Source organism: Schistocerca serialis, chromosome 1 (assembly GCF_023864345.2).
Source record: "Schistocerca serialis cubense isolate TAMUIC-IGC-003099 chromosome 1, iqSchSeri2.2, whole genome shotgun sequence".
In the NCBI taxonomy this organism is placed as follows: Eukaryota; Metazoa; Arthropoda; class Insecta; order Orthoptera; family Acrididae; genus Schistocerca; species Schistocerca serialis.
In genome coordinates this window covers 489,553,733-489,625,821 of record NC_064638.1, presented here as the reverse complement: position 1 = coordinate 489,625,821, position 72,089 = coordinate 489,553,733, and positions in this window count along the sequence as shown.

Below are 72,089 nucleotides of genomic sequence, written 5' to 3'. Positions count from 1 at the left end.
CACGTTTCCGACTTTGATAAAGGTCGGATTGTAGCCTATCGTGATTGCGGTTTATCGTATCGCAACATTGCTGCTCGCGTTGGTCGAGATCCAATGACTGTTAGCAGAATATGAAATCGGTGTGTTCAGGAGAGTAATACGGAACGCCGTGCTGGATCCCAACGGCCTCGTATCACTAGCAGTCGAGATGACAGGCACCTTATCTGCATGGCTGTAACGGATCGTGCAGCCACGTCTCGATCCCTGAGTCAACAGATGGGGACGTTTGCAAGAGAACCATTTGCACGAACAGTTTGACGACGTTTGCAGCAGCATGGACTATCAGCTGGGAGACCACGGGTGCGGTTATTCTTGACGCTGCATCACAGACAGGAGCGCCTGTGATGGTGTACTCAACTACGAACCTGGGTGCACGAATGGCAAAACGTCATTTTTTCGGATGAATCCAGGTTCTGTTTACAGCATCTTGATGGTCGCATCCGTGTTTGGCGACATCGAGGTGAACGCACATTGAAGCGTGTATTCGTCATCGCCATACTGGCGTATCACCCGGCGTGATGGTATGGGGTGCCATTGGTTACACGTCTCGGTCACCTCTTGTTCGCATTGACGGCACTTTGAACAGTGGACGTTACACTTCAGAGGTATTACGCCCTGTGGCTCTATCCTTCATTCGATCCTTGCAAAACCCTACATTTCAACAGGATAATGCACGACTGCATGTTTCAGGTCCTGTACGGGCCTTTCTGGATACTGAAAATGTTCGACTGCTGCCCTGGCCAGCACATTCTCCAGATCTCTCACCAACTGTAAACGTCTGGTCAATGGTGGCCGAGCAACTGGCTCGTCACAATACGCCAGTCACTACTCTTGATGAACTGTGTTATCGTGTTGAAACTGCATGGGCAGCTGTGCCTGTACACGCCACCCAAGCTCTGTTTGACTCAATGCCCAGACGTATTAAGGCCGTTATTTACGGCCAGAGGTGGTTGTTCTGGATACTGATTCCTCAGGATCAATGCACCCTAATTGCGTGAAAATGTAATCACATGTCAGTTCTAGTATTACATATTTGTTCAATGGATACCCGTTTATCATCTGCATTTCTCCTTGGTGTGGGAATTTTAATGGCCAGTGTATTATTACTTTTATCATCTTAAAAACAGTTCACAGTTCATTCAAAACTTTATATTAGAGCAATGGAATAGTTACACTTGACACAGTAATGGCGTAAAATAAAAAGAATGAAAAAGTACAAATTAATAATTAACAAAAAAAGCGAAATACTGAAGTGTTCCAATTTGACTCATGAGAGGTCATTCAGTTTCCGTATTCATGATCCTTGTAATTCGCTGCTGGCGTTTGAATGTCGATGGTGTCATTGCGAAGAAGCTGTGTGGACGTATGACTCGTCTGCCGGATTGCTGCAGCTCTCCTCCCAGGCCTTGACGCGCTGTGTTGCTGCGTCTCGGCATTGGTGGGGTTGGTGTTGGTAAGTTGTTTGTTGGCCAGCATGATTGCTTCATTGGTTAGGGAATTCTTAAAGATTTCCTTGTTTTTTCTTTTTTTTTCTTTTTCTTCCTCATGTTGGTCGGGTAGACGAGGTAGATGAACTAGAAGACGCGACTCCTCGGTGTGTGGGAGGCAGCGTGGCAGGAGAAGGCAGTGGGGGCCGGCGGCAGGTGCCCGCGGCGCGGCGCCGCTGTCGCAAGTTCACGCCGAGCCGCGCCGGGCCGGGCTGCGCGCGCTGAGCTTTGCTTCGGCTTCGCTTTCGCCGCGGCGCGCATGTAGGCCAGCGGCCGCTAGCATCCGAATGAGGCGAGGCGCCGGCCGTTGCGACAGGACGACCGCCTCGGCTCGGCTCGGTCCCACGTCGCATCGACACCGCCGTCTCCTTTGTTGCCCGCTGCCTTCGCCGCCATTGTCTACTGAGCTTCAGCGGATGTCCTTACCGCTGTACCGAGAACGTACGTTTGTAAGCTGGAGGCATCTCCAACTCTGCTCTATTATGAGTAAAAGACCTATCAAATCTTGGGTTCATTCATAAGTTTGTAACGTTTTTCCACAAAATAAAAACAACAGATAGTACACGTAGCAGAGACTTTAGTCATCAGTACTATACAGGGTGGTCCATTGATAGTGACTGGGCCAAATATCTCACGAAATAAGCGTCAAACGAGAAAACTACAAAGAACGAAACTCGTCTAGCTTGAAGGAGGAAACCAGATGGCGCTATGGTTGGCCCGCTAAATGCCGTTGCCATAGGTCAAACGGATATCAACTGTGTTTTTTTAAAATATGACCCCCATTTTTATTATATATTCGCGTAGTACGTAAACAAATATGAATGTTTTAGTTGGACCACTTTTTTCGCTTTGTGATAAATGGCGATGTAGTAGTCACAAATGTATAAGCACGTGGTATCACGTAACATTCCGCCAGTGCGGACGGTATTTCCTTCGTGATACATTACCAGTGTTAAAATGGATCGTTTACCAATTGCGGAAAAGGTCGATATAGTGTTGATGTATGCCTGTTGTGATCAAAATGCCCAACGGGCGTGTGCTATGTATGCTGCTCGGTATCCTGGACGACATCATCCAAGTGTCCGGACCGTTCACCGGATAGTTACGTTATTTATGGAAACAGGAAGTGTGAAACGTCAACCACTACTTTCAACAAATGATGATGCCCAAGTAGGTGTTTTTGCTGCTGTCGCGGCTAATCCGCACATCAGTAGCAGACAAATTGCGCGAGAATCGGAAATCTCAAAAACATCGGTGTTGAGAATGCTACATCAACATCGATTGCACCCGTACCATATTTCTATGCACCAGGAATTGCATGGCGACGACTTTGAATGTCGTGTACAGTTCTACCACTCGGCACAAGAGAAATTACGGGACGATGACAGATTTCTTGCACGCGTTCTATTTAGTGACGAAGCGTCATTCACCAACAGCGGTAACGTAAACTGGCATAATATGCACTATTGGGCAACGGAAAATCCACGATGGCTGCGACAAGTGGACCATCAGCGACCTTGGCTGGTTAATGTATGGTATGGCATTATGGGAGGGAGGATAATTGGCCCCCATTTTATCGATGGCAATCTACATGGTGCAATGTATGCTGATTTCCTACGTAATGTTCTACCGATGTTACTACAAGATGTTTCACTGCATGACAGAATCGAGATGTACTTCCAACATGATGGATGTCCGGCACATAGTTTGCGTGCGATTGAAGCGGTATTGAATAGCATATTTCGTGACAGGTAGATTGCTCGTAGAAGCACCATACCATGGCCTTTACGTTCACCAGATCTGATGTCTACGGATTTCTTTCTGTGGAGAAAGTTGAAGGATATTTGCTTTCGTGATCCACCGACGACGCCTGACAACATGCGTCAGCGCATTGTCAATGCATATGCGAACATTACGGAAATCGAACTACTCGCTGTTGAGAGGAATGTCGTTACACGTATTGCCAAATACATTGAGATTGACCGACATCATTTAGAGGATTTATTGCATTAATGTGGTATTTACACGTAATCACGCTGTAATAGCATGCGTTCTCAGAAATCATAAGTTCACAAAGGTACATGTATCACATTGGAACAACCGGAATAAAATGTTCAAACGTATCTATGTTCTGTATATTAATTCAAAAATTCGTTGCAGGTCGTTCGATAGAGAGCGGAAAAGGTGAAAATCTGAGGGCGCAGGATCAGGTGAATGAGGTGGGTGCGGAATGAGTTCCCCAGCCAGCTCCTGTACAGTGCTTTTTCTCAGTCAAGAAGCATCAGGCCGGGCGTTATCGCTGAGTGGTATCACTTCACGCAATCGTTCTAGGATTGCGTCTGCAAAAGGTCTCGGTTATTGGGAAATGTCAGCACTGATGGTTATATGTTGGGGGAGCAGTTCGTAGTACACCACACCGTCGCTGTTCCACCTCATGCATTCCATCACATTTTGTGCATGCTCACAGGTCTTTCTTATGTTAACGTAAAGAGATCATTTCTCGTCACGAGTATCGGTGCAGTACAGAAATGGTCGGTGTTATTCACGAGCTAATTGATGACGAGCAGACAGAGATGAGTATAGGACCAATCGCAGATTTTTGTGATTTTGGCTTTGAGCATTCGGTATCCATTCACCCGATTTTTGGACCTTTCTCTATCGCATACAGATGTCACACGATGGTGGAATGATCACAGATCATCACATTTGCCTTTCCTCCAGTATAATGAGGTGAATAATTGGGGATTAATCCTTTTAAACGAACTTCATCAAACCTGGAGGGTCTTCCTGAATGTAGAGGGTCACTCATGTCAGAACGACTGTCCTTAAAATGAGAAAACCATTTTGTTGCCGTGCTCTCCCCAGTGGCATCACCGAATAAACGGCGCAATTATTTCTGGCTGCCTCCAAATGGTTCAAATGGCTCTGAGCACTATGGGACTTAACATCTGAGGTCATAAGTCTCCTAGAACTTAGAACTACTTAAACCTAACTAACCTAAGGACATCACACACATCCATGCCCGAGGCAGGATTCGAACCTGTGACCGTAGCGGTCGCGCGGTTCCAGAATGAAGCGCCTAGAACAGCTCGGTCACACCGGCCTGGCTGCCTCCGCTGCTCTCACATTTCTACTGAACTCTTAACAGAAGAATGTATCGGAAATGCCCCGATTTCACCACTTGTCGCTCCATTTTCTAGCGTCCACAGCTCCACACTATTTCCAAATGATAAAATGAAAATATGTATGCTCAGATAGCAACAGTGAACTACAAATAAAAAATGACAATCGATAAATAAACCCATAATAATGAGTATACCAAAATGCAAAACAAAAATGCTACGAATTTATCCATCAGTTAGTATTAACAGCAGAACTGTGACACTATATTTTAAACGTATACTTTTAATAGTAAACCATGAGTAACCTGTTCGAACTGTCGTCTTTTCAGCCAAATACAGACGTCGGCAAAATTGTGGAACCCCGCGAGAAATGCCTGGTTAAACATAAACGCAGATGCTAGACAAACCGGCAGGTTGTTCTGTTGTATTTGGTCACGAATGGGACCTCTGCAATGCACTCAATACCTTGTAAGTATTAGTCGTTGTCAGGACAGTGTTCTGTGTAGCTGTGAGTGCATTATGTCCAAGCTAAGCGAATTGTAAATCGGACAAATTGCTGTTGCTCTTACGGTTGGTGCCTCAGTAACCAACTTAGCCGAAGTTCTTGTTGTTTGTTCTAATGTGTGTGAAATCTTATGGGACTTAACTACTAAGGTCATCAGTCCCTAAGCTTACACACTACTTAACCTAAATTATCCTAAGGACAAACACACACACCATGGCCGGGGGAGGACTCGAACCTCCGCTGGGACGAGTCGCACAGTCCATGACTGCAGCGCCCTAGACCGCTTGGCTAATCCCTCGCGGCTTTTGTTGTTTCACGAGGCACCGTAACAAAGATTTAAACCACATACAGAATATTTTGAAATGTGGAGCTACATACGAATGCAGAAGATTAGATGGGTGGATTGCGTAACAATGAGGAAGTACTGGATAGAATTGGGGAGGCAAGAAATCTGTGACACAACGTGGCTAAAAGAAGGGATCGGTTGACAGGATACATTCTGAGACGGCAGTGGATCACCAATTTAGTACTGGAGGGAAGTGTGGCGAGCACCTGTCAATTATAAAATTGGTTTATCTGTCTATCTATTTATTTATTTAGAGAGAGTGAGAGAGAGAGAGAGAGAGAGAGAGAGAGAGAGAGGGGGGGGGGGAGGGGGGGAGGGAGGAGGAATGAGGGGGAGAGGGAGGGAGAGAGAATATAATCGATAATTGAACAATCGTTGTGGTAAAATAAATTTTGTAATTGGCAATTTTGTGTATATCATGTGATCCATAGATATGGCAAATGCTGGTAACACGTCTGGCTGGTTACAAACTCTTTGAGAAAACACAGCGTGACAGTATCTCTGTAGCATGATATGATTACAAAAATAAACAATGTAAGTGATCAGTTGGCTGTGTGTGATAGTCTGTGAAATGGGATAGACACACAACTTGTAAATAGACAAACAAAAGTATCTCTAACATCAGCACATAAAAATATTCAAATGTACAAGAGAATTACAATGGCTGCGGTTAGGCATTGATTTAAATCAGTGGGGAAAGTTGAAAATTTGTGCTGGACAAGGATTCGAACACAGGTCTGCTGGTAAGTAGGCAAATGCGCTGACCATTGTGCACGCCTCCCGACAGACCCAAATCTCAGCTTACCCACAGGATACTAGTGTAACGCCGCTCGCCCATTATCCTCGTTACTCGCACTATTTTTCTAATTCCTATAACAGAGCATTGTGTGCATCTGCACTGAAGAGGTCATTGGCCGTCTTCGCCTAAATTCTTGCTACAAACGCCTAGAACTTGTAGAGGGTACATAATATTTTGAATAGGAAACCGTGTTCAGAAACGTACCGTTTCCGTGCTACCGCCGTTCGAAAACGTTTGCTAGGTAGTTACGCAACACGGTAGTCGTGATGGATGGGGGGCGGGGGGGTTACGTCGGATTGGCTGATGTCATTTGACGTCCATCCTACCTCTCTAGTACACGTTTGCAGAATACACGACATAATCCTTCTGAATAGCAAGGCTCACGGTAAAGGAAGGGCTGCTTGTCATCTTTACCAAGATCGTTCTCGACATCGTCCAACAACCTCGCATGCTCTTTTCGCCACAATTATGTCGAGGCTTCGAGAAAGAGTACCTTCACCGTCAGCAGTCATTACTATAGTGCTCCAAGGAGACGCCGCACACCCGAATAGAAAGAGACAGTACCGCGTCACGTTGAAAAGAACCCGTCAACGAGTACACGAGCAGTGTCCACTCCTGCAAAACACCAAAACTCTCTTCTCACCCCCTCTATAGTCGATAGTAGCTTCTGAGGAGGGTGTGGTCCACTTCGCCTTTTCTGTCAGTGCACAGCCCTTATTAACTCCCAGACATGAGTACTACAGATATTGTTAGTACATGGTGCTGGCCAGTATCAACCAATGAAATAGCTAATAATCCAACTGCGCATTATAAACAGTCATCTAATATAAATATGACAGAATACTAAACGTATGGTGGCAAAATCTTGCCGTCTTACAGTTCATAACGCAGTCAGACGAGTTCGGTGGATATTAAATGATGAGCTACTGCAGACTGACTTAAGGTGTTCAGAAACTTGAGATCCCTTTCCACACTATCACTACACCACCCCTTGTTTCTAGCTTCTGTAAATTATTTTGCAGTAGTGCTTGTTCAAAATGTTACTATTTCCCAGGACCTCAATCTCGACGGGACACTAAACCCTCTTCTTTCTTCCTTCCTGCAAGACGTTTCTCCGCAGAATACTGCGAGGGTGTACCCAAATCACATACTTTTGTAAAAATTGCCCTCAGCTCATATAATAATAGAATGAAATACAAAAATATTTATTCGCCAATCTTGATCTCTAAGCAAAAGCCGAAAGAACAGATATTCAGGTAAGAGATAATAAATCAAAAAATCAACTAAAATCTAGCGACAGAACAAAATCAAGAGTCGTTAATAACCCGGTCATCGTTATCGAGGGCCGTGGGCCCTGAACCTGTGAGACACTTATACAGTTCTATATAGATTATGAGCAAGAAGTTGCTCTCATATTAGCAGCAGCTTATCGTAAGTCACTGGAGCCGTCGAAAAAGCCAATATTATTGTAGGTCTATACCGCTGATGTTGGTCACTTGTAGAATTATGGGAAGGTCTTTTCTATGGGAAACATGGGCTCCTAACATAGAGATGTGGAGAAATTCATCTTTTTTTGTTTTTTGGAAAACTTAAAAGGAAAATCACCTTATGTCTGCATAGCATTTTTAATTTGACGAGCTATTTTTCGATGTCACATCCTCATCATCATAGCGTTGTGTTGTTATGTAAGGACTTTCACTGCGGTGTCAAAAATTCGGGGACACATTTGTGAATTTTTTATTTCTGTTGTATATAGCATCACAATGAAGCAATTCTCATGTATTCAACACGCAAGTTTTTAAAGATGTTTTTCCCATTTTCTTAAAGAAACGCGTATTCAATATACAAGTTTTCAAAGAGGTTTTTCCCAGTTTCTTGAAGAAAAGTTTCATCACATACTTGTGAAATACAAACAATGACAAATACCATCCTATGCTCATGGATCCAGAGTACTATACAAAGACAAAAGAGTGTCGGTAAATTTTCATTTATTTTACGTTTACCAGTTTCTGTTCGAAGCTCTAGTAATGTTTCTGGTTTTTCAGTTTACAGAACATTTGCGATCCCTGACAGCTACAGGAAAAGCGATGTTAAATTCGGAAATCGTATGAGAAATTGTATCTAAAACTCAATCCTATCCAATGTCCTGAAATTTTATCTTTGGGGCAAAGACACATGCTTCAGGGCTAATGTAGAGCTGGTCTATTAATTTAAAAGCTAATTTAGCATTTGTGTAAGATGTGTGAACGTAGCGAACAGTTGGTATAGCTGACACAACGTTTTGGTTCACATAGCTGTATCTCGAAAACCGATTTGAGTAAAATGTATTCTATATAGTTTTAAATTTTCCTTTAGTGTTATTCGATCCTATTACCGAAGAATATACGTCTCTTGAATCACTAGACGATTAGACAGTTCTTAACATAAGTATACGCAATGAAATGCGCATAAGAGGACAAAAGTTCCTTATTCACTATATTGGCTAACGAAACTTTCATGTCTGAGGAGCTATAGATTATTGTGTTGTAATGACAAAGTCTTTCTGACGTATGACCTACAAATTGTCTTATTTATGTCCGATAAAGTCGAGCAACACAGAACTGGTCTACGTGCCATTCATACTTACTGATTGGTGCGTGACAGCTGTAACATTTCTCGGCCCAGATTAGAAATTACGCTAAAGACTGGTTGCAGCAAGTTTTCGCTTTGTTGCTTCACTATCGACTTAAGTTCTTTACAAAGAAGAGGCCAATTTTGCGAGCCTACGTCACCGTAAAGAATACCAGAATTCCGTGGAGATCAGAAACGAACTATCGGCACATAAGAAAACATTACACCAAAACTGTTTTTCCGTAAACGCGTTGAATATATAGCACAGAAAGGACAAAAACAGTCAATAGAACTCTATCCCCCCTTCATAAAAAAAGACTTAGGCACAGAAACAAAACTGAGACTCCACGAATCAGTAATCTTACCACCACTTAAGTTTGGTTGCATACCATAAGCGCCAGTCAGCAAAACGAGGATGAAAACACTACATTGGATACAAAAGGAGTTCTTCACTGGATCCCATGAGCATCCTCCACCAACCAGAATCATGTCGTTACACGAAGAACATATAGTGCCATTACTCAAAACTACAATCAAGAGCGTCTGTACCACGAATCTGACTCACTACGAGACACCAAAAATAGCCTCGAATACATCGGAACAACGTGACCTCGAGACTGGCACAAGATGCCCCGCACCACTAACTATTCTGGAAGACTCCGGGGATGACTATGATCAAGAAACAATCTCAGTGCTCTAGAAGTTTGTACGAGTGGAAGAAAATTGTAGCCTTTGCTAGGGACCAAACTATCATTGTCTAAGTGCAGCCGGGAACTCAAAGGTCCAAAGTGCAACAACGTGCAGATCCAATAAAGCACCTAACAGAAATCCAGTCAGACCTTTAACACTGGCTGCACTGCGTTTAAAAACTGGAGCATTTTGTTTATTGTCTTCATTTCGCATTGAATATATTGTACAGGCGACAATTGTGTAAAAACCTGGAGGCATGCGATAGGTGCAGAGACCTAAACATTCTGGAGAGCAATTCTGAGTCGAACGGTTGCAAGCATGTAGCAAACAGCCTGACCAACAGATCCGATCCGAACCATTTTGACACAACAACAGTCAAGGCCAATCTCTGCCTGCAAGGAATCAGTCGCCACATGGATAGTCGCCTACAAGTTGCCTCGTTCTTTCGCTTGTACAATGGTGGAAAAAAATTACAGCACCAAAAAATAGTGAATGTAGAGTAATGAAATTTTGGGAATACATTTGTTTAGGTAACGTACTGAAGTGATTGATATTGCAACATCACAGGTTAATGTAAACGCGAGGTAAGCCATTGCAAATGTGAAATGCTGGTACAGTAATAACAGGTGTAATCGCCATAATGTTGAATGCAAGCATGCAAACGTGTGTTGTGCAGGTCCCGGATGTCAGTTTGTAGGGTGGAGTTCCGTGTCTGTTAGATCTGATTGGTCAATACAGGGACTGTTGATGCTGGTTGTGAATAACGCTGGAGTTCGATGATCTCCGATATGTGCTCGATTGGAGACAGATCTGGTGATCGAGCAGGCTAAGGCAACATGTCGACACTCTCTAGAGCGTGTTGGGTTACAACAGCGGCATGTGGGCGAGTGTTATCATGTCGGAAAAAATCTCCTGGAGGGCCAAGACAACAAGTCGAATCCTCAGACTGGTGGACAAATTTACAGTCAGGGTTAGGGGGATAACCAGGAGATTGCTCCTGCTGACATAAGAAATCGCGCCCCGGAAGGCGATACAGTTCCGCACTGTCGCCTGATAAACAAAGTAAGAGCCTACGGAATATCAGACCAGCTGTGTGGCTGGATTGAAGAGTTTTTAGCAAACAGAACACAGCATGTTGTTCTCAATGGAGAGAGGTCTACAGACGTTAAAGTAACCTCTGGCGTGCCACAGGAGAGTGTTATGGGACCATTGCTTTTCACAATATATAAAAATGACCTAGTAGGTAGTGTCGGAAGTTCCATGCGGCTTTTCGCGGATGATGCTGTAGTATACAGTGAAGTAGCAGCGTTAGAAAACTGTAGCGAAATGCAGGAAGATCTGCAGCGGATAGGCACTTGGTGCAGGGAGTGGCAACTGACCCTTAACATAGACAAAAGTAATGTATTGCGAATACATAGAAAGAAGGGTCCTTTATTGTATGATTATATGATAGCGGAACAAACACTGGTAGCAGTTACTTCTGTAAAATATCTGGGAGTATGCGCACGGAGCGATTTGAAGTGGAGTGATCATATAAAATTAGTTGTTGGTAAGGCGGGTGCCAGGTTGAGATTCATTGGGAGAGTCCTTAGAAAATGTAGTCCATCAACAAAGGAGGTGGCTTACAAAACACTGGTTCGACCTACACTTGAGTATTGCTCATCAGTGTGGGATCCGTACTAGGTTGGGTTGACAGAAGAGTTAGAGAAGATCCAAAGAAGAGCGGCGTGTTTCGTCACAGGGTTATTTGGTAAGCGTGATAGCGTTACGGAGATGTTTAGCAAACTCAAGTGGCAGACTCTGCAAGAGAGGCACTCTGCATCGCAGTGTAGCTTGCTCGCCAGGTTTCGAGAGGGTGCGTTTCTGGATGAGGTATCGAATATGTTGCTTCCCCTTACTTATACCTCCCGAGGAGTTCACGAATGTAAAATTAGAGAGATTCGAGCACGCACGGAGGCTTTCCGGCAGCCGTTCTTCCAGCGAAGCATACGCAACTGGAACAGGAAAGGGCGGTAATGACAGTGGCACGTAAAGTGCCCTCCGCCACACACCGTTGGGTGGCTTGCGGAGTATAAATGTAGATGTAGATTTAACTCCAAGTGCAGGTCCATTGAGTCAACCACGCGGACAGGTTGGTTGCAGGCCCTCTACTGGTTCCCTTCTGACCAGTACTCGGCCATCACTGGCACCAAGGACGAACTGGCTTTCATCAGAAAACACAACAGACCTGTAGCCTGCCCTCCAATCAGCTCATTTGATACCACCAAGTCGCAGACGCAGTGGTTTGGGGTCAGTGGAATGCACGCAACAGGGCACCTGGCTCGGAGCTCTCGTTGTAGTAACCGGTCTGTAAAAGTTCATTCTGTCACTGTGGCGCCAACGGCTTCAGAAATTGCTGCTGCAGATGCAACAGAACCATAAGCTGAACGCTGTGGTCTTCTTTCTTGTTGGTGCCACGTGGACGTCCGGTCTTTCTCCCACCGCTGCTAGCAAACATGTACAATGGCTACGTTCCTGCCAAGTCGCTGTGCAGCATCGCAGTAGGTACGTCCAGCTTGCCATAGTCCTATTACACGACGTCGTTCAAACTCAGTGAGGTGTTGATAATGGCGTCTTTGTTGCCTTAAGGACATTCTTGAATAACGTGAACTCGCCACCCCCAGTCTCAGAGGTAACTAACGCTTACAAACGTTACAGCGTGTATTCAAAAGTAAACCTGATTTGCATCCTCATAGTAGCACTACTAGCACCACTCTAGTGCTACTGGCACAAAGTTTGAATAAACATCATCTTTCAGATGTAGGAAAACGCCTACCAACTTTCGTTTGCGTCGGACAACTGCTTCTTGGTGTTGCGACTTCTTTCATCCGATAGTCGTCCGAGAAGAAAACATTAAAATAGAATTTTCTGGACTTGTCGGTCATAACGGAGCAGTCCAACGACGTTCCCTTCCGGAGTTGAACTTCAAGGCGAGCGGCTGGTCAGATTCTTTCCTGTATTTTGTGGTTCCTGGACTCTTCAAGGCTACTATGAGAAGCGTAGAAATACGTAGTTCGTAATGACTCATTTGGGTGGAAATTTAGTACGACGTTTCTCCCTCTTTAAAATACACCGCCACTGCTGGAGCTAGGCATGCAACATTTTGTAATCGGTTCGTTGCGTTGCTTTGATATTCCCGCCACGAAATGCGGCTTTCCACCGTGCGGTCGTACAAATCCGAGACTTCGCTGGGCGTGTTCACTGCCGCATTGTTGCGTGTGAAATACGAGCAATGTATTTCGTATCAAGGGTTGCTGGCGGGGCGCTGACAGCTGGTGAATGGGCAGTTAACATGGAGGCGGCGGCGTGGTGCGTGCATCGTGCGTGACGAAGATGAAAAGCGCGGCGCACGCTCTTGCGTGCCTAATCCTGCCTGTGCTGTCACGTGTGAGAAAGTTAGTCGCTTTACGCGTTTAATGGAAGGCAGTTGCACGACTCTAAAGCTCTTTCCTCGATACTGGAGAAGAAAAGTTTTATTCACTTCCTGAAATAAATTAATATTTGGCTTATAGAACACGCGCATTCGACCTCCGGTTTCAGCAGTCTTTGCATTAGCACGTTGCACGTTATAGATACAGAGGGCGTTCCTGACTGCGTTATGAGTCGCCTTACGGCTTACTACAGGAAACCCTTCTGGTTGCGTACCAGGTGAAGATGATCCCCCCCCCCCTCCCCCCTTAACTTTTGTCCTCAGTTATACAGTGACAGCAATCACTAAATGCACATTCCTCGCGATCTAAATTACTTTTAACGTCAGACGTTCAGACTCCCCTCCCCTCCCCCGCTTCTCCGCGCCACCTTCACAAAACAGGTGTTAACATCAAATGCTGTGTTGCAAGTACCTGGCTACAGAATAACTTACTGTACAACACAAGAGAACTTACACATTTACCCAGTTTTAAAAATAGAAAGATAGGCTACTTCTTGAAATAGTGGTAGCTCTAAATTTTCTTCTGACTTCATATGCACGAGTCTGAAATGCCCAGATTGTTTCTCAGTATCTTAGACACTTTTTAGATTCTTGCCTCATTTTTCTCTATCTCTATGTTTTTCTCTTCCTTCTAGGTGTTAGTTTAGGACTGGAGCAAATACAAGAAACGTAGATATAAAGGGATCTGTCAGCTCACTTCATTTCATAAGATCCATGTGATAGTTATCTTATAGTCCCATTTGATAATTTGATATTTACTGTGCCCCCCCTTAAAAAAAGAAAGAAAAAGACAGAATATACAGAAATATACAAAACTACCAAGAAGATCCATGTGAAAGTTATCTTATAGTCCCATTTGATATTTACTGCGCCCCCACCTTTTTTTGATTTTTAAAAAAACAGAATACTAAGAATACACAAAAATATACAGAACTACCAAAAATTTTCCAAAAATACATGAAATCTTAAAATATATAGAAAATAAAAAAAATGTAAATTTCAAATTCTTTAGAAATAACATCTTAAAAAAATTCAGCATAAGGAATACACGTACTGTCATTTATATTCATACCCTCATATGTTACGAAAACGAGATTATCATTTAGCACTTTAACACCACTTTGAAAAGTCTCTTTGAAATATTTGCCAGCTAAGCAAATTTTAGATCTGTCAACTGAAATATATTTAATTTTCTTACCATACATTGTTGCAATAACTTCAAAATCAGAAATGTTATCCTTCGTCTTGATTTCATTCTTGTATAGTTTAATAAACTTAAATGAGCTATTCGACTTTGTAAGCAATAGATCACTTTATACACAGAAAAAGAAAAACATCACAAATATTCAAAATGCTCTAAAGTTTAAGCCACTTTTTAACTCTTCTGGTTCTTGAGTTTAAGATATCAGCTTACAAGTTCAGTTTATAATCTCAATTTAAGACTAGAGTTTAAAAATGCAAGTTTAAAATTATCATATGAAATTTAAGTTTGAAATGAAAGTTAAAATGAGTGTTTAAGATTTCAGTTTAAAATTCAAGTTTGGGATGTAATTGAAAATATCAGATTAAGTGCAGTTTTAAGGTTTCAGTTTAGATTGCAAAGGAATTTCAAAACAGTATGCACTGTAAAGACATCTGTTAGTCTATATAAATAAAAATGTGTAGCTGAAGGTTCTTGACCTATCGCTTTGAAATTTTGACACAATGTTGCATTCTACTACAAGTGTAGTTTCTGGTGTGTGTGTATGTGTGTGTGTGTGTGTGTGTGTGTGTGTGTGTGTGTATATAACTATTTGAGATTTTTGTATCTACATTTCTCAATTATTAAATTTATACAAAATTGGATATTAGGTATATTTAAAAATTGGTGTATAAGAACAGATGCATATTCAGATGAAATGTTGTGTCAATATTTCAAAGTATTTGGTCAGAAACGTTTGGAGATTTGCGATTAGGAACATTTGTAGTTGCTATATAAGTACAAACGTAGACGTTCGTTTCTTCAAAATCTCAAATCTCTGATCGTTCTTAATGAATTGTTTTGAAATTTTGACAGAACGTTGCATTCAAATACTCAGTTGTTTTATACACGAACTGGAACGCTGTGAGATATATATGTAATATATATGTAACAGAAGGACAAATGTTACAAAACTGTAAATGTTGGTTTCTTCAGAATTGCTAATCTCCGAAAGTTGTTGACCGATTACTTTAAAATGTTGACACAATGTTGAATTGTAATACGTGCGAGTTTTTAGGTACCTAATTCTTCAGTAAATGCATATTTTTAAAGCAAATAATATATAAATATATATCTATGTAATATATAAAGGGCAAACATTGTTATCAAGAGTCTCAAAGTGAAACTTTCTGATTTACTTCAAATAAACGTTTAGACACATATGGAGGTAATATGCAATAGTGAAATGTTGTAGCAAATAGGAAAGTTGTATTTGTGACTTATAGGTTCATAATTAGCATACTGCTAAGGAATCTGACTTTAAAGTAACAATAAACAAAACACAAACCCAGAGGGATGGGGGAACAGGAGATGGGCAGAGGCATGGGAGGAATTGGACGTATAACATGGGAAGAAGGAGATGTACAGAGAGAGGGGATAGGAGGAATGGAGAGAGGGGGAGGAGAAAATGAACAGAGAAAGGGGGGAGGAGGTGGTGGACTGAGAGAGGGGAGAGGAGGAGATGGACAAAGAAAGGTGGAAGGGGAGTGGATAGAGACCGGGGATAGAAGAAAATTAGGACGTTTATCCAATTCCCATGCGTGTTAGAAGCGTATGCTTTCTCTTTTCTTTCTTTTCCATTTAAGCAGACTGAGCCACAGAAAAGCGTGCCTTATTACAGGTTGTCTACATAAATAAAAATGTAAATGTTCGTTAGTTCAAAATCGTTAATTTCTGAAAGTTCCTGACCGATTTCTTTGAAATTTTGACACAATGTTGCATTCTAATACAGGCATATTTTTAGGTTCTTATTTACTTGTGTCCTTTTTGTAACAACGTTTCTATATTACTAAATTTATAAAAAATATATATTACATGCATTAAAACAGGCATATAAAAACACATGTCTATTCACTTGTAACATTGTGCCAAAATTTGAAAGTATTCGGTCAAAACTTACGCAGCTTTTCGATTAGGACCATTTACAGTTTCTACACTATTGGCCACCCAAAATCCAAATCAGATGAAATTTGCAGCATGCGTTTGCGCTGACGAGAGATGCACTTGATTAGCAATTCAGCGCTGGTGCACAATACGGGCGCCAGTAACGCCACTTGCAAGCGCTATGTAAAGGGGGGAAAGGACGGCCGGTAGACCGGTTGTTTTGCGTAAGAAGCTTCAGTATGCCTAGTAGAAGACAACGAGCGTCTTTCGGGCACGTTTCGAAGTTCGACCGAGGAGGTATAGTTGCCTATAGGGATTGCGGATTATCCTTCGGAGAAATCGGTTATCGTGTCGGACGGAACCAAGCAACTGTGATGCGGATCTGTAGTCGCTGGATGCAAGAGGGAACGACGGACCGACGGGATCGACTGCACTCACTTTGTTGCAGCACTACACGTGATGACAGGCAGATTTTGCGCAGGGCAGTGATGCATCGCTCTTTCACATCACCAACCATATCAAAACAAATTCAGTCTGTTGTCTACGCGTACCATTCGATATCGTTCGCAAAAGAGTGGACTGTCGGCAAGGTTTCCAATGCTGCGTTTAGCACTGAGTCAACGTTACAGGCGTTTGCGCCGGCAATGGTGTGATGAACGACGGACACGGACAACCGAATGGAATTCCGACTCTGCCTGTGCCACCACGATGGTCGGATTAGAATCTGGAGATACTGTCGTGGCTGTTGAATTGTTGGGTTATGCCTCGTCATACTAGTCCTGCAGCCGGTATTACTCTCCCTAGTATGCATTGCCGCTGCACCAACCAGTCAGCGCTACATTTCTGAAGTGTGGAGCCTGTTATCCTACCAAACCTTCGAAACTTGTTGACGGCCACATTACAACAGGATAATGCGCGACCACACTTGGAATGCAACGTTCAATGCGTCTTCGTCACCCATCGGATTACATTGCTACCTTGGCCTCGTTGATCTCCCGATCTCTCTGCTATCGAAAACGTCTGGTCGGTGATTGCGGAACCACTGCCCCGGGGTACACCACCCGCTGCTCCACTGAATCTACTATGGCAATATGTGGAAGCAGCATGGACTGCTGTACCCCAACAACGCATTCAGAGCCTCTTTGATTCAATGCCGAGGCGTGTATCAGCGGTTATAGCTAACAATGGCGACACCGAGAGAGGATACAGCATACTAGAAAGCAGTTTGATACAAACGGACGTGAGCTAATGGCCGTCCACTTGCGGTTGTCGGAGCCACTTTCGGCTTTGGATTGGGAATGGATTGATGCAGCCACAGTAGCACAACAAATGTCATCACAGAGAACAACCACGGAAAGGCAGAAAGGGAAATTTGGCCGGCTTTCACAGCAACAGCATGGAGCAGAGCGGTAAATAACAGAACGCGTCGTTATCAACATGACGACAAGAAACTTCGACGCGGGTGCCATGTCGGCTCTCAAGAAGGGACTTAATTATGCACCTTCGCCGCAGAGTATTCCTTTTGCTGACATAATAAGTGGCGTGGAACAAGCAGTTCACAAGATGCCCAGTCAAGCTGCGGAAGAAATTCGCGTAGCGCGGGATTAGCCGAGCGGTCTTAGGCGCTGCAGTCATGGACTGTGCGGCTGGTCCCGGCGGAGGTTCGAGTCCTCCCTCGGGCATGGGACTGTGTGTTTGACCTTAGGATAATTCTGGTTAAGTAGTGTGTAAGCTTAGGGACTGTTGACCTTAGCAGTTAAGTCCCATAAGATTTCACACACATTTAAACATTCGAACATTTGAAGCAATTCGCTGAGAAACGAGCCGCATTCTTTCTAAATCCAAGCCGCCGACTTCGAACATAACAAGAGCTGAGCGTAACGGTCTTCCTGAACTCCGCAACGACCCACACCTCGTAGTCCTGCCAGCTGACAAGGGCAATGCAGCCGCCATTATGGAACGAGCCGACAATAGTGCGAAGATTCGGTTGATGCTGGAGGAGGAGACATATCAAAAACTGTCAAAGGACCCAACTGCAAGAATAATGAGGAAGACGTTGGAGCTTCTCAAGAGGTGTTCGCTGGAAGAGAAAGTCATCAAAAATCTCCTCCTTCGGGCACCACGACCACCTAAATTGTATAGCCTTCCAAAGGTTCACAATGTTCCTCTACGCTACATCGTGAGCACCATTGCATCGCCGATTTACAGACTCGTGAAACATCTGGCCAACCTCCTTACACCGCAAGTTGGTCACTGTGTGCACTACATCAAGAATACAGCCGACTTCATCAGTTGAATTAAATGCCTGCGTCTTGGAGAAGGGGATATTATGGTCAGCTTTAATGTAGTGTAATTTTTCATGCGCGTTTCATTAATGACCCTATAGATCCGCTCTCCCAGTTATTTGACGACAGTGTTGAGGATTTATTCAAGCATTCTCTGACGTCATCGTATTTGTTGTATGATGGAGAATATTTCAAGTAGATGGACCGTGTTTCGATGGGAAGCCCATTAGCCCCAGTTGTAGTCAATCTGTTCATGGAGTACTTTGAAAACATCGTCCTGGACAAGGCTCCTGAAAACCCTAGTTGCTTTTATCGTTACGTCGACGACACGTTCGTTGTCTGGTCTCATGGACGTGAAAAGCTGGGAAATTCTTGGACCACATCAACAATATCCGCGGCTACATCAAGTTCACGATGGAGATAGATGGTGCCTTGCCATTCCTTGATGTCCTCGTCCGCCGCAAAGGAAATGGGTGTCTCAGCCACAGCATTTACCGGAAAACCACCGACACAGACCGATATCTGCACGCTAACAGCTATCACCATCCGTGGCAGAAAAGTTCTGTTATGAGGACCTTAGTGAATCGTGCCGAAATCGTCTCAGATTCTGAAATCTTGCCGAAGGAACTGAGCGACTTACGGAAAGTATTCAAGGAAAACGGCTACAACAACCCCAGATTTCTCAAGCTATCTTTCCGAAAATACGTAAGCAGAAAGACTCTAAGGAGGACTCGAAGAAGTTTGCGTTCTTGCCGTTCTGTCCCTCAATAACAGGAAAGATAAGCCGGCTCCTAAAGAGGCATAAAATCGATTCGGTCTTCAGGGCTCCAGCAAAAATCTGACAACTCTGGAGGCCTGTGAAAGACGACGTAGGCCTCATAACTCCAGGAGTATATAAAATACCATATGGGTGTGGTCGGTTCTATATCGGACGGGTTGTGGGTGCTATTGGACAGCGCTGTGTAGAACACGAGAGATGTTTTCGTCTACGGTACCCAGAGAAATTAGCGGTAGCAGAGCATGCATTAGAAAACGGTCATCGTATTGCATTCGAAGAGACATCTATTATCACACGGACTAACAGTATTTGGGACAGCATAATAAAAGAAGTGATGAAAATAAAAATTTGTGACAACACGCTCAATAAAGACGGCGGACTGCAGCTAAGCACATCGTGGGACCCGGCCATCGGAAGGCTGAAGCGGGCGCGGCGGCTGCACAAAGCAAACATTACCGTATACGGTGTCGGAGCGGGTACCAGTGACGTCACGGAAAGCAGCGCGGCTATATAAGGACGGCAGCAGCAACCAGAAAGTCACCACCTGACAATGGCCGAGGAGTACTCGGCCGAAAGCTTGCGGATTTTAAACCACTTGACTCAGCTGGAAGCCCGAGAAACCTTTATTAGTTCATAGTCCACGTCACCATTTGAGAAAATTGCTCCGTTTATGTAAATAATTATTATTTTGTTTTGCCTTTGTCTGTTGTGTGGGATCCTTTCAGCCCTATCTGTTTAGAGATTTGTCAGTACTCAAGATGTCCACTGGTTGCGTTACGAGCACTCTACAGACGAAGCACATCCGTGAGATGTCGCGCCGCGGGTAGTTGAATGTGCCTCTGATGTTATTGAAACTCTGCCTGTACGAAATCATTAGCGAAAACACAAGCTGGAAAATACTTTAGAAGCCTTGTGTATACCGACAATCAAGTGATCCGCAGAAATAACGAAAATGTTTTACAAAGGAGACTGAGTTGTATAAGATAACTAAAATAAATTAATTTTATAGGCTAAAGAAAAAGACGATTGGTTTAATAGGAAAGTGACTTCTGGTGAAAAGTTACTGTTGATGACAAAATTATTGAATAATGATCTAATTTCAGCTTCCTAAGGTGCTTGTAATAGCGGTACATTGTTCAAAAATCACAGGAGGATGAGATATTTGGCCTGAGGACGTGGGAAGAGTTCACCTGCACTACAGTGTGATCGTACAGATATTCCGAAAATAGGCATTAGGTTGTAAGGCGCACCCAGCAGCATATATATACTAGAATCACAATTTCATAATGATGAAGTGTAGATCGATGTTTAACAGAATCGTTCAGAAGAATCAAAGTACAAAGAAGTGGAGTATTACAGAACTGAGGAATGATAAGGATTGTTTAAGTTCTCTTGACCTGTAGATACTGTAATAAAGAATACCGTGACAGGCAGGTCAGATGGAGAGGAATAGACATCTGTGAAATGAAAAATCACATAAACTGAACAAACAAACATAGGCACAAGGACGGCACCTGCAGAGAAACCTTGGGTATGGCACTTTCCTAGAATTTGCAGGCCCAGAAAAAGCTTTCGACAATGTAAATTGCTGCAAGATGTTCAAAATTTTCAGGAAAATTGGTGCGAGCTCTAGGGAAAGATGAGTAATAAACAATATATATAAGATTTTATCTATATAGACTGAAGCGGCGAGTGAAAATTTGTACACAGGCCGGGAATCGAACGCGTGATAGTGCTTACTAGGCAGGTGCAATAGCCACTTATTTTTTAAGGAACCTTCCCTGCGCCCAAAGGGAGGGGTGGGGGCAAAAGTGGGCAGCGGTCGCAACCCGAGGCCTGGCCGCCATGCCCCGTTCCCACGCTCGAAGAACCAAGGAAAGCGTAAGGAACGTGGAGCAGAGGTACAATGAACATCGTTCATTTACTTATTTTCCTTTTCTTTCGTTTTTATTTTTGTTTCTGTGTTTATTTATTTATTTATTTTAACATCAATTCCACCGACAATAGCAGGAAACCGGCGTCGCGAGGAGGAGGGCGCAGCAAGACTTCAGAGTCGTTGAGGCTATCGACGTATAGTTTGCACAATGGCGTTCATTAAGGAACTGCCAAAAATCGAGGATACTTTTCTCGCCACCAGCAAACAAGCGTATCCACAGATCCACTTTACAGAATTCGTTTTCGCTTGTGGGAAGTATCATGCGTCGAGAAAGAGGAGCAGTTGATCAGGCACGTGATGATGAGTAGTACGGGTAATTAGGGACAACATCTGTCGCACCAAGAACCAGACACCTCTTATCGATTTGCACACCGGGCGGTGCTCGTCTGTGTCCAAAACATCATAGGTGACTCACAATGGGGTGTGAATCCTGTGAAGGCGTGACCGGCATACTTGCTTCCAATTGACAGCAAGGTACCATGCAGACTGGACGCCAGTTTCAAGATAAGGAGCGCACACCGATCGCCAAACGGCATGCCAGTCGACGTGGGGATGCTTGCCCTGAAACACATTCGGTGACCTGTGATGCTGAAGGAAACCATAGATCGCCTTCTGGATGTCAAGTGCGCTGGCAGTGTCAAAGTACGGGTGTAGCAGAGTTCAAGGAAAAAATAGCGGAAGTAAAAGGAGGGCGGCGGGATTTCCGAAAGCTGGACAGGTGATGACAGACAGTGTGGTGCAAGGGCCTCCAGCAATAGGCTATTAAGGCATGTAGGACTAAGGCACCACAACGTCATGTGAGGGCCAGTGAAATGGGTTACTGCTCTGTCAGACACATGACACAGACCTAAATCGCCTCCGCACCACGGGAGGGTGAGGGTCTCGTACCTTATCTTGAACAGCAAGCCATGGCAAACAAATGAACCCAATGCCGCTACCATATGGCAGGCCATGGGTGGCGGAATAGGAAGTGTCTGTGCCACGTGAGGAATACGTAACGCCAAATATACATTTACGTACGGTGTCTGTTGCAGAAGATCGAGTGCTCGTAAACGATGATCTAAGAGCCCAGCTCGTATCTAGGATAGTAGACGTTGGCAGTCGAGGGCAATTATCCGCCACAGATCACTTGCAAAACCGATTCCTAAACATCGGATAGTAACAACTACAGGCAAAGGAGTAGCACTGTCCGCAGGGAGTCCCGCACCTGTAGCCATGGCGCTAGATTTGTGGACGTTAAGGCACATACCAGAAGTTCCGCCGTACGTTGCAATCCATGCCAGTGACTCCCTCACCTCAGCACCACTATGAAGAACGATGACGAGATCGTCTAAATAAGAAGTGCAGCTGAATACATGGTCACCAAGTGACATCCCAGAGAGGCTTTGACGGAGGCCGCAGAACAACGGTTCCTTGGAGAAAGCATACAGCAGTGCGGAGATCTACGAGCCTTGGCGGACTGATCGACGGATTGAGATCGAAGGAGTAACACGGCCATTGTAGAGTATACGAGACGTAGCTCCATCAAGGAGACACATTACGACGTCGACGGTATTATCAGGATAGCCCATATTGCGAAACACCCCTTTCAGGTAGTCGTGATCGACCCGATCGAACACCTGGCTGAAGTCAAGAGCTGCCAAACGTCCAGGCATACGACGGGTCTGAGCAAGAGCGATTGTGTCCCGATAGGGACAGAGGGCAATGCAGATGTTATTGGCACCCCCAAAGAAGTTTGATAGGGGGAAACCACGTACTGAGCTCTCCGTTTAAGCCGCGCAGCCAACACCGAGTTAAAGACCTTTGAGTCGCTGTTGAGTAATGTCAAGGGGCGGTTATCGCATACCCTTAAGGTACCCCAAGGCTAGTGGATGGGAATGAGAAAACCGTCGATGAAGCCGTCTGGAATCGTCACAACAGGTGACTTTTGCTGTTGTTGTGGTCTTCAGTCCAGAGACTGGTCTGATGCAGCTCTCAATGCTACTCTATCCTGTGCAAGCTTCTTCATCTCCCAGTACCTACTGCAACCTACAAACCTACAGCCTTCTGAATCTGCTTAGTGTATTCATCTCTTGGTCTCCCTCTACGATTTTTACCCTCCACGCTGCCCTCCAGTACTAAATTGGTGATCCCATGATGCCTCAGAACATGACCTACCAACCGATCCCTTCTTCTAGTCAAGTTGTGCAACAAATTTCTCTTCTCCCCAATTCTATTTAATACCTCCTCATTAATTATGTGATCTACCCATCCAATCTTCAGCATTCTTCCGTAGCACCACATTTCGAAAGCTTCTATTCTCTTCTTGTCTAAACTATTTATCGTCCACGTTTCACTTCCATACATGGCTACACTCCATACAAATTCTTTCAGAAACGACTTCCTGACACTTAAATATATACTCGAGGTTAACAAACTTCTCTTCTTCAGAAACGCTTTTCTTGATATTGCCAGTCTATATTTTATATACTCTCTATTTCGACCATCATCACTTATTTTTATCCCTAAATAGCGAAACTCATTTACTACTGTAAGTGCCTCATTTCCTAATCTAATTCCCTCAGCATCACCCGATTTAATTCGACTACATTCCATTATCTTCGTTTTGCTTTTGTTGATGTTCATCTTATATCCTCCTTTCAAGACACTGTCCATTCCTTTTTTTTGGAAATTTACTATCAAAAACAGTGTTGATCACAACTTATTTATTGCGGTGACCGGTTTCGACTACTACTGTGATCATCTTCAGACCAATGAGTAAGAACCTCCTTCTGCTGGAGAATCACTACTAGTGATGGTCGAAAGCGGTCACCGCAATAAATAAGTTGTGATCAAGACTTTTTTTGATAGTAAATTTTTGTAAGACATTGATCACTGTTCACTCCCATAATGCATTCAAAAGTAACTGTCCATTCCGTTCAACTGCTTTTCCTGGTCCTTTGCTGTCTCTGACAGAATTACAATATCATCGGCGAACCTCAAATTTTTAATTTCTTCTCCCTGGATTTTAATTCCTACTCTTATACAGATAATATATTTTAACCTCTTATCAAGATCTATGTATCATTTTCTTCTTTTTGAAGAAGCAGGCCAATGTAGCCATTTTTAATATCAAATACAGCATTTACTGTTTCTTCTTTCAGCTTATTTGTCAGAAAATATACGTTCGGATCTGTTTGATTTATTGAAGAGTTTATTATCCTATGTCAAATTTCAACCGTATTCGTCGCCCTGTGTCACCGGTTAAGAACATCCCATATTTAAATTGGTGTACTTGGATTTTTCCATCCATAGATTGACTATATAGACTGCGAATTTTATCAACACCGTTTGGTGGAAGATGGGCCACTTCATCACACATGAGGCCTCAAAATTGGGCTTCTGTATCGCTGTAGACCTACATTAATTGCAGTTCTTGTATATCCTTCTTCAGATAATGACTGAAGTGATAATGGTAACTGGAAAACGATGCTTCTGGGAACAGTTTTCGTAGCTTTAATTGTAGCTTTTCAAAATAAAACAACGCAAAAAATGATTCAAATGACTCTGAGCACTATGGGACCTAACATCTGAGGTCATCAGTTTCCTAGAACTTATAACTACTTAAACCTAACTAACCTAAGGACATGACACATATCCATGCCCGAGGTAGGATTCGAACCTGCGACCGTAGCGGTCGCGCAGTTCCAGACTGAAGATCCTAGAACCGCTCGGCCACACCAACAGGCACCAACAATGCAGTTTTCGGTGACCGTCCCCTTTCTGGGAGTAGCAGGTACACTGTGGATATTCCGGCCAAACAGTTTTGCACTGTGGGCTTTCCGATCAGAACCTCCCCCACTGGTAATTTACGCCAGTCGCTCAGCATTTTATCCTTCAATCCAGAGAAAAGTCGGTCATACGTATTTTGACATTTGTCTGGAAGCAAACAAAATAAAACAGGAAACACCTTTGTCTCTGGTTCTCTTCTCCGGATGTAAAGGTATATGGTGCGCAGATACTTGAATTGCTTCGAACAGCTGTCAAATAAATAAAAAATAAAAATAAAAATACAGTACAGTAAAATGCAGTATAAATAAAAAATAAAAACAGTATCATTTTTACACATGGATTTTCTCCGCTTCTTTGAAACAGAACTGCAGGAGTCTATTGACAGGAACAGACACATCGTCAGTTTTACAAAAAAACTATTGTCTTCAGACGATTTCAAAATGCCTTTGCTTAGTTGAATATCCAAACGAGTGCCAGTATCCTAGGTCGTCCCAGTATCTTCCCTTCTTGCTTTAGATAATGGAGTGTTGGCATCATCATTGCCTGCCTTACTTGCGACGGAGTTCTATCCTTTATCTTTCAGTTCTTGAAACTCACAGTAAAAATTTTGAAAACAGGTACTGTCTTTTCTTCGTGGCCTCGGGCCGAGCGGTTCTAGGCGCTACAATCTGGAACCGCGCGACCGCTTTGGTCGCAGGTTCGAATCCTGCCTCGGGCATGGATGTGTGTGATGTATTAGGTTAGTTAGGTTTAAGTAGTTCTTAGTTCTAGGGGACTGATGACCTCAGAAGGTAAGTCCCATAGTGCTCAGAGCCATTTGAACCATTCTGTCATTTGTATTTTTTAAACGGCCTCGGCACTTACTCCCGAATTCAGGCACAGCCCGATCGTATACTCATGACATTTTATGTAAGTTTATAGAGGAGAGGAGAAAAAGGAAGGGAAAGGGAAGGGACTATCGATACCAGCTACATCACGACTTTGTGCGGCATCAACGGCGACAAGTGCAAATGCGTGCCGGACCGGGATTTGAAAGCGGGATCTCCTTCTTACTTGGCAGGTGCGTTAACCACTGCTCCACCCGGGCACAGTGTTTGTCACATCTGCGCGAACTACCTCAGCAGGCCCCTCGGCCGACCCACACTCTCACCTGTCCCCAGTCCCTGTCCAGGTCCTCCATACTCGCTACTTGGAGATTCCCACAGGAGGTCGGACGTAATTGTGCATCCGTACTGAATGTGGTGGATTCGTTGCCTGTCGAGGCGAATCATTATATGAATGAGCTGTGTCCGTTCTTTCGGACATGTCCGTAAGACATGTAGCTTAGGCTACAAATCTACACTGCCTGACTGATTGTGACAACACGCACGCTAGTGGTGAACGAGTGGCGTAACTGAGCAGCGGGGGAGGTTCTGATCGGAAAGCCCACGGTGCAAAACTGCTTGGCCGGAAGATCCACAGTACCTGCAGCTCCTACAAAGTGGTCGGAAAACACAAGCCCACTGCAGTCGCTGCAACCTCGGAACAAGGGTGCCGAAAGCGTTGTTTGACCTGTTCTCGCAACCCGCTACCTTCCGGATCTCTGTAAGACATCCGATATGGCCCATAGTCAAAGACCTTTTCTTGTTTAGATATGTCATTGGTACAATGGTAGAATAACGTTTCAATTTTTCAGTGTCAGATTGACACGGAGGATGACACGAAATTTACGAAGAGACACGAATGATAATATGAGGGGCGTACAATAAGTAATGCATCTACTACATTTACATGATTACTCTGCAATTTACAATTAAGGGCCTGACAGATGGTTCATCTAACAATCTTCATGCTATTTCTCTACTATTTCACTCTCGAACAGTGCACGGGGAAAACGAACACTTAAATCTTTCTGTGCGAGCCCTGATTTCTCTTATTTTATTATGATGATCGTTGCTCCCTCTGTAGGTTGGCGCTAACAAAATATTTTCACACTCTGAGGAGAAAGTTGGTGATTGAAATTTCATGAGAAGATCCTGCCGCAACGAAAAACGCCTTTGTTTTAGTGATTGCAACCCCAATTCAGGCATCATATTTATGACTTTGTCTTTCTTATTTCTCGACAATATAAAACAAACTGCTTTTCTTTGAACTTTTTCGATGTCCTTCATTGGAAATGGAAATGCCGTGAAACTACGGCCTCCCGTCGGGTAGACCGTTCGCCTGGTGCAAGTCTTTCGAGTTGACGCCACTTCGGCGACTTGCGTGTAGACGGGGATGAAATGATGATAAGGACAACACAATACCCAGTCCCTGAGCGGAGAAAATCTCCGACCCAGCCGGGAATCGAACCCGGGCCGTTAGGTATGACAATCCGTCGCGCTGACCACTCAGCTACCAGGGGCGGACGATGTCCTTCATCGATCCTATCTGATGGGGATCGCACACCGCACAGCACTACTCAAGAAGAGTACGTACAAACCAAGTGTAGGCAGTCTCTTTGGTAGACTTGTATATTTTCTCAGTGTTATGCCAATAAATTGGTTTTTGGTTTGCTTTCCCAGCAACATTATCTATGTGATCGATCCAACTTAAGTTGTTCGTAATTATAACCCCTAAATAATTAGTTGAATTTACAACCTTTAGATTTCTGTCATTTTCGTGTAACCGAAATTTAGCGGATTCCTTTTGGTACTCATGTGGATTAATTCACATTTTTTATTATTTACAATTAATTGCCACTTTTCCCACCATACTGATATCTTGTCCAAACGGTGTTACAATTTGTTTTGATAATCTGATGATGTTATAAGACCGTAAATGACAGCATCATCTACAAACAACTTAAGAGTCCTATTCAGATTATCTCCTAAATCGTTTATGTAGATAAGGAGCAGAAGAGGCCTTTTAACACATTCTTTGGGACTGCCAGATATCACTTCGGTTTTACTCGGTGACTTTCCGAAAGTTACTACGAACTGTGACCTTTCTGTCAGGAAATCAAAGCAGTCTCACAACTGAGACGATACTCCATAGGCATGAAATTTAATTAGAAGTCGCTTGTTAGGTACGGTGTCCAAAGTCTTCTGGAAATCTGAAAATATGGAATCAATTGGACATTCCCTCTTAATAACACTCATTCATCGAGACAATAAAGAGGTACTTGTGTTTCACAAGAACGGTATTTTCTGATCTGTGTTGACTGTTTGTCAATAAATCGTTTTTTTTTTTCGAGGTATTACATAATGATTGGACACAGTATATGTTCCAAAATCCTACTGCAAAACGACAGCATTATGGGTCTGTAACTCAGCGGATTACTCCTGTTTCATCTCTTAGGTACTGGTGTGACCTGTGCAGGTTTCCAGTCTTTAGGCACGGATTTTTCAACGAGCGATCGGTTGTATATGGTTGCTAAATATGGTGATACTGTGTCAGCATACTCTGAGAGGAACCTGCCTGGTATAGAACGAGGACAACACGGCTTGCCTTTGTTAGGTGATTTAAGCTGCTTCCCTACACCGAGGATATCTACTTCTAAGTTACTCATATTGGCAGTTGCTCTTGGTTCGAATTTTGAAACATTTACTTCGTCTTCTTTGACGAAGGAATTTCAGAAAACCGTATTAAGTAACTCTGCTTTAGTGGCACTGTCATCAGTAACATCACCATTGTTATCGCGCAGTGAAGTTATTGATTGCGTCTTTCCGCTCGTGTACTTTTCATACGACCGGAATCTTTTTGCATTTTCTGCCAGATTTCGACACAGGGTTTTGTTGTGGAAAGTATTAAAACCATCTCGCATGGAAGTTCGCGCTATATTTCGAATTTCTGTAAAACTTCGGCAATCTTGAGGGTTATGCGTTCGTTTAAATTTGGAATGCTTTTTACGTTACTTTTGCTGCAGTGTTCTGATCTGTTTTGTGTACCATGGAGGGTCAGTACCATCTGTTATTAATTCATCTGGTATATGTCTCTCACTAGGCGTCGATACTATTTCTTGCAATTTAAACCACATCTAGTGACGCTTAGATATTCAGATTGGAAGGAGTGGAGACTTTCTCTTAGGAAGGCCCCAAGCGAATTGTTATCTGATATTTTAAGTAGATGTATTTTGCGTTTATTTTTGGTGGGTCTGAGTGTTACGATATTCAGTCTCGCTGCAACAGCCTTGTGATAACTAATCTCTGATGCTCTTTATTTGGTCAGGAATACTTGTTCCTAAGAGGTCAAGTAAGTTTTCGCCACAATTTACACTTTGAGTGGGCTCCTGAAGTAACTGTTCAAAATAATTTTCTGAGAACACATTCAGGGCGCTTTCAGACGACGTTTTATGCGTACTTCCGACTTTCAACATGCATTTTTCCCAACATATCGAGGGGAGATCGAAGTCACCACCAACTATAACTGTATGAATGAGACTCAAATTTTCTTTGAAATGTTCAAAAACTGTCGGGGGAAGGGGAGCGGAAAAAAGAGCCAATTATTAATTTATTCCGGTTGTCAAATATAGCCTCTACATACACTAATTCACAGGAACTATCTACTTCGATTGCGCTACAAGATAAACTTCTTCTGACGACGATAAACATTGCACCACAAACTGTATTTAATCCATCCTTTCTGAAAATGATTAGATCTTTTGTAAAAATTTCGGCTGAACTTATTTCCAGCTCTAGCCAGCTTTCCATATCTATAACGATTTGAGATTCAGTGCTTTCTATTAGCGCACTGCTCTCTCTTCGAACACAGCTATGTCTATTTACAGCCACAATGCTGATTGTCTCTAAGCCAATTTTCCTGTGTTAGTCATACTCCCTTGTAGACTAATGCCCTTTGTGTAGTTTCCCGAGAGCCTGTAACCTAAAAAACATCCCAGCCTTTCCACACAGTCCCAGATACTAGTGTAGCTGCTTCTTGTGTGTAGTGGACACCTGACCTATTAAGTGGAGCCTGGAAACCCACCGCCCTATAGCGCAGTTCGAGGGATCTGCAGGCTAAAAGGTCGCAGAACCGTCTGAGTCTCTGATTCAGACCCTTCACTCGGCTCTGTACAAAAGGGCCACTTTCAGTTCTGTCGACGATGCTACAGATGGCAAGTTCTGCCTTCATCTTGCAAGCAAGATTGGCAGACCTTACCGCTTCAGCTAGCTGCCCGAAACGAAAGCGACACACATCGTTAGTTCCGACAAGAGGCACCACCTGCAGCTGGCTGCACGTAGTGCTCTCCATGGCATTCTGAAGCACCCTTTCCCCATCTGGAATGACGCCTCACGGTTTGCATACAGAGTGCACATTGCTTTCTTCACCTCCTTGGCAGCCATATCTCTAAGACCCACTTTTACGGGCCTAATGGTGGAGCTACCACCTACCGGTAAACCTACCCTCTGTAAATGGCCAGACCCTGCAGGCCGAGAGGCTCCTTTGGAACAGAGAGAGTGACTTAGTCTGGGTCAGGGAGTTCATCAGTCACAGATGTTCCCGAAATCTGTTCGAAAGACGAACTATGGTTGCTCTTCGATTTTCTGGAAGCACGCTCGCTTTATTCAGGATATTCCCCACTCTTTTGGCTACAAAACCCTGTTTTTCAGCATAATATCCGTTCAATGCGACGGCATTACGGCGCGTTATTGGGAGGGCCTATAAGCCCCCGTTGTTGCAGTCTACTGCACAAATAACCTCTCCATCATACACGTACAGCTTCCCATGATGTGCATCCTTCATCGAGCCAAAAAGGTGAAGTCGGAATGTGCGAGATCTGGGCTGTAGGGTGGATGAGTAAGAACAGTCTAATGAAGTTTTTGAGCTCCTCTTGGGTGTGCAGACTTGTGTGAGGCCTTGCGTTGTCATGGTCATAGAAAAGTTCGTTAGCATTTTTGTGGCGACGAACACGCTGAAGTCGTTTCTTCTATATCCTGAGGGTAGTTGGTTGTTGCACTATGAGGGAGGACATCAAACAGAATGATCTCTTCAGGCCCTTAGAAAACAGTCGCCATGACCCTAACGGCTGAGGGTGCGGATTTGAACCATTCTTCAAGGACAGGTAGTGTGACACCGCTCCATAGCATGCTGTTTTGTTCGTGATTCGATGTGATGAACCAATCTTTCATCGCTGCTACGGCGTAGTGCATAAAATTGTCACGATCAGTCTCGTAACTCTAAAGCAATTTCCTGCATATGGGTCTCCCTTGCACTTTATTCCCTTCCTTTAGGTGGCGAGGAACCCAGCGGGTGGACGAATGTGTCAGCATTGCGAACAGAGACGTCCACTTGTACAGAGAGTTGCTTGACTTCGATAACCTCGAATGAGAGTGTTCGCACGTTCCAGCATTGCAGGAGTCACAGCTGTGTGCAACGGCCTGGAACGCGGGAGATCGGACAGATTTGCGCGTCCTTACTGCCATGTTGACAAATGCTTCGCCCAACGACTCACTGTTCGCGGTCAGGTCTCTGCAGACATTCTGCAGGTGCTTATGATCTGCGGTGCTCTCCTTATCTGTCCAAACAAACTCAGTGACAGGTCTCTGCTTGGAACGCACCTCCGTTACAGACACTATTTTGAAGGCAACTGCAGGCACCTTTCCAGATGAAGAGGCTTTGAACTTTTCTTTGGAGGACAGATAGTGTGGCATGAGAGACTAGCAGAGAGAATGGCATCAAACTACGCTTTGAACCGAAGACCACACAACAACGACAGGGCGTCATATATCATATCTAAATGAAGTAGACATTGATCACAGAATTTAATCTTTTAATTACTTGTGAGATATAACTAAGATAACAATGAATAATAAAACTAAGAATGATACTCAAGAAAAGTTTTACAGTTTCATGATCCAACACATAAAGCTATTAATGGTACTCGAGTACTCAGGGTTCAGTTTCTTAGAGAGGTGCAGGCAGTCTCACTGCTATGCCTTGCTATCAATTAAAGGGCTAGAAATCTCCAGGTACGTAATATTCTCGAGAAAGTTGATAAGTAAGAGTAAAGTTGAATAATCCAAATTAACGGATGTATGACAGAAGTTCCCAAATTAGTTTTGAATATCAGCTTGTAAGCAAAAGAAGCCCCAGACTAAGAGAGAGTGCAACAATAGGGGCCACAACATACTTTTGAGAAGGGAAGAAGAAGATTTGTACCTCACTAAGACATAAAATGACCAGTTATTATTAATTCCAATTTTGACAAACAGTAGAGCAGTACTATCGTATACATTACACCATTCATGCCTGAAGTTTTCTTCAGTCTTGAAGTGTACGAAATGTACTGTTATAGCATGTTAATATGTATCTGTTAACCAACTGTTACGTAATGATGATGTGTACTTCGTTGAACAGCTTGTTAGTATAAGCCAATTTAGGCTTCTCAAAATATACTCTGATGTGACAAAAGTCATGGGATACCTACTAACATCATGTCGGACCTCCTTTTGTCCGGCATAGTGCAGCAACTTGAGGTGGCATGGACTCAAAAAGTTGTTGCAAGTCTCCTTTAGAAATATTGAGCCATGGTGTCTCTATAGCCATTCACATTTGCGGAAGTGTTGGTGGTGCAGTATTTTGTGCACGAACTGACCCTCGAATATGTCCCATAAATGTTCGATGGGCTTCATGTCATGCGATCTGGGTGGCCAAATCATTCAATCGAACTGTCCAGAATATTTTTCACACCAGCCGCAAACAATTGTGGCCCAGTGACATGGTGCATTGTCATCCATAAAAATTCCACCATTATTGGGAAGTCCATAAATGGTTGCAAATGGTCTCAAAGTAGCCGAACATAACCATTCCCAGGAAACGATCGGTTGAGTTGGAACAGAGGACTCAGTCAGTTATATGTAAATATAACCCACACTACTATGGGGCCACCATCACCTTCTTCAGTGCCATTTTGACAGCTTGAGTCCATGGTTTTGTGAGGTCTGAATCACACTCGAACACTATTATCAGATCTTACAAACGGACATTGGGACTCATCTGACCAGGGCACGATTTTCCAGTCATTTAGGGTCCAACCGATATGATCACGAGCCCAGAAGAGCCGAGTAGTTTGGTAATAGAGCTCTGATATTTTGATATCAAATTGATATGCAAATTAACTAAATTGGTGAGTGAATTACCCCACCCACTGCCCCGGATGAAATAATGTGTTTTTCCCAGGCAGCACATGGATCCCCGCCTCCACCCCCTTCCTATCCCTCCCCCTCCCCCACCTACCCTGTGGCGAGAATTCCGAATTTTTGGTGGGATTTCTGAATCTTCGCTGTAAAATCGAATTTTCACAGTAAAATTCGTCAATTGAGTGGACATAATATTAACAGAAATTGTTGATGGTTTATTAGATTAGATTAGATTAGTACTTGTTCCATAGATCATGAATACGACACTTCATAATGATATGGAACATGTCAGGTTAATAAAAGGTGTCCATACAAGATATTACATTACACAAAATATTACATGACACTCAATATTTTTAATTTTTTTTTGGTGGGGGTTGGGGAAATTACCCACTTACTATATCCAAAAATTCATCTAATGAGTAGAAAACGGGACTATGTGTTATAAATCGAAAAAGCTTTTGAGTACCGGAAATCGGGAAATTGTGCACTGCAGAGAACATTATTTGCATTTCGTAGGAAAAGGATACTCTTATTTATCTTCCGATTGCATTGCATACAACAGTCGCGATTCTCGTAATTGTGCAGCACGCCGGGCAGCGCGCTCGTGGCTGTCAGGCCACTTGCGCGACAGTCTTTTGTTGAATGAGCAGTCGCACGAGGTCCCCCATGCGTCGCTTGGCCCGGTATCTGGCGGCCCTCAGTGGAACCACGGAACCCATCCCCAGGCCAGCTCATCTCGAGTGACGGACCACACACACTGGACCTGCCTCCCGCTTTCGCGGGACGCAACCGTCCCGCGCACACTGGGCGATGACCTCATAGTCCACAACTGCTCAGCCCCACAGGGAGCCTGTAGATGTTAAGCGGCTGCCAAGCATGTTATCCGCTGTTCCCGAGGCTTGCTGCATTGTGCTTCTACCATGAACAATAGATTTTTTTTCGAAGGTTAGCGTGCGCCGGATGGGGTCTGGAGACATTCAGCAGCCGGTCAGCGGTCGAAGGAATCCGGCAGATGATAGTAATGTGAGCCATTGTTCCCGAGGCGTGTGGCAGTGGGCGCCTACCATGAGCAATAGATTTATTTTCGAAGGTTAGCATCTTCCTTCCACAGCTATGTCTAACGTACAACAACATGTATTTTAAGGGATGCAACTGACGTTGGAAGTGCCAGGTTATCTGTTTGTCCCAGAATGAACAAAGGGTGTATTTCTAAAGATGCTGTGTCCAAATTTCCTGCCATGTGCAGTCACATGACAGCAAACAAAGGATGATTTTGAAAGTTCCCTCTATCTGTCTGTCCCTGAATTTTTTTCTCCCTCAGTGCAGCATTCTGTTTCTCAGCCATCTGCACCAAGTCTGGATCATGTATATACACCTCAAAATTCTGTGTGTGAAGGCCTCTGAAGGAATACGAATCGAAGGAAACGGTACGTGTTATGCCTACAGAAGGAAACAAGTTTATTAAAGTCAAGAATGGTCACCACAGGAGTGATGTCCATTTGTTGTATATGCTGACTTTGAATGTCTCCTTGCCCCTATCACCTACCATGATGGGAACCCCTTAGCCTCATATACCACCTGAGCGAGGTGGAGCAGTTGTTAGCACACTGAACTCGCATTCAGGAGGACGACAGTACAAACCTGCGTCCGTCCATCCTTATTTAGGTTCTCCCTGATTTCCCTAAACTGCTTCAGGCAAATGCCGGGATGGGTCCTTTGAAAGAGCAGGGCCGACTTCCTTCCACATCCTTCCCTAATTCGATGTGATCAATGACCTCGCTGTTTGCACACCTCCACCAAATCAATCAATCAACCTCACATACCGCCTTCATGCAAGAATATGTACTGCATGCAGCAGCATACCAACTTAGATGCTCATACGATTCATGTCTTAAGCGCCATGAATCTTATGTCGAGGATAAACCAGACATTTAGTTGCTCACTGATCTTGAAAAACTCTCAAGGGATGTCGATAGGCTTTACAGCACCCAAATGCCCATGCCCATGAACGAATCAGAGGAGGATAAAAAAGTATACAATGATGCGGTAATCATCATATTTGTGGGCTGCCGTTAGATAGAAAAGCTGAAACTCCGTAGGGACCACTGTCATCTTACGTGGAAGTTCTTGCAGTGCAGCTTACATGTTGAGAAATATATTTCATTCTCCAAACGAATGGCTCCAAAAATTACATTCCACTTCCTTGGCATGCTGCATTTAATGGTGGCGTCACTAGAGAAACCTCAGGAGGATATGCATATCACCCGATCTGCATACCCCAATGAGGAAAGCCTTCAGTTCGTGACTAGGAAAGGAGTTTTCCCTTATGAGTATTTGGATAGTAAGGCAAAACTCTACAAAACCAGTCTACCTGACGTATCTGCATTTACCAGTGCTCTCACAGGCAATGACATAACTAGGGAAAATTGTGAGCATGCCATGAATGTGTGGTGGGAATTTAGCATTCTCAGCTTGGGTGAATACGCAAGACTACACACGGACACCGACTTGCGCTTGTTGTGGTTGTTTTTGAGAAGTTCCAGAAGGTATGCGTGGACATGTACTCTCTGGAGTCCGCGTTTTATTACACGGCACCTGGGTTGTCCTTGGATGCAATGCTCAAGAAAAAGAGGCGCAGCATCGAACTTTTGACTGATGCTGATAGGCTTCTCTTCTTTGAGCGCAGGATCTGTGGGGCACTTTGCCAGTGCATTCATAGACATGTCAAGGCAAATAATTCACATAAGGGTGAGGTGTTCAACGCGTTCCTGGATTCAAGTTACATTCTTTATTTCGATGTGAATGACTTGTATGGGTACGCCAGCTGCCAGTTGGTGGGTTTCAATGGGTGCCCAAAAACGAATTAGAGAGACTGGTTGGAAAAAATAATGGATATAGCGGCTGATTCTGATTGAGGGTGTGTGATGGAGGCAGACATCATATAGCCTATTAGTATCACGAAATGACAAGTGACTTGCCTTTACGTCCAGAGAAACACGTTCTGCGAGGAGGCACTATCCCTAAGCTGATGACCACTGTTGGACACATGCAGAGGTATGTAATTCAGTATCATAATCTCCAGCAGGGCCTCAACTTAGGGATGGAGCTAGGTAGAATCACGCTGTGGCATGGTGCCTTGTATCGCATCTGTCTAGAGCCTGTGTATAGAGAGAACGAATCATACGTGCACAATGACAGGTGGTCTGAAGTGGGTTCAGTCGAGTATGTAGCTCTGATTTTCACCGGCTAAAGGACAGTAGTGCACAGAGACATTCAAGAAACAGGTCAAGAGAATGTTTTCTTGAATTTTCTATTTATTTCTTGAAGGTTTTTTTGTTTATTTATGTTCGTACAGTTTCGTGTATGCTTTTAGTAGTGTGAATGATGTGTGAATGTGGTATAAAGTAAATAAGTAGATCATTGTTTTACTCATAAACGCTGTACCAACTAGCGTGAGAAATTTTTAAGACAGTGTGAATGCAGACGACGGGGAATTATGTATCATAATATGTTAAGTAAGTTTATGATAAAAGGAAAGCTAATCCGGGTGCAAATGAAAATAATTAATAATGTAAAGTATAAACAAAATACCAGAATGTTAAATATTTATTTAGGGAAAAAGTACAGTTCGAAAGTGTATTATATGTTGATTGGTTAGTCATGAAAGGCGCGGACTAACGCAGGAGAATAACGTTTTTCTATAGGTTTTAATGAAAACTGGCCGGTCAGAACGAAATATTCTTTGTGCATCTTTTCTCTTGGAGAAACAGAATGCTTACAGCAGTGTAAGTAGTCGGAGCCCAGCCTTCAATGGTACGGTCGTGTGTAGTATGAGCTCCGAAGGAAGTTATAATTTGCCGGTTTTAGTTGCGCTACTTGCCTCAAAAGTGCTTTAAAGTGAAGTCATATTTATCGCGGTCTGTGTTTTAGAAAGTACGGATTTCTTAAGTAATTTTGTGTATGAGAAAAGACAGTAGTTCTCCGTGGCATATTGAGCAGAACGATGACTAAAAACTTGAGTGCATTATACACTGATAAACTTAATAGTATGGCGAGCATTTTCATTTAAGAACATTCCGTGCTAAGTAGCTTTTCAGATTTCGGGAGATGCGTTACCATAAACTTGTTAACAGGAATGAAAGGGTTTGTGCATGATTCAAATTCAAATGGCTCTAAGCACTATGGGACATCTGAGGTCATCAGTCCCCTAGATTTAGAACTACCTAAACCTAACTAACCTAAGGGCATCACGCACATACATGCCTGAGGCAGGATACGAACCTGGGACCGTAGCAGCAACGCGGTTCCGGACTGAAGCGCCTAGAACCGCTCGGTCACAGCAGCCGGCTGTTTGTGCATGACTGTGTCAGGATTAGCACGGGCTTGGCAGCAACGTGTAATTCTCGACTTCAGAATATACCGCAGTTTTGCCAGTATTTCTAACTTTCATTCAAAATTAAGACCTTTTCCTGATTCTTAGAATAGTAACGTTGTATGCAGCCTGGTGCGAGTTGCAGTACGGTAGGTTTCTGCTCGGCTTTGCTACCAGCGATCTGCTACAACGAGTTCACAGGTAGGTGCAGAGGAAAGGACGAAAGGAACCGCGCCGCTGTAACGCGGGTTATCTCCTTCAATCAGCCCCCGTTGTTGAAGAAATGTATTGAATTAAATACCGAAAAGAGGGCGGGTGCGACTATTGATTTCGAAAAAGATTTTTATAAATTAATGAATAAGTCCAATGTAGTTAAAACCATGCAGAATGTTACTGTGGAGATGTCGAAAGTTTCAATAGAGTTTACGAAACCTATCTATTTGGGTATGTGTATGTAGGACATATCCAAACTCCACATGTACTGTTTCCACTGCGTGTTTGCTAAAAGTCATTTCATGGCACGAAATTACTGTATATGGATATAGATAGCTTCATCTGTTGGGTGAAGAACTGCGATCTGTATAAAGTAATTAGGTGTCACAGTAATGAATTAGACACATCGAGATACGAAGCCAATAATCCTTATGGTACTGTTCCTCAGAATAAGAAGGTTAACGGCTTAATGAAATATGAGGCGGATGGATTGCCTATTGGGGGGTTCGTGGGTCTAATATACAAAATATATGCGTATTGTTAAATAGCTGGAGCCACCCAGAGGCAGGCTGAGAATGTGCGACATGCGGCATCATGTGTCCTCACTGTCGAACACTACTTGCAGTGCTTGCACGGCAGTGCCCATGGTGCTCCGCTGCACTCTCCGGATATGGTACAGGAAACTAGTATCCGACGTCGAGGCTATGAGGTGTACCCTGTGCCCCAGTATAAAGTCGGAATGTCACCTGACGACGTTGAAAGAACCATTTGTGATGAAGGGAAAAAACCTTCCCGTACTCACACTACTTACTTGAAGTGCGAGAGGGGATGGGAAACTCCGACGGCGTGAATGAGAGAGTGAGGGAATGGCTGAGCGAGAGCTTGTGCCAAGTAGTGCCGTTCTTTTGTTATAGTGTAAATATTGTAGGCGTATGACGTGTGGTGTGCTTGGATTTCTGATTGCTTATGTGTGTGTGCGTATGCATGTGAGTGCATTTGAGTGTGGATGCCTATTTAAATGTGTTTGCCTGTGTGTAAATATATTTTTTTTCTTAATAATTAGTATACTATATATGCATGAATGTATAATCAACATGTGCTGGATAAAATTATTTAATACAGTTAAAATGTATAGTGTATGTATAAAAAAAGTTTCAAAATTCGAGTAAAACCATCAAAGGTTAAATAATAGTAAATGGGGGAAAATTTGTTTCACTGTATTTTCTTTGTTTTGCACTTCATGTTCGTGTGTGACAGTGTGGATGCATGTGTAAGCAGAATAGTTCTTCAGTTTCACCTACTGCTAGCTGACGAAGTCATACTATTTTGAAGTGTGAGTTCCATCCAGTCCATTTTAGTGCCACTGTTTGAGACAAACATTTTAGGGCCATCCAATCTATTGTATTATTAAATTATTTCAGCTGCTTGATGTGGAAAATGTTTAGAGCCATCCAGTTCAGCGTGTAAACTAAGTCCTTTATTTGGCTGGAATTTCACTAGTAATAGTTATAGTATTAGTGTAAGAGAAACTGTACCTCTTATATTCCTATAATTAGCAGTGCAATGCAGAGTAAAACATGTTTTCAACCATTACCATTATTTGTAAAACCAAGAACTGTGAATAAAAAAATTTCAAACTGTAACAAGAACTGTGATTTTGGAAGTAGTATTACCTCATATATTCTCAAAACAACAATGATTGGTGAACATAACGCTGTACTATACTGTGAATATTTTTATCTGAACAAAAACAGTTATTCGTTACCATATATCTTCGTTCTTATTTCACAAATCCATCCCCTTACGAATGTGTTTTAAGGTTGTCCAAGATGCACAAGGTATTAGTTTGGAGCATGAGAGAGGTGACGTTTAGGATGGAGGAAAACAAAATATATTTAAAGTTTGCATGGAATTTCGCCTATCGTGCTGCACGTATAGGTTTTTGGGAACAGGTGGAGAGTGATGTTGTCCACTTCCAAAGACATATAGCATCCATGTCTGAAACTGTATCACCTATGCTTGAACGATCCACAGACGTAAAATCTGGGCACATCTATATACAAAGTGGGAGCTAAATTGAAAGAAAGAAAAACACAGAATTTTGGGTAATAAATTCATTTATTTTGATTAATCCAACTTAAAAGTAATTTTACATTTTCATGATCACATCTTCTTGTTGAGTCGATGAATAGCAGGGCACCCTTAGAGTTCCATATCTTGATGTAAACTTGAAGATTCGCTGCATCCATGTGATCTCCTCGCCTTTGACGTAGATGATGGTATCAAGATGACAGAATATTCGAAGTGACGTAGCCACTTTGCACTCCTCCGTCGTTTAGCACATTCCGCATCCTTGAAAGGCCTCCGCGATGCAATGCTTACTGAGAATGTCCTATTATACCAGCATCTTCTGTGTATGCTATGAAAGCAACATCTTTAAATATGAATTGTCTGCACTCATCATCATAGGAACCTTGAATGTCAGCAAAGATGTTCACACTTCAAGTTGTCATTGTGAAATACTATGTGTATGACACTGCTCTTGGTCATTTATACAGCACGCTGCACAGCACCAGTAAGTGGGCCCATGGTCCTGTAGAACTAGAGCATACACTGCGGTGTGTTCTGGGAAATTTGATGAGGATTAAAGTTCGATTCGTACATCTATTGTTACTGATTTAACTATCTCATTCTGCTTAGAACAGTCTGTTGCTATGTTTGGCACCAGCTTCGTGAATTTCCGTGGACTGAGTAGGCTCTTCAACACCTTCATAGTAACAAGCACGGAACCTTGCATATATGTCAAATGCTAGACTGTATACATTCTGGTCCCACTGTAGCTGTTAACTGTCATACGAATAGAATCCAGAATTCAAGTACACTCTGGCATTAGTTAAATTACAATTGTCAAATACGGCGGAATCGTTTGTTAAATTCCCCCTTCTATTGGTCTGAAAAGCAAGTATGATGAATCTCAGTGTTCCCAGCTGCACAGAGGTTTTAATAGCCCATGTTAGTCTACTCGCAGTCGATTATACTGGATACTCAGAAACATCCCACGAGCGGAAAGTTAATGGCAGATATGTACTGGTATTCAGCACTCTTAAAACCTTCAAACACTCGTCGTCTCCCTCAGTGATGTGTGGCATTTCCCACATAATTTTATTGATCATGATCTGACTCTCCTCTTGAGTTCCTTGAATGTATGAGATGCTATCCGTTGCACCAGAATAAGTTCCTGTTTAGCATTCATAGTAATTCGCTGCATGTCCTCAAGGTACCTCATAAGCATTTTTAGAGATATGCATGCAGTAAATGGGCGGTACTCTTCTGCTGTTCTGCCCGCAGGCTCGTCTAAACCATTCAGGTCCGAGGGTGATGACGACACATGTGTTTTAAGGGTTGCCTACATTACGTGTATGATCAATCTCTATCCCATTAAGTTCATATCGTATTTCCTGGAACAGAAAAGCCATAGCATTACGTGTAATCTTTGATCCCACTGTATGACCACCATGCTTTTTCTTAAATGGTCCATCCAAATATATGAAACACTTGCAAGGAACAGTTAAAACGTCTTGGTGTTGGATGACTATCCTAATTTCATCGTTCTTGTTAAATGTCTTTTAAGCATAAGGTTGATATGAGAAGTATTCCTGGCGTATGATTCGCTCATCATATTCCACTGGGTGTAATATACTGAGCGACGGTGTCATTGCGAGGCTTCAAGTCTACTGATTTAAGAAACTCGTAGTTCACACGTGTTATCATCTTGCGTTTCTGCTGCGAAGTGCTGTGCAGTGCGCTGTTTGCGCTGCTTTATATCTTACGTCCATCCTGTCCTAGATGTAACTGTACAACAATTTCCTCACCACGAAAGTCAACAGGTTGGTTATTCTGATCTACAATACGCAGCTCCAGGTAGTCCAATGTCTGAATTGCCACTGGAAGGAGTCTCAACAATCTTATACCCTGTTCCATCTGATAATCCGTAAACTGAAAGAAGCAATGTTATCATTGAGATATGAGTTCGTTGCAGTGTCTCACTCAACACGGATTGTAATGACAGGAAGAATATCCACTGCCTGATCAGATTTGTAAAATTTACTGGGATCCGTCTTTAAAACCTGCCCCGTTGTGAAAGCCAGTAGTGGACCCACTGAACCATTCTGCTGAAAGTCAATCGTTGCATTCAGTCCTTATTTCAGATTGAAGCGCACTGATATTTTCGAGGAGCTCAATCTCTTTTCCAGGCTGTTTTAAAACATCGTTTAGATCGTCAACATTGTATGCACTTGATTCAATTTCCACAATTTCGTTTTTGCCATTAATTTGCAGATGCAGTTTATTAGTAGTCTCTGTGATATTTGGGATGGTGTTGTATGTCTCTAGTCCAATCAGCGCAATACTTGAATCTTCAGTTGGTGGGAAGTAATTCGCACATAGTACAGGGGATATTTCTTTTAAAGTCAGAGTGGACGACATTGCATCTAAACGTCAACTGGTGAATGGATGCTTAATGCCCGTCCTTATATATCATTCGTAAGCGTCAGGAGGAACATGATAGGTAGATGACCACACAGGAATGCATTAAAGTCTTGGTAGCGTCGAAAATTGTGGAACACATGTCTTATGCCTGTGAAGAATCATTGTAATTCTTCTGGAGATTGACGGTCGATGAATGAGTCGAAATAGTAGACGTTATTTGTATTCCTTTTCTTTTGACATATGCTACCAAGTGAATTCCAGGTCCTCCTGATACATCTAGATTCACAGTTCCGCATTCTCCTGATTTCCACTTAGTCTTCGGTAATGCATTCCGCATAAACACACCTCGGAATGTTGAACTTCTTCTTAACAAAACTTAATCACATATGTATTTGTAAGCGCCCTGTCTGGTAGACTGCTATGGGGCTTTTTTCTGTTTATAAAGAGACTTAATTCTTTCTCGAGTGGTTTCAAGTATAGTCCTTTTCCGGTGACTGCTGCCTCCATCGTACGGTTATGTCTTCATGCCTTCTGCAGTTGCTGCTGAGAGTTTTGTGCATTCTTAACTGTCCTGGCAATAGCCGCAGCCCCCCAGCCAGTGAACTCACCGCCGAGATATTGTCTAGGGCAGGAATGAGGAAGGGAATAATTCCGACCGATGTCTTGTGTTTTGGTAGGGCCCTAAGTGGCTTTACCGATATTCCTTTCCTGTCTCCTTTCTGCTTCAGGGCGCTTTTAGCTGCTTACACCGCTGTAGGGATGCAGTTTTTCATGCACCCTTTAGTTGTCATCTTCTTCCTTAGCGCCCGACGTGCAGCGCTCATAACTTGGATGAACTTCTTCACACCCAAACTCATCCTAAATTTATCACGCATAGTTTTTTCAACTGTAAGTGCTGCAATGCCCTGACCTATGCCAATATCCCTTCTCACACGTACTGCCTTAGCCTTATCAGTTAAAGCTCGATCGGCGGTGTAACGCTCTATATTTGCTGCGTATGCGGTGTCGTGATCTATACGCGCTTCGTCGAGCAAATTTATCCCCGTATGACACAGATAGGTGTCAATTGAGTATTAATCGATTGTACAATAGTGCCATATCTTTGCTCTCGAGCTGTTACATGAGATACAGAAAATGTCATGTAAATAAGATACAAGTACCAGATATTCACATGACCCGCACCGAACTACAGCGTGAGTAAAATAATGTTAAGTAAGTCGTCGTGCTTAATATTTACATTTAAGACTGACAAAATCTTAAATTATCAGCCGTTATACAAGGGTGCATCCAATTCAGTCACCTTAGTAGCAAGTATCGACTAAAAGATGTGAGACGACAAGACCCTTTAAACAGGTTTCGCCCTAGGCGACACAAGTATGAATAAATACAAACGGTACTGTATTACAATAGAAATACTAAATCAGCTTCGTTAAATGGAATACTACAAACAAGCCAGGGCCCTGAGGGGCGTCCTCTACTGATTAGCATTTAGTAAAATGTAGAAAGTGTAAGAAGTAAAAACTTTACTAGCTTACAGTTTACGTCTATCCAGCCAGCAACCAAAAAGGTAAATAACACGCCATTGGTTATCAACCGATACAATCGTACGGTGACGTAGGACACACCTTAGATATAGCAAGCTCCGTGTAATGAGGTCGTTAGGGACGGAGGGTAAACTCGGATTGTGTCAAGGGTGGGGACGGAAATCGGATGTACGCTTTCAACGGAACCATTCCGGCATCTCCCTAGAGCGAATTAGGAAAAGTACGAGAAACCTGAATCTCGATGGGAGGACGCGGGTTTGAACCCTCGTCCTCCCGAATGCAAGTCCAGAATGCTAACCACTGCGCCACCTCGCTCGGTGACTCCGTCGACAGCATTGAAACATACTAAAGTACACATCAATTCCTTAAGCAAACAAAGGCTCTACGGTTTAAATTAAAGCCGTTCTCATGGCGTCTTAAGAACAACAGCACATCATACATATAAATATTATGATTTCGTCGTGGCACCAAGGCTGTAATCGTAACTGAGAGGCTATCTTTCTCTCACATCACCAAGAAGTAAAAAATCAGGACGAGGCGGTCCCGAAGTAAGGACTGAGACTGCAAGGACATGTAATACCACAGTTCCCAAAACGATAATCTTCATTCGGTACAAGTTCGGCCCTAAACACCAACAGGATAGACCAAAGAAAAGAAAATCTTCCATGTACGGCGACGGGCCAAAAATCCACGGCTTCACTTTACGGATGTCGACGACAGCAATGCACTGCCGGGCCCAGAACAACACGGGCTGCAACCACTGCGCTGGACGCCTCAGCACAGGGCTTCAGAAACTCTCTCGCCAGACCCTCGGCACCACAGCACCGACCCAGCCTAACTTGCCATCCTCGTACGGCGGCCGACCAAAGATTCTGCGTTGAAAGATCGACTCTGAGCGAGCCGCCACAGCTCGACCAGATTAATTACAGCAGGCACAGAGGCCTTTAATCAATCGTTTTTCTCGTGTTCCATACATTGAATAGCATGCGAAAAAGCCCTAATAATTGGTGCTGTGAGACGCACCCTCTACCACGCACTTGACAGTGATTCGCATAGTATAGATGTAGCTGTAGAGTTCCACTATTCTGTGAATACGGATCTAACGGATAACAAGTGGTCAACGCAATGGGAGAACGTAATTAGTAGGCATTAATATCACAACTAAAAAGACAAAATTCATTATCGGTTCCAGGAACTTGAATCTATGCCTAAATTAATCTTTCGCCCACAGAAAAGAGGCACAAAAACGTAAAATCTGTGTACATGGCTTCTGGAGATCTGTGCATTTGACAATGAAGTAAAATGGGGCATTGCGCAAGTTCAGTAGACGTTCTTAAGAATTATAAAGATACGTATGGACATCTGACTTAGGATTGTCAAAAATTATGTTTAGACGAACCTTGGTTACCCTTAAGAAAGATAGACACTAATAATGGACAAAACAGAAGCTTTCGAAATGCTGAAATACCGCATTGTAATTAATGACGTCAAAGGTGAGAATGAAATATAAAGTCGTTAAATGTGTAAGTAGAGACCGAAAACTACCCGATAAATTAAAAAGAGAAAGTTGCACTGACAGCTTACGCCATTTTACTAGTAAAATGGATTTGTACGATTAACTAAAGTAAAAGTCGAATGTTTACAGGAAAGTAATTGCTAAATTACCTTCTCTTCACCAGCAGATTTTTCTCACGGCAGCAGTCTGTCTGGTTAGCTCAGTGGTGTCGTGTTTATCTACTATGCAGCAGGCCCGGGTTCGATTTCCGGCCGGATTGGAGATTTTATCTGCTCGTGGTCTGAGTGTTGTATTGTTCTCATTATCATCTTCGTGATCAACGACACGCAAGACTTGCAACTCGGCGGCCGAAATTCTCCAGGTGGGGCCTCCCGACTATCAATGCCATACCATCATTTCATTTTTTTATGAAGTTAGTGATAAAATTATTGCCTAGTGCCAAATGAGATGAGCTTTTATATTCGTTCAAGGGAAGAATGTAGAAAGTAGTACTGGAACACCCGCATGGATATGCCAATATGAGTATCTGACAAGGCCAACACCTTTCCACATTGTTGCATAAACTTATGGCTCACCGTTGCGGCGCTACAGTATGTTTGAAAGAACCTTCTCCGAAGCTCGTATCTCCGCAAAATAGTACTAGGAAAAGGGCATAGCGATTTTGTATAGCTGTCCGTGGATGTTCAGAAGAAAGATTCAGAGAGCATCTGTCACGCTTTCGATTTTTTTTTACTCTCAGGTCAGTAACTAAAACAGAAACGGTAATGAAACTAATGTAGACGCAACATCATGAAACAGAATGTCAGGGATGTAGGATGTGCTTGAGTTTCAGCTCCGATGAAAAAATTGTAAGGTTGCAGCGACAAATCTGGTAAATGCTTACGCAATAACAAGGAAATTTTGTTGAGCGCCATGACTATTGCTAAGCGACATTATTGTAACAATTTAATTTTTTGATAGCGGCATCGCTAGAGAGAGAGAGAGAGAGAGAGAGAGAGAGACGTGTACACGCTCTTGGCATGCGGTGTTACTGTTTCCACTTGAGAATTCCAATGAGGTTAGACACAACCAATAGCGATTATGAACTAATGTTCTTTATCTGTGAGAATGGCTTTTCCTGTGCTGAAAATAATCTCTAATAAGGATGAAATTTTAATCAACATATTCTACAGTCATGGAGTATGTTTAACAAAATAACCAGCCAAGGTGTTCATGGAGTAACACTTTCCATTACATAACTCGACTTTTCCCCTCCTACCACTAGAGTTCTCCTGGGTAGTTCAGTGCAGATGTACTCAGCGTTCTGCAGTTCTGTACAGTGTCCTGGCATTTAGTTCCCAGTTATGTTCATTCTCATTACTGGAACATATCTGCTATTTCCTTGAAACTTCCAGTTAGTAGCAAGAGCTAGGTTATAAGTAGCGTAATGATCTTCAATTTTCGTAGAATCTACAAATAGATTTATGCCAGTGACATGTGTTCAGGCAGAATGAGAGTTGTAAAATTATCATAGGCTGCTGTAGAATATCGTAAGTAACTTTGGTCAGTTAAGGTCGAACCTGCGTTACACTTCAGGTGTATTGCATACCTATTGGGCGTTACCGCGTAACGTTCGCTTTTCTCTTGCGTATGCGATAAGTGTCTTACTAGATTCTGTCTAGAAACTGAGTAAGAATACACAAATGGCCGGGTAACCTACGGAACATTTTTATTCTACACAGTTATCCTCGTGTCTGTTACTTAAAAGAAAACATCATTTACAGCAAAATTAAAATTGTCAGTGTTTAATTCAGGATTTGTTCGAAAATTGTGTTTTGTAACGCGAAATAGAGAGGTGTTGTACTAAAAATCACGAAAACAATACAGATTTATCATATAGCGCTAGCAAACCCAATGAAGTCAATAAAAAGCTAAAATAAAAAAAACCGCAAAACAAAAATATATAAAACATCGCTTCAGTACTTCGTCGAACTTATTTCATGTTTCCGTTATTCATAAACAACTTTCGCATTTACAAATAATAATAGGAAACTGTTGCCTTTGTTCATGATGAAGAACGTTCTGTTAAGTACAAAATAGCAACAATGATTATATTTCATGGTTGTACTTGTAAACTGTACTTGCATTAAAGTTATTGCTTGGGTTACAAAAAGATGCAGATGTTAGGCGATCAACTAATTTTTATTGCTTATAAAGTACAATTTATGTATTGTAAGGAAACGCAATGGACTGACACTGAATGATGTGTGGGTCTAATTAAATGCTAAACAGCAACCAAACAAACAAAAAGCCTAAGAGCAGCCTTCGGCTGTCGATTTCTCTCTTACACATTGATTTATGTTTCTTTCCCTACCAATGCCACCAATACTACCGGTAATCCTGCCATTTACTACATCATTTACGTAGTGTACCAAAACTACAGAACTGTAGTTTTGGTAAAGCGCGATATTAGTCAGAATTACACTACTGGCCATTAAAATTGCTACACCAAGAAGAAATGCAGATGATAAACGGGTATTCATTGGACAAATATATTATACTACAACTGACATGTGATTACATTTTCACGCAATTTGGGTGCATAGATCCTGAGAAATCAGTACCCAAAACAACCACCTCTGGCCGTAATAACGGCCTTGATACGCCTGGGCATTGAGTCAAACAGAGCGTGGAAGGCGTGTACAGGTACAGCTTCCCATGCAGCTTCAACACGATACCACAGTTAATCAAGAGTAGTGACTGGCGTATTGTGACGAGCCACTTGCTCGGCCACCATTGACCAGACGTTTTTAGTTGGTGAGAGATCTGGACAATGTGCTGGCCAGGGTAGCAGTCGAACATTTTCTGTATCCAGAAAGGCCCGTACAGGACCTGCAACATGCGGTTGTGCATTATCCTGCTGAAATGTAAGGTTTCGCAGGGATCGAATGAAGGGTAGAGCCACGGGTTGTAACACATCTTAAATGTAACGTCCACTGTTCAAAGTGCCGTCCGTGCGAACAAGAGGTGACCGGGACGTGTAACCAATGGCACCCCATACCATCACGCCAGGTGATACGCCAGTATGGCGATGACGAATACACGCTTCCAACGTGCGTTCACCGCGATGTCGCCAAACACGGATGCGACCATCATGATGCTGTAAACAGAACCTGGATTCATCCGAAAAAATTACGTTTTGCCATTCGTGCACCCTGGTTCGTCGTTGAGCACACCATCGCAGGCGCTCCTGTCTGTGATGCAGCGTGAAGGGTAACCGCAGCCATTGTCTCCGGGCTGATTGTCCATACTGCTGCAAACGTCGTCGAACTGTTCATGCAGATGGCTGCCGTCTTGCAAACGTCCCCATCTGTTGACTCAGGGATCGAGACGTGGCTGCACGATCCGTTACAGCCATGCGGGTAAGATTCCTGTGATCTCGACTGCTAGCGATACGAGGCCGTTGGGATCCAGAACGGCGTTCCGTATTACCCTCCTGAACGCACCGACTCCATATTCTGCTAACAGTCATTGGATCTCGACCAACGCTAGCAGCAACGTCGCGATACGATAAACCGCAATCGCGATGGGCTACAATTCGACCTTTATCAAAGTCGCAAACGTGATGGTACGCATTTCTCCTCCTTACACGAGGCATCACAACAACGTTTTACCAGGCAACGCCGGTCAACTGCTGTTTGTGTATGAGAAATCGGTTGGAAGCTTTCCATATGTCAGCACGTAGTAGGTTCGACACCGGCGCCAGCCTTTTGTGAATGCTCTTAAAAGCTAATCATTTGCATATCACAGCATGTTCTTCCTGTCGGTTAAATTTCGCGTCTGTAGCACGTCATCTTCGTGGTGTAGCAATTTTATTGGCTAGTAGTGTAATACTATCCAGTGCGTCTAGCTCTTACCTGCCCGTGCAGCACAAAGTTTGAAGCGTCAGTTGACTATGCAAGGAAGTACTGGATTAACAGCGCTGTGCTTCCGCCAGCATTGGTGAGGTTTCTAGACGGTTTCTAACTCTGGAATAGGAGATAGCCGGGATGGCTCCTATTTGCACCAGGTAAAGTACATAATGCAGGGTTTACACGGTTCAGATGCGGCTGACGCACCTAGAAAAATCTGCATTGTGTCGTTAGGTTGTGCTTCCTATCAGAGATACGAGAGATGGAATACGACGAGCAAAGGCGCATCAGTTGATGCGATTGCAATGAAGGCGACTATAAGATACACTTTTTTCTTCGAGAAATTTCCTCCAAAATTCAAGCTCGTCTTATATTCGAAATTAATATGAAAATGTTCAATGTCTGATTTAAAACACATACATTCGATGCCGCGCGAAACCTGTATCTCCCAACACTGGATTCAAGTGGCAACAGCAGATCACCGATGTGAGTTGCGGGCATTCGCAAGCTTACCAACAGTCTCCCTCTCACACCGCCATCACAAACCGCGTTGTAGCCTATTATGAGTCATTGCAGGCTACGGTGCCAGTGAATTTGAATTAAAAGCGTTTCGTGTTATCGGTAATAGTTCAATATTTTTGTTAGTACTGTCGCTGCCGGCCGGAGTGATCGCGCGGTTCTAGGCGCTACAGTCTGGAGCCGAGCGACCGCCACGGTCGCAGGTTCGAATCCTGCCTCGGGCATGGATGTGTTTGATGTCCTTAGGTTAGTTAGGTTTAATTAGTTCTAAGTTCTAGGCGACTGATGACCTCAGAAGTTAAGTCGCATAGTGCTCAGAGCCATTTGAACCATTTGAACCAAGTACTGTCGCTATGGAAAAAAGGTACTCATATATGCGGGCTATAAATTGAAAATAGGAGCATATGCAGAAGAACATGGAAACAGAGCAACTGAGCGGCATTTCGGCCCTCCACCAGGTGCGACTGGAACGATAGTACAAAAAAAAAAAAAAAAAAAAAAGAAAGTACAGATAGAGAACCGAATGCAAAATGGCCAGACCAGAACTAAAAGATGACTTATTGAGATGGATCCAAGGACATCGTCAAAATGACATTGTAATTAATACAAAAATTATACAAATACACGCTCGAAAGCTAGCGCTACAGTGGACTTAACAGACGTAATGGGTGGAATTGGTTGGTGCTACAGGTTTATGAAGCGTCATGGACTTAGCATGCGAACCAAAACCAAAATAGAAAATCCCACAGGAGTATGAAGAGAAAATATCATGTTTCCATCGATATTCAACATCGAAAGAAAGCAAGTGTGGAATTAAGTGAGTTAACGAATATGGACGAAATTCCTCTGACAGAACTGTTGCCATGAAAGGTGCTAAACATGTAACTATAAAAACAAGTGGAGATGAAGAAATACACTACACTGCTCCCCTTTCATGTTGTGCTGACGGTACTAAACATAATCCGATGATCATTTACAAGCGCAAAATACTAGCAAAATATTCTGAAATACCACCAGATGTTGCTGTTCACGTACATGACAAGGGCTGGATGGACGAAGATGGTATGAAATTATGGATAAATACAGTGTGGGAGAGAAGGAAAGATACTTTATTGAAGAAGAGTCCTCTTTTTGAGCTAGATCAGTTTAGTAGTTACTTCAAAAATTCTGCGATAGAGAAATTAAGAAAGGAAAAAGCAAAGCTTGCTGTCATCCCTGGAGAACTTATTTCACAACTGCAACCTCTTGATGTCTCTATAAATAAACCATTTAAAGTGTGTACGAGAGAGGACTGGAACTAACAGAAATCCAACATGAATTCACGCCGAAAAGAACTTTAAATTGACCTACAATCAAACATGTCTGCCAGTGGATAAAACAGTTGTGGTCTAGAGTGAGAGAAGACATTACTGTTAAATCTTTCAAGAAGAGCGGCATAAGTAAAGCTCTCTATGGCAGTAAAGACCATTTTATATGTGAAGAGGACAACGATGACGACGAAGCAGTAGAGGAAGAAGAAGAAGAAAGTTTGAGCTACGATCTTCAGAAATTTTAAAGGTCAGATCTGGTTTATAAAATAAGAATTTTTTGTCTGACTTTGCAATCTAATAATAAAAATGGTATTTTTTAAAAAAACTGCTTAAAAATAAATATGGTATCACCTACTGTCTGGAAACAATCTCTGTGGAGGTAAAAAACCCCTACCTATCAAAGGGATGGGGTGCGATTGAAAACAAAGCGTGACTGTTGTTGTTGTTGTGGTCTTCAGTCCTGAGACTGGTTTGATGCAGGTCTCCATGCTACTCTATCCTGTGCAAGCGTCTTCATCTCCCAGTACCTACTGCAACCTACATCCTTCTGAATCTGTTTATTGTATTCATCTCTTGGTCTCCCTCTACGATTTTTACCCTCCACGCTGCCCTCCAATACTAAATTGGTGATCCTTTGATGCCTCAAGACATGTCCTAGCAACCGATCCCTTCTTCTAGTCAAGTTGTGCCACAAACTTCTCTTCTCCCCAGTCCTATTCAATACTTCCTCATTAGTTATGTGATCTACCCATCTAATCTTCAGCATTCTTCTGCAGCACCACATTTCAAAAGCTTCTATTCTCTTTTTGTCTAAACTATTTATCGTCCATGTTTTACTTCCATACATGGCTACACTCCATACAAATACTTTCAGAAATGACTTCCTGACGCTTAAATCTATACTCGATGTTAACAAATTTCTCCTCTTCAGAAACGCTTTCCTTGCCATTGCCAGTCTACATTTTATATCCTCTCGACTTCGACCATCATCAGTTATTTTGCTCCCCAAATAGCAAAATTCCTTTACTACTTTAAGTGTCTCATTTCCTAATCTAATTCCCTCAGCATCACCCGATTTAATTCGACGACATTCCATTATCCTCGTTTTGCTTTTGTTGCTGTTCATCTTATACCCTCCTTTCAAGACACTATCCATTTCATTCAACTGCTCTTCCAAGTCCTTTGCTGTCTCTGACAGAATTACAATGTCATCGGCGAACCTCAAAGTTTTTATTTCTTCGCCATGGATTTTAATACCTACTCCGAACTTTTCTTTTGTTTCCTTTACTGATTGCTCAATATACAGATTGAATAGCATCGGGGAGAGACTATAACCCTGTCTCACTCCCTTCCCAACCACTGCTTCCCTTTCATGTCCCTCGACTCTTATAACTGCCATCTGGTTTCTGTACAAATTGTAAATAGCCTTTAGCTCCCTGTATTTTACCCCTGACACTTTCAGAATTTGAAAGAGAGTATTCCAGTCAACATTGTCAAAAGCTTTCTCTAAGTCTAAAAATGCTAGAAACGTAGGTTTACCTTTCCTTAATCTTTCTTCTAAGATAAGTCGTAAGGTCAGTATTGCCTCACGTGTTCCAACATTTCTACGGAATCCAAACTGATCTTCCCTGAGGTCAGCTTCTACCAGTTTTTCCATTCGTCTGTAAAGAATTCGTGTTAGTATTTTGTAGCCGTGACTTATTAAACTGATAGTTCGGTAATTTTCACATTTGTCAACACCTACTTTCTTTGGGATTGGAATTATTATATTCTTCTTGAAGTCTGCGGGGATTTCGCCTGTTTCATACATCTTGTTCACCAGATGGTAGAGTTTCGTCAGGACTGGCTCTCCCAAGGCTGTCAGTAGTTCTAATGGAATGTTGTCTATTCCGGGGCCTTGTTTCGACTCAGGTGTTTCAGTGCTCTGTCAAACTCTTCACGCAGTATTATATCTCCCATTTCATCTTCATCTACATCCTCTTCCATTTCCATAATATTGTCCTCAAGTACATCGCCCTAACATCTCAGAAATATCCAGACCTAATTCGTCCAGTATTTGAGGGTACTTAGTGACTTACAAGCAATTTTACACTTAATTCCAACGCATAAAGAAACTTCCTCGCTGACAGTACCCGCAAAATGATGAAAGGAGAAAAAAAATTATCGGTTACTACGTAAAACTGCCACATCAGGCAAGACGTTTTAGTTTATTACTTCATTACTACTACCTCTATTCGCAACATATTTCACAGACAGTTTCCACACATACAAGTGAATGTATCTGAAAAATGATGTCATTGTAGGACACATATTTCAGGAGATATGACGTCATAAGCATTGAGCTTAGTGAAAATGAAACTGCAGGTCGAAATTCATTAGAGATACGGCTGAAATATGTATAAAAATACGTGCGAAATATGTTAAATATGTATGAAATATCTATAACATGAGTGAAAATGGAGAAAGCCACGAGTAAAAGGCTCCTCCTTAAACCCCTGGATCGATTCCAAACAAATTTCCTACAAATTTTACTTACTTTATGGAAAGAAATATTGATGGGTCAGAACCTACTACCACCCACTGTGGCGGGTTCGACAACTTGGGAATAAAAGGGGTGAGGAGGAGATGGACAGAGAGAAGGGGGAGAAGAAGGTAGTCAGATGAGGTGAAAAGGAGATAGAGGGGGGAAGAGATGGACTTGAAAGGGGGAGGTGGAGATGGACAGGAGGAAGGAGCAGATGGACAGAAATAGGAAAGCGGAGGAGATGGACATAGACAGGTTGAGGAGGAAATGGATAGAGAGAGGGGGGCAGAGGAGGTGTACAGGGTGAGAGGGGAGAGGGAAATTGACAATGAGAGGGGGAAAGGGAAAAGGGGGTGAGTAGAAGAGGAGGAGGAGGAGGAGGTAGAGTTAGAACGGTGAAAAGGAGATGGTCAGAGGGGGAAGGGGCAGATGGACACATAGAGGGCAGAGGAGCAGATAGACAGAGAGAGAAGGAGGAACGCATGGATAGATGGAAGACTGTGTTGGAATAAATATATACCTAGGCAACGCTGGGTACTCATCTAATTTTGAATTTAAAAAAATGGTCACCAATGGTGACCGAATGGTTCCAGTATGAGAAGTCACCTTACTTCTGCCGAGGGCGTTGTCAGAGGGTGGAAGGGCAGATAGAGATTAAAGGCGCCCTCCATCCCTTGGGATGAGAAAATACCTCTAAAAGGAGGAAGACTCAGCAGTGATCAACGGTAAGTGGATGCAAAAGGCAATGGAAACCACTGTATTAAAGATACACAATATGTGCTCACAGGATATATGGTCTGCAACTGAAAGAGTTTTAAGATGGTCTCCTCATTGGCAATAGATTACGGATTAATCTCCCATTCGGATCTCCAGGAGGGGCTAACAAGGGGGACTGGAGGGGGGAGAGGGGAGTGATAGTGAGAAAAATAATAACTAAGAAATGGGTAATATTCTACGCAAGGAGCACGTAAATTAAAAAGTTTTCGTGTAGTATGTGAGCTCGAAAACCCGCAAAGGGAAATTGTAAGGCCCAGTCTAGATGTAGTATGGGTCAGTGAAGTGAAATGGAAACAAGATAACGATTTCTAATTAGAGGAATATAGGATTATGTGTTGTAACGGGAGTAGGATTCGTCATGAATATGAAGTTAGAGAAGAGAGCCATTTAGCGTGAATAGTTCAGTAATAGGATAGTTCTCATCAGAAGCGACAGCAATCCAACGGCAACAACTGTGGTTCATGTACATGCGGACGTCACAAGCATAAAATGAAGAGGTAGAGAAAGTATATGAGGAAACTGAAAAGGTAATACAGTACGTAAAGGTAGATGAAAATCTAATTATCATGGGGGACTGCACGCTGTAATAGAGAAGGGAACAGAAGATAGTGTTGCGTGTGAATAATATACGGTAGTAGGAATGTGAAAGGACATAGGCTAACTGAGTGAAATTCAGTTTCTCCCGTAGTTTTTTATGTTCAGACAACTTACAGGAATTCAGCTGTGTGACACTGTGGACAGCCGCTGACATTTTGACAGGTGCTCATTCTGTCATTTTCAAGACACTAATGCTACGAATGAGTGCTGTGCAAAAAACTCTAAAACCTCGGAATTGGAGGCAAATGCCGAAAAACAACAGATACATCATGAACAAGAGCGCTACCACACAACCAAAGAGGACGAACGTCAGAAGTTATCGATAGTAAAAATTAATTACCAACTTTTGACGTTTGTCTTCTTTGACTGTGCGGTGGCCCTAGTTGTTTACGGCGGCGTGTGTTGCGTTTCGGCGTATGAACCGCAAACCGAGGTTTTAAAAATATCGGACAGCCATTTTTCTTTAGATTTGTGTGTTTAAATAGGGTGCGCAACTGTTAGGATGTGGAACTGTCGAAATATTGGCACTTGTCAAAGGTGTCACCTGGCTACATTCACGTAAGTTGTTTGAGCAAGACTAGTTGAGTTTTGAAATTAACTTCAACCAGTTATCTCCAATGCACCGTTCGAAAATCACAAGAGGTGGTGGCATATATGGGAACAGCCTAGAAACACAGGAATATCCCATCTGGATTACATGATGGCAAGTGGCTTACAACATACTCGTTCAACCGATTCTTGAATATTGCTCATTAATCTGGGACCTTTACCAAGTAGGATTAATGAAAATATAGAGAAACTACAACGGAAAGTGATGCATTTCGTCACCGTATCGCTTAGTAACCGTGAGGGCTTTACGGACATGTTCAACATAACGCAGTGGCAGAGGCTACAAGCCAGGCATGTGTGCCGGCCGGTGTGGCCGTGCGGTTCTGGGCGCATCAGTCTGGAACCGCGTGACCGCTACGGTGGCAGGTTCGAATCCTGTCTCGGGCGTGGATGTGTGTGATGTCCTTAGGTTTAGTTAGGTTTAAGTAGTTCTAAGTTCTAGGGGACTGATGACCACAGATGTTAAGTCCCATAGTGCTCAGAGCCATTTGAACCATTTGACCCAGGCATGTGCATTAGGAGAGTTTTACTATTGTAACCCGACAGCAAACGTTCCAAAGAGAACCGGGCAACATTTTACTTGCTCTCACATACGTCTCATGAAATGATCACTACGAAAAAAAGTCGGATAAAATTAAAAGAACGTTTCCGAGAGTCGTTGCTCCCAAGCATCATTCTCGACTAGAATCGGGAAAGGGAGAAAATATGGTGGTTCCGGAAGCACACTCCGCCACGCACCTCGATGTGGCTCGCGAAGTACGGAGTTGATTTATTTGGCTGTGTTTTTTTGGCCACTCTGCACTACGCTAATTTAGAATGGGAGGAGGTCAGTTTGCAAAGTCCATGGGCAGACGCCACATAGAGCTTGAGGAACTTTGTTCCCATATAAGATGAAAAAATTAATAATAGGGGACAGTGTTACACTCTGAAACACTTTCGCTTCTAGCCAGCACTGTAACAGAAGTTTAGTACATTTTCTTATTTCATATTGAAATGACAGCTTTCACTTCCAGTGTGATGCAGACTTTTTCTAAAATTAGAAAATTTCCGCCGGAAAGGTAAGGATTTTGCGAATGTGAAAAACTACTCCAAGGTACAACACGGTGATGTAAACTAGGAACAAATATTCTACTCAAATTTAGAAGTGTTGCAAAAAAATGGCTCTGAGCACATGGGACTTAACTTCTGAGGTCATCAGTCCCCTAGAACTTAGAACTACGTAAACCTAACTAACCTAAGGACATCACACACATCCATGTCCGAGGCAGGATTCGAACCTGCGACCGTAGCGGTCGCTCGGTTCCAGACTGCAGCGCCTAGAGCCGCACGACCACTCCGGCCATGGAGTGGCCGTGCGGTTCTAGGCGCTGCAGTCTGGATCCGAGCGACCGCTACGGTCGCAGGTTCGAATCCTGCCTCGGGCATGGATGTGTGTGATGTCCTTATGTTAGTTAGGTTTAATTAGTTCTAAGTTCTAGGCGACTGATGACCTCAGAAGTTAAGTCGCATAGTGCTGAGAGCCATTTGAACCATTTTTTGAACCACTCCGGCCGGCAGAAGTACTGCAATTGAGGAAATATTGTCAATACCGTATTTAATAGTCTGTGTGTTACGTTATTACTCTACTGCACACAAATAATCAGTAAGTAAAATCATATTAGGACGAAATATTACCAAAAACGAGTTTGAAATTAAAAACCCATTGAAACTGAAGATATTGGCAACTAACACAGATTTACATTATCAAGATAGCGAAATTTAAAGAAACTCAGTTCATATTCCAATATCACGTGTTCCATAATGGAAAAGCTTCTTCCGTTAAGAGGTACCAGACAGTGCATGACCGACGAAGTATGAATTATCCGTCCACAAATTATGTAACTAATTTCAAAAATGTACTGAATTTTGTTCACCGTAATACTGTAGCTGATGAATTAACATCCTCCAAATAGCTTTCATATATTTTACAACATTATGTAAAACAGAACATTATGTCGCACGTTATGAAAAACAGTGAAAAACGCTGGAAACTGCTTATGGCGGTTTCTAGTACGCATTCCTTCATGTGATTCTAAAATCAGTCACAAGATTGAAACACCAACTAGGGAACATCAAGCGTTCTTAGGCATACTGTCCTCCAGGGACAACATTTTCTCCTGTTTAATTTCAAGCTCAAAAACGTCTATAACTCCTTCTGACAATGAGAAAACAGAACATTGAACGTTACTATTAACTGAGAGAAACGTAAAGTTACTTCGGGCATACTCCGGAAAAATGTTATACGTCCGTTACTCTTCACTGTAAACAGGAATGACCTACTGGACGATGGCAGCAGCTGCTTCTGGCTGTTCGCAGGTTACGCTGTTCTACACAAAGAATTCGCTCTCTAGAACCAAATTTCTCACCATTAGACAGAGAGCAGTTACTGAGAATCACAAAACTGCTTTTAAAAAGGACTGTTATAAAAATTGGGCCTTGCAGAGGTGGACCTCTACAACCATGTATCTTAAAACAGTTTGCAAGTCTCTAATAGTTAAATTAAGCTGTAGGATTCTTGAAGCACCAATGCGCGCTACCCCTTGGCTTTGTACATTTCAATCACTTTTTTTTTTCAAATGGTGTGGAAGGAACTTTCGTTGTAGTACTGCCTTGATGTAGGCCCAAGTCTTAAATTGGCCACGTAGCACAGAGTAATGCATATTCTGCTATGATATATCGTGTTTTCCTGTCTCACGAATTATTTATTGTCATGAATGATTAGCAAAATATTGTGACTGCCACATGAATGTAATCGCTAATGTCTTATAACCTGATTTATTTCCCATTTACAGCACTTTCTCTTTTACAGGTTTAAAATGGCTGCTGTTGATTATATACTTTTATGCTGGGTTGATTAAACCCAAGCTATTCTGTTTAGTCTGCTGTTACTTTTTATTATGAGTCATAAAGGTGGAGCTATTTTATGCATTTCCCTTAGGGCTTAATATTCTTGTGCATGTGGCCATTAGAATGTCTTGCTTGGCAAGTTTATTTGCTTCCATAAAGAGCCTCTAGTAGTAAATTCTTGGATTGTAATTCAGTTTATTATAGAACATTGCACAGTCCGACTGGAATAGCTGGTAATATGTCTGATTGCTGTACGAAGGACCTGGGTTCGAACCGAAAGACCATAAGAAATTTATACTGAATGGAGAATTAGGCCACGTGCAGACAACCGAGGAGTTATCCGATGTGCAAGCAGTACCTTCGGTTCCGGAACCCGACATTAACGAACGGATAAGCATAGAACTTAATGCAAGTGGATGACAGCAAGTAAAAATGTGTTAAGGATTTCAAATATTTTGGAACCATATTCACAGTAACTAAAAGTGGAACAGAGATGATAACGAGAATTCATGTCAGTGATAGATGCTTCTACGCTCTTAACAAACGAACAATCTGTCGAAGTGTTTTCAAGTATGGTGTTACTGAGTATTTATATTTATTTACCAAACGTAAATTCGGGTTTTAAATTCATCATGTTTTTTTTGGTAACTCATATAAATTCAACTCATCTGCCAGAGAAGTCGTATAATTTATTTTTGTATAATCTCTATTTCCAACCAAGGCTGTACTTCGTCAATATATAAATAGATGATGATGATGAGTCCCATACTCCTTTACAGAGCGTAGGGGAGCGATGCGGGAGACCCGCGCCGCCTTACTAGGCAAGGTCCTAGTGGAGGTGGTCTGCCATTGCCTTCCTCCGACCGTAATGGGGATGAATGATGATGATGATGACGACACAACACCCAGTCATCTCTAGGCAGGAAAAATCCCTGACCCCGCCGGGAATCGAACTCGGGACCCCGTGCTCGGGAAGCGAGAACGCTACCGCGAGACCACGAGCTGCGGACCAATATATAAATTACTGGATCAAAATTAATTTTAAAATAATTTATTGAAACTTCTCCTGTCACCAACACGAGAGAATGTTCAAATGTGTGTGAAATCTTATGGGACTTAACTGCTAAGGTCATCAGTCCCTAAGCTTACACACTACTTAATCTAAATTATCCTAAGGACAAACACACACACACACACACACCCATGCCCGAGGGAGACCAACACGAGAGGATGAAGTTGGTAGAGAATAGTGGGTATGAGACAGTGGTTATTCTATTTGAACTGTCGTTAACTATCTCAGCTATGGTAGTGTGGCATCCCGTACTGCATGAAAGAATACCCTGAGGAAACTGGCCAAATATCAACTGAGGTGTATTCGGCAGTGCTTGGGTACTATGGGCTCTACCCTACGAACGCCCTCTTAACTGAAGCCCATGAAATGTCCTTAAACATGACAAAATAATTGTTGGCGGACGTATTTCTACTCAATTCAATCTCCTTTTAAAATCAACCTTTGCATTCCAAACTGGAGGCTCTCGACTTAATTTACCGGAATGCTCCCCAAAACGCTTCCCAGCCACCCCGTCCCCCTACTCTAGTGATTAATCATAGGAGATGGTGTCACCCGTCAACATACTCCTCAGCACAGTTTTGCTCCCTGTCTATATGTATAAGTACTCAGTCCTCTCCCATGAAGTGCGTATGCATTCAGACGGCACATCACTAACAGACAATCTCGTGATATAATGTGCCTTGTATACCAGAAATAGTCGGACTTTGCAGGCTGTAAAAATAAAATTATGCATTCATTAAAAATAATCTTTGTAAAATTAATAAATCAATCCAATATTCTCAGATATCATTTACCTTCACATAAATGAGCATCACGAACATGCGTTCAGCATTAACTTTTGTTCACATCCAAGTTCATCTGACCGAGTCTCAACAACAAGTAATTAATAACTGATAAAATTCAGACAACAGAAACAATAAATATCACATATTCATTTCTAGTAATAAAAGTTATGGTTTAGACGAAAACTGCACGAGCGCTTGTCTGAACAGTAATGGCTTTCGATGCATTGGAACTGGTGACTAGGCACCCGGCACGGGTGTCATGCATTCTCCTGGTGATGAGCCGTTACATGAAAAACAATACACAATGAACGAACATAATGGATATAAGCCTATCTGAACACATAACACTTTTGACAATGTTGATCACTTACATACTGTTGGCTGTTACGAACAGTGAGTGTCGCAAATAAGCTTTGATACTACAGATGGAAGTTTATGCCGAGATTCTTCCAAACCAATTTTTCCTGTGGTTCTTTGCGGATGTCAGACTTGCAGCACAAGAGAACGAAAACTGAAACAGTTCTTCACATTTGACAGAAGGATCCTCAGGAAAATCTACGGACATATTATAAACAGCGAATTCGAATAGTAGAGTGTTTTCCATGATATACCGAACAATCAGCCCAACACTGAAGATTTGAGTAAGAGCGGGATCTTAAAATGGACTGAACACTTGGTCAAGACAGAAACTGATAGATGACTAAATATTGGTATGTGTTCGGTACCAGATAGCAGGAGACCCTTAGGACGATCTTGGAAGAAATGGATAGACGTAGAAAAAGAAAAGAAATAAAGCTTGCAGGCTATGGCAGATCAAGGTGAATGGCACCAAACGGAGTGGAGTGTAGGGCTCAGTCATGACGTTGCACTGTACCCCGGGCCGGTTCCCCCCGAAAGAAGGAGAGACATTATCAAGAATTATATTGTACTTGTATTATTGACAACTGGTCATATGGTGGGAAAAAATGAGATATGATTTCATAGTTATGTTCGCAGCTACAAAGTCCAAAGCATGTTCTACTATATTCATGTGTAGTCACCTGTAGGCAGAAGAACACGGATCGATCAAAAGGTTCCATTCGAATCCCATCAGTCCACATTCGACGTACCAATCAGAAAAAATCGCCATAATTATCGAGGCAAACATACTACCGACACACAGAGTTGAAGATACTCGTTTGATAGAACAAAGCGTCGGGCAGCGTGAAGAAGTCTGGAACTACCTGCTGGACGTCCTCGTCCGACAGGAACCGTCGACCCTTCAAGGCCTTTTAAGGGACCAAAAGCGTTATAATCGCATGGGGAGAGATGAGGACTACAGGACGGGTGCCCGCGCAGTGGTTAGTACACTGGACTCGCATTCGGAAGGACGACGGTTCAATCCCGCGTCCGGCCATCCTGATTTAGGTTTTCCGTGATTTCCCTAAATCGCTCCAGGCAAATGCCGGGATGGTTCCTTTGAAAGGGCACGGCCGACATCCTTCCCCATCCTTCCCTAGTCTGATGAGACCGATGACTTCGCTGCCTGGTCTCCTCCCCCAAACAACCCAACGGGTGCCCGAGTGTCTCCCACTTGAGTCAACTTCGTGGATGAGGCTGGCCTACCATACCGACCGGCGTCTTGCTTCGAATCGCGACCAATGCGGAACTCGGCCCACCTTTCCACAACGGTGGTTTTTCAGAGACATGCTGCCCTATCCACATTCTTCATTCTCTGATGGATGTCTGTCGGTGTTTGTCCTTCGGCAGCCAAGAAGAGAATAACAGCACGTTTCTTCCTTTTCCGGAAAGAGAAGAATGCCACACAAATCCATTGCCTACATATTGGTGCTTATACAGGGTGGTCCATTACATGAATGTTATTGTCGTGTAACCACTCCACTACAGGCCGTGCATTACGAACAGGTGCTCGATCGTGTTGAAAGATGCAATCGCTCTCCCCGAATTGCTCTTCAACAGTGGGAAGCAAGAAAGTGCTTAAAACATCAATGTGCTGTGATAGTGCCACGCAAAACAAGAAAGGATGTAAGCCCCCTCCATATCATAACATCACTGCCTACAAATTTTACTGTTGGCACTACGCATGCTGGCAGATGATGTTCACCGGCATTCACCATAGCCACACCCTGCCATCGGATCGCCACATTGTGTACCGTGATTCGTCACTCCACGTTTTTTCCACTGTTCAGTCGTCCAATGTTTACGCTCCTTACACCAAGAGAGGCGTCGTTCGACATTTACCGGCGTGATGTCAGGCTTATGAGCAGCCGCCTGACCATGAAATACAAGTTTTCTCACCTCCCGCCTAACTGTCATAATACTTGTAGCGGATCCTGATGCAATTTGGAATTTTCGTGTGATGGTCTGGGTAGATGTCTGCCTATTACACATTACGACCCTCTTCAACTGTCGGCGGTATCTGTCAGTAGACAGACGAGGTCGGCCTGTACGCTTTTGTGCTGTACTTAACCCTTCACGTTTCCACTTCACTATCACATCGGAAATAGTGGACCTATGTATGTATAGGAGTGTGGAAATCTCGCTTACAGACGTATGACACAAGTGACACCCAATCACCTGACCACATTCGAAGTCGGTGATTTCCGCGGAGTGCCCATTCTGCTCTCTCAGGATGTCTAATGACTACGGAGGTCGCTGATATGGAGTACCTGGCAGTAGGTGGCATCACAATGCACCTAATATGAAAAACGTATGCTTTTGGGGGGTGTCCGTATACTTTTGATCACATAGCCCCCTATTTTATAGCTAATAACGAAATTTTGCCTCAAGAATAATGAAAATACTGAAGCCGAAGAACTTAGATGACGTGATATAGGAATACCTCTGTGATGGGTTTACAGAGGCCATTGTAATTTCCATGGGACTCACTTAAAAAAAAAAAGAACAACACGACGCGCCTTGAAAGAAATATGCGAATGGGACGGAAATCGGTATATGTGATGTACATTTTCAAACAAAAGATTGCAATTTAAGACAAATTGGATGATGTGTTTAAGACAAAGAGCTTCACAAATTGAACAGGTCAGTAACCAATTGGTCCACCTCTGTCCCTTTGAAAGAAGGTATTCGGCTTGGCATTGATTGATAGTGTTGGTGGATGTCCTCCTGAGGTATATCGTGCCACATTCTGTCCAACTGGCGCGTTAGGTCTTCAAAATCCTGAGCTGTTTGGCGGGCCTCGACTATAATCTTCCAAATGCTCTCAATTCGGGAGAGATCCGGCGACATTGCTGGCCAAGGTAGGGTTTGGCAATCATGAAGACAAGAAGTAGAAACTCGCACCGCATGCAGGCGGGCATTATCTTGCTGAAATGTGAGCTCAGGATGGCTTGCCATAAAGGGCAATAAAACGGGGCGTAGAATACCGTTGATGTATCGCTGTGCTATAACAGCGCCGCGGATGGCAACCAAAGGAGTACTGCTATGAAAACAAATTGCACTCCAGACCGTCTCTCGTGGCTGTCGGGCAGTACGACAGGTGACACTCAGGCTGGTATCCCACCGCTGTCCGTTGCGTCCCCAGACACGTCTTCGGGCTGTAATCTCAACTGACTGGAGTAGAATTGTCTAAGTCCCGCTTCGAAGTGATGACCAGTGAATGCATCTCTGGAGACGCCCCGGACAGCGATGGGATACCAGACTCACTGTCGCCGGTTGTACGGTCTGTCAACCAGGAGTGATGCCAGGGGTGCCAACATCTACATCTACATCCATACTCCGCAAGCCACCTGGCGATGTGTGGCGAAGGGTACCTTGAGTACCTCTATCGGTTCTCCCTTCTATTCCAGTCTCGTATTGTTCGAGGAAAGAAGGATTGTCGGTATGCTTCTGTGTGGGCTCTAATCTCTCTGATTTTATCCTCATGGTCCCTTCGCGAGATATACGTAGGAGGGAGCAATATACTGCTTGACTCTTCTGTGAAGGTATGTTCTCGAAACTTCAACTAAAAGCCCGTACCGAGCTACTGAGCATTATTATATCTCCATGGTTATATCACTTTAATAACATCTTGGAATCTTGCAATAGTAATATCTCTGACATACCACCATAATAATCCATAGCACTCTGTGCGTGACTTTTGAACTGTCGTCAGCGTTCTTTCTTTCTTGCTCCATTCTGGAAAATATAAAAGTGACTCTTATTTGGAAAAAATGTCCATTTTGTCTACGAGGGACAGGGGGGTATGTGTATTGCCCCCAGAAAAAATGGTTCAAATGGCTCTGAGCACTATGCGACTCAACTGCTGAGGTCATCAGTCGCCTAGAACTTAGAACTAATTAAACCTAACTAACCTAAGGACAGCACACAACACCCAGCCATCACGAGGCAGAGAAAATCCCTGACCCCGCCGGGAATCGAACCCGAGAACCCAGGCGTGGGAAGCGGGAACGCTACCGCACGACCACGAGATGCGGGCGCCCCTAGAAGTCCTATTGTAACATGCATGGCAATTCAAAATTAATTAACATTCTTACCATTCCACTGACCTGATTCAACTGATATTAATACACATGTTTTATATTTCAGGGTCACTTTTGAAATTACTAGTCAGGTGCAGTTCTTGTGCATCTATCTCACTGAGGTGTTCAACTCTTATTCTTTGATTTTTCATTTAATTATATTTACAAATGAAAATCGAAGAATTATATTTCGAGTACCTACCACACATGAACTATGGAACGTCCCGTTGGTGGGGAGGCTTGCGTGCCTCAGTGATACAGATAGCCGTATTGTAGGCGCAACCACGACGGAGGGGTATCTGTTGAGAGGCCAGACAAACGTGTGGTTCCTGGAGAGGGGCAGCAGCCTTTTCAGTAGTTGCAGGAGCAATAGTCTGGATAATTGACTGATCTGCCCTTGTAACATTAATTAAAGCGACCTTGCTGTGCTGGTACTGCGAACAGCCCAATGTAAGGGGAAACTACAGCCGTAATTTTTCCCGAGGGTATTCAGGTTTACTGTATGGTTAAATGGCGATGGCGTCGTCTTGGGTAAAATATTCCGGAGATAAAATAGCCCCCATTCGGATCTCTGGGCGGGGAATACTCAGGAGGATGTCGTTATCAGGAGAAAGAAAACTGGCTTTCTATGGATCGGAGCGTGGAATGTTAGGTCTCTTAATTGGGCAGGTAGGTTAGAAATTTAAAAAGGAAACTGGACATATTAACGTTAGATATAGTGGGAATTAGTGAAGTTCGGTGGCAGGAGAAACGAGACTTCTGGTCAGATGAATACAGAGTTATAAATACAAACTCAAATAAGGGTAATGCAGGAGTAGGTTTAATAATGAATACAAAAATAGGAGCCCGGGTAAGCTACTAGGAACAGCATATTGAACACATTATTGTAGCCAAGAGAGACCCGGAACCCACGCCTACTACAGTAGTACAAGTTCATATGCGAACTAGCTACTCTGATGATGAAGAGATTGGAGAAATGTACGATGAGATAAAAGAAATTATTCACATTCTGAAGGCGACGAAAATTAATTAGTGATGATGGACTGGAATTCAATAGTAGGAAAAGGAAGAGAAGGAAGAGAAAGAAAAGTAGTAGGTGAATATGGAATGGGGGTAAGGAATGAAAGAGGAGGCCGCCTGGTAGAATTTTGAACAGAGCATAACTTAATCACAGCTTACACTTGGTTTAAGAATCATGAAAGAAGGTTGTGGACATGGAAGAAACCTGGAGACACTGGAAGGTTTCAGATAGATTATATAATGGTAAGACAGAGATTTAGGAACCAGGTTTTAAATTGTAAGACATTTGCAGGGACAGATGTGGACTATGACGACAATTTATTGGTTATGAACTGTAGATTAAAACTGAAGAAACTGCAAAAAGGTGGAAATTTAAGGAGATGGGACCTGGATAAACTGAGAGAACCAGAGGTTGTAGAGTGGTTCAGGTAGAGCTTTAGGGAACGATTGACAAGAAGGAGGGAATGAAATACAGTATAAGAAGAATAGGTAGCTTTGAGAGATGAAGTAGTGATGGCAGCAGAGGATCAAGTAGGTAAAAAGACGAGGGCTAGTAGAATCCTTGGATAACTGAAGATATATTGAATTTAATTGATGAAAGGAGAAAATATAAAACCGCAGTAAATGAGGCAGGCAAAAAGGAATACAAAAGACTAAAAAATTAGATCGGCAGTAAGTGCAAAATGGCTAAGCAGGGATGGCCAGAGGACAAATGTAAGGATGAAGAGGCATATATCACTAAGGGTAAGATAGATGCCGCCTACAGGAAAATTAAAGAGGCCTTTGGAGAAGTGAAGACCACGTGGCTGAATATCAAGAGCTCAGATGGAAAACTAGTCCGAAGCAAAGAAGGAAAAGCAGAAAGGTGGAAAGAGTATATAGAGGGTCTGTACAGAGGCGATGTACTTGAGAGCAATATTATGGAAATAGTAGAGGACGTAGATGAAGATGAAAAGGGAGATATGGCACTGCGTGAAGCATTTGACAGAGCACTGAAAGACCGAAGTCGAAACAAGGCCCCGGGAGTAGACAACATTCCTTTAAAACTACTGATAGCCTTGGAAGAGCCAGCCATGACAAAACTCTAGCATCTGGTGAGCAAGATGTATGAGACAGGCGAAATACCCTTAGACTTCAAGAAGAATATAATAATTGCAATCCAAAGAAAGCAGGTGTTGACTGATGTGAAAATTACCGATCCATCAGTTTAATAAACCACGGCTGCAAAATACTAACACGAATTCTTTACAGACGAATGGAAAAACTGGTAGAAGCCGACCTCGGGGAAGATCAGTTTGGATTCCGTAGAAATGCTGGAACACGCGAGGCTTTACTGACCCTACGACGTACCTTAAAAAATAGATTAAGGAAAGGCAAATCTATGTTTCTAGCATTTGTAGACTTAGAGAAAGCTTTTGACAATGTTGATTGGAATACTCTCTTTGAAATTCTGAAGGTGGCAGGAGTCAAATACAGGGAGCGAGAGGCAATTTGCAGTTTTTACAGAAAGCAGATGGCAGTTACAAGAGTCGAGGTGCATGAAAGGGAAGTAGTGGTGGGGAAGAGGGTGAGACAGGTTTGTAGCCTATTCCCGATGTTATTCAGTCTGTATATTGAGCAAGCAGTAAAGGAGACAAAAGAAAAATTTGGAGTAGGTATTAAAATCCATGCTGAAGAAATAAAAATTTGCCGATGACATTGTAATTTTGTCAGAGACAGCAAAGGACCTGGAACAGCAGTTTAACGGAATGGACAGTGTCTTGAAAGGGGGATATAAGATGAACCCCAACAAAAGCAAAACGAGTATAATGGAATGCAGACGAATTAAATCAAGTGGTGTTGACGGAATTAGATTAGGAAATGAGTTCTGCTGTTTGAGGATCAAAATAATTGATGATGGTCGAAGTAGAGAGGATAAAAAATGTAAATTGGCAATGGCAAGGAAAGCGTTTCTGAAGAACAGGAATTTGTTAACATCGAGTATAGACTTAAGTATCAGGAAGTCGTTTCTGAAAGTATTTGTATGGAATGTAGCCGTCTATGGAAGTGAAAAATGGACGATAAATAGTTTGGACAGGAAGGGAATAGAAGCTTTCGAAATGTGGTGCTACAGAAGAATGCTGAAGATTAGATGGGTCCATCACATAACTGATGAGGAGGTACAGAATAGAATTGGGGAGAAGAGGAATTTGTGGCACAACTTGACTAGAAGAAGGGATAGATTGGTAGGATACATTCTGAGGCATCAAGGGATCACCGAATTAGTATTGGAGGGAAGCGCGGAGGATAAAAATCGTAGAGGGAGACCAAGGGATGAATACAGTAAGCAGACTCAGAAGGATGTAGGTTTTCAGTAGTTACTCGGAGATGAATAAGTTTGTACAGGATAGAGTAGCATGGAGAGCTGCACCAAACCAGTCTCTGGACTGAGGACCACAGCAACAACATACACTCCTGGAAATTGAAATAAGAACACCGTGAATTCATTGTCCCAGGAAGGGGAAACTTTATTGACACATTCCTGGGGTCAGATACGTCACATGATCACACTGACAGAACCACAGGCACATAGACACAGGCAACAGAGCATGCACAATGTCGGCACTAGTACAGTGTATATCCACCTTTCGCAGCAATGCAGGCTGCTATTCTCCCATGGAGACGATCGTAGAGATGCTGGATGTAGTCCTGTGGAACGGCTTGCCATGCCATTTCCACCTGGCACCTCAGTTGGACCAGCGTTCGTGCTGGACGTGCAGACCGCGTGAGACGACGCTTCATCCAGTCCCAAACATGCTCAATGGGGGACAGATCCGGAGATCTTGCTGGCCAGGGTAGTTGACTTACACCTTCTAGAGCACGTTGGGTGGCACGGGATACATACGGACGTGCATTGTCCTGTTGGAACAGCAAGTTCCCTTGCCGGTCTAGGAATGGTAGAACGATGGGTTCGATGACGGTTTGGATGTACCGTGCACTATTCAGTGTCCCCTCGACGATCACCAGTGATGTACGGCCAGTGTAGGAGATCGCTCCCCACACCATGATGCCGGGTGTTGGCCCTGTGTGCCTCGGTCGTATGCAGTCCTGATTGTGGCGCTCACCTGCACGGCGCCAAACACGCATACGACCATCATTGGCACCAAGGCAGAAGCGACTCTCATCGCTGAAGACGACACGTCTCTATTCGTCCCTCCATTCACGCCTGTCGCGACACCACTGGAGGCGGGCTGCACGATGTTGGGGCGTGAGCGGAAGACGGCCTAACGGTGTGCGGGACCGTAGCCCAGCTTCATGGAGACGGTTGCGAATGGTCCTCGCCGATACCCCAGGAGCAACAGTGTCCCTAATTTGCTGGGAAGTGGCGGTGCGGTCCCCTACGGCACCGCGTAGGACCCTACGGTCTTGGCGTGCATCCGTGCGTCGCTGCGGTCCGGTCCCAGGTCGACGGGCACGTGCACCTTCCGCCGACCACTGGCGACAACATCGATGTACTGTGGAGACCTCACGCCCCACGTGTTGAGCAATTCGGCGGTACGTCCACCCGGCCTCCCGCATGCCCACTATACGCCCTCGCTCAAAGTCCGTCAACTGCACATACGGTTCACGTCCACGCTGTCGCGGCATGCTACCAGTGTTAAAGACTGCGATGGAGCTCCGCATGCCACGGCAAACTGGCTGACACTGACGGCGGCGGTGCACAAATGCTGCGCAGCTAGCGCCATTCGACGGCCAACACCGCGGTTCCTGGTGTGTCCGCTGTGCCGTGCGTGTGATCATTGCTTGTACAGCCCTCTCGCAGTGTCCGGAGCAAGTATGGTGGGTCTGACACCCCTGTGTCAATGTGTTCTTTTTTCCAATTCCAGGAGTGTATTTACAAAACTACATCTTTGTGAGGTTATATTCCCAAGATTAATTTAATTTTAACTTATAACGTAATCAGTTGTATTCCGTTTTTTCAGTCGTCAGACAGTACAAACATTGACCTTACACCACATATACACGTATTTAGAAGTTGTTCGAGGACGGAACCTTACCATATAATCATGAATCACATCGTATGTTGAAATACTGTAATTATATGAAATTATCTATGGCAAATCTATGATCAAGAAAGATCAATTTGCACAAAGTACGTGCGGTTCTAGGCGCTCCAGTCTGGAGCCGAGCGACCGCTTCGGTGGCAGGTTCGAATCCTGCCTCGGGCATGGATGTGTGTGATGTCCTTAGGTTAGTTAGGTTTAACTAGTTCTAAGTTCTAGGCGACTGATGACCTCAGAAGTTATGTCGCATAGTGCTCAGAGCCATTTGGACCATTTTGCACAAAGCATGGTGTAAGTCAGGGAAGCAGTTTTTTGTCGCTTTTGCTCAACTTGTCTCTTAAAGATGTAAGAAATAAGTGAAAGAAAATTTCAGAAGAGGAATAAAATTACATGAATTACAGAAAGCAATAATAAGGCCGCAAAATTCATTCTTAACCTGACCGAAAGTAAGGACGATTTTGAAGCATGGACATGTGCGACCTACTTAGCACAGAACTTGACTCCCAAAAGAGTAAAAACAACACTGAAGAAGAATAACAGAAAAAGGAATAGCGATTTTTTAACATCAAAATTAGGATAGCCACAAAAGTAGAAGAAATGAAAGAATTGTCCTACCTAATGTGGTTACCTTAAGCATGACCAGTATAGGAGGATACCACAAGTGCACTAGTGTTGTCGAAAAGAACTTTCTTCGCCGAAAGAGCTCTCTGGCACGGAAATAAGATCCTGGAACTGTTCATCTGGAGCACAGCATTTCATAGAAACGGAGTATGCAACTAGAAGCTGAAGAAAATGAAGTGGAATCACCTAAACTACGGTTTTAAAAATTAAGTTGTCAGTACATACTGACGAGATACTACAAAGGACAGGCGAGATCAACGATGGTGAAAGCTCTTCACCTGAAGGAATGGCATGTTGATACTTTGCTACGGACAAGCAATATGAATATTCAAAACATCAACTTGCCTGTATTAGATATTCAGAGCTCAACAGGCAATGCTCCTGTCATGTAACAGAATAGCCTTTGGGCACTTGGAATCACTTTCCACTATTATATGTCGTCCAACCTTGACCTTCTTCAGCGTCCGACACAAGTTCCTTCAATTCTCCTCTCTCTCTCTCTCTCTTTCTCTATGTTTCTCTCTCACTCCCTCTCTCTCCCCTCCTTCTCGCCTAAATGGCCATGATATTTGTTCCCGATTATGACGTGGCCAAAGCGCTTCATTACGCCTGCACGAAAATTCACGATTATTTTTCGCTTCCATGAGGACTTCGGTGTCCTCATCCTTTCGGTGCGCAACAGTCCAACCATTTTCCGGTACATCCATCTTTCACAAGGATCACATCGTTTCATGGAGACATTGTTATGTCCAAGTTTCTGTACTAGATAATAACACTGACGGAAAATAAGTTATTACGTTTTTAGCTTTATGTCGAGGCAGAAGCTGTAATGAAGGCGGTGCAATGATAAATTTTATAAAAATGTTGTGAATAAGTTATAAACGAAGAATTTCATGTTCGAACCAAGTCTCTATTAGTCGAATGCATTTAGTTTAAGTAGATTCCTTCTTTTCTCATGAATTTATTTTCAGCTGTGCACAATACTACAGTACAGCATACTTTTAGCATAACAGCGATCGATATGTGAAAAGATGCGTTGATCACTTTCTTGTAAGTTGATTTAGACGTTTTATCCTCAGTCGCACGACCAAGCCAGCAGTGCAGTTTTCTGTAAAACGATTTTCAAATGTTCGTCTCGAATGTTCGTGGAGTCCACAAACTGTTCAGAAGAGATAGTTACTATTTGAACAGTGCCGGCCGGTGTGGCAGAGCGGTTCAAGAAGCTTCAGTCCGGAACCACGCTGCTGCTACGGTCGCAGGTTCGAATCCTGCCCCAGGCATTGAAATGTGTGATGTCCTTAGGTTGGTTAGGTTTAAGTAGTTCTAAGTCTAGGGGACTGATGACCTCAGATGTTAAGTCCCATAGTGCTTAGAGCCATTTGAACCATTTTTATTTGAACAGTGGTAAGAACCTTAACGTTACGCACTTACATCATGTTACAATGAAAATTATTGATAATTCCTTTAGAAGAAACTGAAAGTTTCGTTTAAAAATTCTATTCTTTCGATTTTTTTAAAAAAATTCGTCCTGGCTTGTTTGGCTGATTGTAACTGCGCTGTTGTTTAGGTTTGGCTGACTTTGTACATTTACAACTGCGACGTAAATCCAATATATCTGGCTGCGAGAATACAACATGAATTTGTCCCAGTTTTATAATCTTTCTCAAGAAATGTGCCAGCTGATTAAATTTTACTATTAACTTTACTATTAATCTCTTTAATTAAACAAGCCGGTCCTTGTGCGTTACTGATCTGACTA